The 72,089-nt window shown below is 38.1% G+C and overlaps 1 protein-coding gene across 2 annotated transcripts; it reads left to right on the top strand.

Moving 5' to 3' along the window:
- Positions 1–31,204: 31,204 nt before the first annotated feature.
- PCGF3 (polycomb group ring finger 3) lies at positions 31,205–50,866 on the top strand. 2 transcript variants are annotated; one of them, XM_062513229.1, is made up of 9 exons: positions 31,205–31,267; positions 33,963–34,080; positions 39,313–39,409; positions 42,940–42,995; positions 44,021–44,131; positions 44,623–44,711; positions 46,335–46,472; positions 48,480–48,560; positions 49,984–50,866. In XM_062513229.1, the coding sequence occupies exons 2-9, from the start codon at positions 33,972–33,974 to the stop codon at positions 50,029–50,031; spliced, it is 729 nt and encodes a 242-aa protein (XP_062369213.1). In that variant the 5' UTR covers positions 31,205–31,267; positions 33,963–33,971; the 3' UTR covers positions 50,032–50,866. The 2 variants fall into 2 exon arrangements, with proteins under 2 accessions (XP_062369213.1, XP_062369212.1); XM_062513228.1 differs by lacking the exon at positions 31,205–31,267 and having other exon boundaries at positions 33,944–34,080.
- The last annotated feature ends 21,223 nt before the right edge of the window (positions 50,867–72,089 follow it).

Below are 72,089 nucleotides of genomic sequence, written 5' to 3'. Positions count from 1 at the left end.
GAGGGGACGCGTCCCTTGGGTGTGCGACTTCAGCCGTGCAGGTATGTGGCTCCAGTGCTGTGTGTGTGGGATACGAAGTCCTGAGAAATAGGAAATTAATTGATATTCATAGGTAAAGTACAGGGGCTTGAATTATTTTACCGTCTAAGGACAAATATACATTTACATGCATGTGCGTGCACACACACACACACATATATGTATACATGTGTATATATTCGGTATTAAGAAATTTACAAAGTTTTCTAAATCACTGAGTTGTAGCTAGTAACTTGTGTCACATTTGGCCTCTTATGTTGGTCCCTTTTAGCCTGGAAGTGTTGGGTGCTACTTCAGTGTCCTGTGGAAAGTTTTGCATGTCCCAAAGTTAGTAAGGTTCAAAGGAAGTTTGATTATTGTGGGTTATCAAGTACTCGGATATTCTTTTGCTACTTCACCTATTTGCAATTTTGCAATTTGTCCTTTTTTTTTTTTTTCCTTCCCGGTTACAAAACTGTTTGTGCAGGCTTTCTGTCAGATCAGTTTAGACTCTTCCTGCTTTTTGTATGAAGTACATGCCTCTGAGAAACCAGTTCAAGAAATTCTGGTTTATTACCCTTGCATCTTCTGGAATGTTCTTAAAATATTGTCTTTGGTATTTTTCAAAGTAATACTTTGTATTTTCTTCCAGAGTTTCACAGAGTAATTAAGTTTGTGGATGAAAAGCTTTGAATTAAAAAAAAAAAAAGTTGAGATGAGCCTTTATGTTTACGGAGCATCCCATGTATGTGTCCTCCATTCCTTCCCGATTGGTTTTGTTTATACAGAATGAACCATTATGCATATGATATATACATTGTAAAGAGTTGTTTTAATTCTAGGTAGTGTGCTGTTTCCAAATTGTTATTAGTTATTTTCGGGTGGGATACTTGAGAAGTTTTGTGTTCATTCTTTTAGTGGCAAATTAGATCAGAATCTCAACTGGCACACTCATCATGTGTCTCATAAAGGTGCTCTGAAATTCATAAAATTGTTTGGTAACAAGGGGAACAGAAACAGAAACTTTGTACCCTTTCAGTAGCTTTGCTATTTCTTTTGAAGCTATACTTGAAGACAGTTTATAATGTGTTTAAGGGAATAAAGAAGCTCTGCTCCACCCAAGATACTTGGTGAAAATGCATAGGGTGCGTTAGAGGAGGGTCAGGTGGCTTTCTAGGGATGCATAGGTGCACAGTGACAGCTTGGAAATAAAGCATTTCATAAACCACTTTTTTAGGAAAATCTACTGGATTTTTTTTCTGTGGGCTGATCTGTCTGCTTTGATCTTGTTACTCCACTGTCACTATAGAAAATCAAGACTGAACTCTTGTAAATGTTATAATAAAGTCGACTTAGAGTTTGTAATTATTCTAGCCTAATACTAATGCCAGGAATGACAGAAATTAATTACTATGGTATGAAAGATTTCTGCTACTAAGAGACTGTTAAGTACAGCATTTAGTTGCTGCAGCTGTCCTGCTCTTACATCTGTCTACTTATGTGATTTAGAGGAGGTCATCTCAAAGCTTTATATTTGAGATGCAGGTAAGTTTACTTGTCAAGAACCCTTCTACACTTACTTTAATAGCTTTCGTTTCTTTTTTTCCCATATGGCCATTTAATCTAGGTAGTGTGGCCTTTTTAGCATTTGTCATGTAATGAACTCCCAGGACGGAAATAATTCTGAACTAAATTCCTGGACTCATTGAGCAATGCTGTGAGAAGAAATTGAAGCATTTCCTTTGAAACTCTTAAAATGGAGTTACTAAGCTCTAAGCTACAAAGTTGATTTGGGCATGGTGTTTTGAAAAACATGCATGTCAATAGCATTTCACTGTGCACTACTGTCTTGAATTATGATACCAGTTTGCAAGGAAATGTAAGGATATCTTGTATTTTATAAAAAAATATGTTGTCTACTTCTTGCTTTGGAACAACTGTCATTTGGTACATGTGTGCAGTTACTCAGTAGTTACTAAGTGGAAGCTTGTTTTGATAGTAGTGTTTGGAGATGCAATTGACTTAAGACTCAGCATTCCCGAGAGTTCATTAATCTAAACTCTGGTCTCTTTTTGTCAGTGCTACTAAAGATGTTTAATGATGTTTGAAACTTCTCTGATTTTCTGGTTAGGTTTGCTGTCATATTTAAAGGATATGTGGAGGAAAACCTTCTCAAGGCAGTTTGACTGCAGTAGGTTAGAAGCCAGGTAGAAGGTGCCCATGTCTTTTAGCTTACACAAGACTTACTTGAAGCTCTGTCTTGAAGTAGTTTTGTTTTTCTTACACCTTTTTAAAATACAAGCTTGCTGTATTAGACTGCAAGTTTAACAGTGAAAACCTTACATGCAGTACAAGAGAAAAGAGAAGCCAGTGATTCTGTGTTAAAACCAATCTTGGCTATTGTTGTATGTGACAGTTTCATTGCTAACTGAAGAAACACTGTAAATAGTGGTTTGTTCTGTAATTGCTCTGAAGAGTCTAATGAAAACTCTGCTGCTTTTATCAAAATTCATAAAATCATAGGATGTTTGGGTTAGAAGAGACCTTAAACATAATTTTATTCTAACTTCTCTGCTGGAGGCAGGGACACCTCCCACTAAACCCGGTTGCTCAGGGCAGCATCCAAACTGGCCTTGAACACATCTAGGTGTGGAGCATCCACAGCTTCTCTGGGCAACCTGTTTCAGTGCCTCACCACCCTCACAACAAAGAATTTCCTTGTAATAGCTAATCTAAACCTCCTGTCTTTCACTTTGAAGCCATTCCACCATGTCCTGTCAGTACATGCTTTTGTAAAAAGTTTCGTCTTTTCATGTAGGCTCCCTTCAGGTACTGGAAGGCCACTTTTAGATCATCCTAAAGCTTTCTGTTTTTCAGGCTGAACAATCCCGGTTCACTCAGCCTTTCCTTGTAGGAGCTGCTCCATCCCTCTGATCATCTTGATGGCCTCCTCTGAACTCACTCTTAACAGCTCCATCTCCTTCCTGTGCTGGGATCCCAGAGCTGGATGCTGGGTTAGGGTTAGACCCATGTGGGGTTTCAGCAGAGCAGAGGGGCAGAATCCCTTCCCTTGCCCTGCTGGCCACCACCAGCACCTCCAAGTCCTTCTCCCCAGGGCTGTTCTTCATCTGTTCATCTGCCAGTCTGATTGGCTCACCAGGGCTTCCAGGTCTGGATGCAGCTCTGACCTCCTGCTCAGGAGTCCCTGAGCTTCGAAAGCCCCTTGTACAGCTTGATCTAGTGCTCATGCCCACACTTACCTCAGTCGCTGCTGGTGATGTTGCCTCATTGACTGAAAATTAGCTTATCTTAAGTTAATTTTACTGAAAAAGTGCATCTAGACTTAAATCAACAAAATATGAAATTGAAATACTCTGTGATGGGAGCTAATTGGATTGGAAACCTTATGTGCTACTGAAAGTTTGATTGAAATCTGTAGAGAACCGGAGTCCTGCAATCATACCAGAGAGCCAGCCTTGTGGGAGTAAATAAACCAGTAGTGAGTTCTTCAATGACACTATTTACTTTCCCCCTTCTGCCTTTTCTTTTTTCTCCCCAATCAGAAATACTACTTTAGACTAGGAACTTCAAACTGTATGTAAGAACTTGAGGGTCTCTTTATTCCTTTGACAAACACAACATAGACTTTTCAAAAGTAGGGGGTGGTACAGATCATTAAAAATAGGGGGAATGACGAACTCTGGTGAGCTCAAGTTACTTGTTCTTTGTGCCAGAAAATGACCGTTCTCACAGTTATGGCTGCCTCTGTCAAATCACAATTATAAGTTGATGGAGCCAGTGGGGGAAGTTTTTGAGGGCATAAGGGTGAGAACTGGAGTAAATCAAGGTACATGTGGTAGCATTATGATAGTACAGGGACTGTAATGAAGAAATATGCAACAGTGATAACTAGTCCTTTATGTAGTTTTGGTGCCAGTGGAAGAACTTGCTTAAACTAGCTCTGACACTGTTTTTCATCTCTGTAAAGTGGCATGGAGAAGACTTACTCTCCCTGCAGATATATTTTTTGGATGATCTTAAGAAATAACTGTTTTGTATTCTGAATTTTTAACTGACAGTAGCTTAGAACTTTGTCTATGTTGTGTTCTGGCGCCAGATCCTTCTTGTTTGATACTGAGACTGTCCTTATTGCTGGAAACAGTTGCTTTATGAATAGTGTAAGTTCATTTTGATTTAAGACAGAAAGCATTCTGCATATGTTTAGTGTCAATGAGAAAATGCTGTGCTGTGTAATTAAGAGAGGAAAAAAATATTTTAGGTTAACGGAATGAGTTTGATGTTATTTGCTAACTTGCAAGTGGCTATTTTGTCACAGTTTTCACTTAAGAACTTTCTTTTCTCTCTACATAACTGAACAGCATACAATGCCTTCTCTAGTTGATTATTATCCAGTAACATCACAATTATTATATATAATGCAAATTTTGTGTGAATTATGTTGATGCTATGCTAGTACAGGTAATCTCTTTTATTCTTTTACAATATGCATGCAAACAGTATAGTTTTTGTAACCTTAACCATCATTCTTGCATGTTAATGTGTCAGTACAATGTTTGATGAGTTTTTAGGTAATGTGTTATGCTGTACAGTTTTTTTCTTGTTTGTCACCTGAAAGAACAAGCTGAAAGGTACAGTACAGCTGGATAAGTTATAAATTCTTTATTTATGAATAATTCTGTATGACACGTTGTATTGAACAATCGAGTACACAGATTGTCATAATAAAAGCCATGGGTCAGTTGGTTACTCAGTTAAAGGACGTTGCCAAATTTATTTTAACTGACTAGACAAAATGTTTTTATGATAAAAAATTATCTGTTTTACTAAGCAGTGTTGATCAGTAGAGCAGATCTGAGGAACAGCATATTTTGGGTCGGTTGTTTTTATCAACGCAGTGCCATCCTTTGTTCCTTCTGAGGGATTTTTTCCCAAAAATAATTTGAACATGGAGGCATTTAGAAGCTTAAGCTCTGCCTTGACATTAACTTGAAGATGGTCTGGGATCTTAACTCCTGCATTTCAGGTGATTGTATTTCATACTTTTTTTGCTGTGATAATAACTGGATTTTCTTTCATTTACCTTTTTTCCCTAATATGTAAATTATGTTCTAGACACAAGGACTCAGATATTGATTTCAGGATTCAAAACAGGAAGAGGTAAGGGAATTTTTATGTGTTATGTAAGTACCTAATCATGCACGCTGCTGAAAGTATGTGTGTCCCTGTTCCTACATCCAAGTATTTACATTTCAGAGCAGAAATGTTAAATCTGTACCTGTTAAAGATACTTCTAATAGTATTTCATCACTTTAAGAAAGTGCTAACACACAGTATTCAATCTTAATAATGCTTGAAATGTTTTTCTTTCCATCTTTGAGTTGTTTCTTTCCTCTGAGGTCTGGATCCCACACTGCAATACACTGTTTGCCGGATTGCGTGTGTCTCTGCTTAGGAAAGACCCCCAGCTGCAGTGCTATAGCAAGTGATCAATCTTTTTATGCTTTAGCATTGTACTAGTTGTTTTTTTTTTTTTTACTCTCAGATTTTTAAGCTTTCCTGAAACATTTTTTTTGAAAATGTAAACATAACTTGTTAAATACTCACTTAAAATTTCTTACTGGCATGTGCAAGTTGTTCTTGCCATGGTCAAAGAACATGGAAAAGTTCTTTGGTATGGAAAGTGCAGTGAAGAATTATACTATTGAGTGAAATCCATGGTGTTAGAGATATACATTTACCTTTTGTAGTAACAATTGCATGGATTTATTTAATTTGTTGAATGATATAAGTAATTAAACTATCTTTTCCTGTAGCACTTTCCTTAAACTAATTGCAAAGCGGACTTGCATCTTCAATCAATTTATGCTTTAAGATCATGCTTTTTTATTGGGTTACTGTAAGATGATAATAACTGATATTTAGTTCAAATCTTGGTAAAAGAAAGTGTTCTGATTTATGCTTATACTGTTCTCAGACAAATTGCAGATGCCCAACATTTTTCTGTTTTCCCTTGAAAAATCCATATAGGCCTTTTCAGCGATTGAAATACTGTGGTAATAACATATTTTACCAAAAGTTTCAATCTAACTATTATTGAGTAGGGGGAGTTTAATTGAAATACTTTTTAATAACATGTATACTTGTTAATAGTAGTGTTAGGCTTGGTAGCACCAGAGTAAGTAATTTATTTGCACACCAATTTATTAATTTTGTGTTTCTAGTCTTGTAGAAGACTTTTTTTTCTTGATTGACTAGAATGAGGTAGAAATCCTTCCCAAGAACAGGGTATTCTGCATCAATTTCAGAAGACTTGTGTTTATATTAGTAAAATACTTAATGTGTCATTCTCTGACTGTTGGCAGCAGGAGTAGCAGCCTAGACTTGAATAGGCTTGTGTCTGATGTATTGTGAATGGCACTGCACCAGGTGAAAAAGACTCTGGGTGGAGCAGTTTTCTTCACCTTCTTGCTTGTGAGATTCTTTAGAGTTTTTGGTAAAAGTCACCAGAAGCAGTCTGCACACTGATCTATGTGGTATTAAGTCAATCTTGGTACTTTTAAAGTTTCATTTTACTGTCTTGGAAGTATACAGGTGTAAAAAATACCATATTAGCTGCAGTCATTTCTAATGTAACATTTCATGGATAATCTTTAGATACTGACACTGAAAATTGTTTATCTAAATTTGTTTGTTCTAATCTCTAGTTGTTGTCAAATTATGTTAAGGTTATTTTGCCTGGACAATAATAGCTCTTGGGTTGTGTGATTATGATTTTTTGACTAAAAATGGCTTGAATTTGGACAAAGTTTTGTAGACACAGGGAGGATCATATTTTGTTTTGTTTGCCATTGGTTTTGGTGGTTTTGGTTTTTCCTTTTTTTTTTTTTTTTTTTTTGGACAAAGATGTATTTTACCCTGGTCTTTTTTTCTAATTTACTGAATTTGCCAATGCTATGGGTTGAAAATAACTGTAGGACTAATTCTTTATAAAAGCTGTTCTGTAATCAAATATGTTAATCGATCATGGTCTTCAAACGAAATATTTTTTCAGCTTCCCTTAGGGAAGAGAAAGTATGTCCTGTCTCCATTCTTCAGTTCCTTTCTCCATCATTCCATCAGATGGGTCAAATTACGTTCATAATGGAACTTGATGTACACTTTTGAAGCTGGTGCTCTGTCAGAACATTTGTTCTCCAGTCACAAGCATTAGTTGCTAGTGGATTGATTTTCTGGAGGTGTTTGGAAAGTGTTTGGATTTTTTTTTTTAAATCTTTAGAATGAGAAATCTAGAATGTAAATATGTGTAAAAAGTTTCTGGAGTCCTCTTCTGTAGCTTCCTGTTATTAGGCCTGATGTTACCATAAGATAAGAGTGTGTCTTCTTCACTGTAAGAGTGAAGACAAGGGGAAAATGAGCTGCTTTTGCTTCTCCCCCAGATTCTTTAGCCATTTATGGCTTCCCGTAAGTAACCTTTTTTTTTTTTTTACTTACTCATCCATTATCGCCATCTGCAGGGTTTGACAATTTTAGCATTCAGAGGGAAAAAAACCCCAAATTCAGCTTTCTTCTCCCAAATTTAATCAAAAACCAAAGGAATGATTTTTTTTTTCCTTTTTCCTCTGAAATTACTAATTTATGGAATAAATAGATCTATACATCTGAGAACAGAAAGTCTTTCAGATGCCCAGGATTTACTTTGTAGAGATTGCTGGGAGACTTGGTCCTTTCTGAACTTGTCAGCCAAAAATTTTTTTTTTTTGTTTGTTCTGATGAATATTGTGCTCTGAAGAGTGGAGGGAGGCAAGTGTCAGTGTGGGTGTCATCTATTAAGAAACTATTACATTTTGTATAAAATTGGTAAGTTAATTTATTTTGATTGTCTCTTTGGCATAGTTCAGTCACCAAAAGCAGGTCTTTGTGAATTGCAGAGAAGGACCAAATTCAAGCCTACAGATTCCACTAGCAGGCTGCAGTAGTTAATAACTTGCAATGAAATATTTTCTTCTGTTTTTACTGCATGTCATACATCCATCTATCATTTGAAATTTGTTGTAGGAAGCAATAGGGTCTACAAAAGTGACTTGGCTTTAAGAAATTCCTGAGGGTAGTTTAATGGTATATCTGGAATGCAATTATTAAGAGGTAGCAGACATAGTGTTTATTTATTTACTTATTCCTTGCATGGACTGTCAGACTCTATTTAAGATGAGCCTTTTTGAAGAATAGTTTATTTCTGCAGTTTTTGAACAGTTTGTATCAATGTGCAGCTGAACATTTTTGGGTGGTAATGGCTGTATCTTTGAATGTTAATTATCAAGTCTGTAACTTCAATGATGCTTCTGATGATGGATACCATTTTATACAGACTGAGTAAAAGATAATTATAGAATGTCGTAGCTCATCAATGACTTGCCTCTGCTTTCTTTGTAATTTGCTGCTTTCTGATCTTAAACTGTGGATTAGAAAAGTTTATCAGTATATGAGAAAATCATTATGTCCATGTGAAATGTTGTCATAACTCCTCACAACATAAAAGCCATTTTAGTCATTATTTTAGTCATTATTTGACTGCTTTCATACTGGTTTTCCACATAGGTGTTGTTACTTTGTTTCACCTGTCTGCCAGTGCTGGTTTTGTACTTGAAGTTGGAAGGAGCTAGTTGGTTACTTAGTTTCTGTTCCAACTTCTTTATTTTCACTAACGGTTTCCCATCACCTATAAAAGTTGGCATCAGTGTCTTGTTTTAAGGGATTCTGAGGAGTTTAGTGCTAAGATCTAAATGCCGAACATGTCTTCAACTCTCTTTTGGACTAAAACTAAACTGTGCCAGAGACTGTGGAGTACCATTACCAGGACTGGATAGGGAAGAGCAATTTAACTTTTGCACTGCTCAAGTATGTGTTTTCTGTATTTCTGACTCTATAGAGAGACAGGCTTCCTTTTAACAAAGTAACTACAGGCAGGGCTGGAAAGGGATACATCTGCCAGCAGGATTATGTGAATCTTTTGTTAGTGTTGCAGCAGGTGCTAAGGTGCTTGTAAGAGAAGCTGGTAACCACTTATTTTCTCTGGGATTCAGTTAAGCAGCTCAATTTGGCAATTTAGCAAGTGTTTCCTTGGCTACTCCTTCTTGACTAAACTATAAATCTTAATGAACCAGAAGAAGGAAATACAGATTTATCATTTTGACAGATATTAATAATGTATGCTGTTAAAACAGCACTTGAGAATTCTGTCTGTCAGGCAGGGTAGTGGATGTAGCTCTTCTTACAACCATCTTTTTTCCTGAAGTTTCTCCTTGCTCTTTGTCTATATGAAGTCTGTACCACCATAAAGTTGCCTTCATCATTAATTTGTTGTAGTGTCTGTTCAAATAAGCACCTGATGTGTAAGAAGGTTTTGCTTCCAGGTGGCCGTCTCCAGCAAGGGGAGTGGCAGTTTCCAATAAGTAGTTTCTAAAACTGCAGAAGTGAATTTTTCTAGCTCTTGCACAAGTGAAACTAGCCTCCTGGTGAGATTTTTCTGCCTTAGTACAGCTCCTGCATACTGCCAAGCAAATTTTCTCCATTTTAAAGAAACCAGCAGATACCACGTCATGGCAGTGATTAGGTCACAGCAAAGAATTCAGATGTAAATGCTGAAGCCTCTCATGCTGCTGTTGTCCGCTGTGGACAATGTTCTTCACTGACACTAACAGACAAGATGGTCTACAATGGTCTACAGTGCTGGTGTAATGGTGTTACTCTGCTTTTTGGTCAGAGTTTGAGGTACTGTCTGTTAAAAATGACTTTGCAATGCTTGGAATGATTGGTAAGTTTTCTTGAACTGTGACATATTATTAGATTGTGCAATGAAAAAAGTCTTGACAGTTAATTTTGGAAATATTTTCTTTCTGCAACATTGACATTGAAATATATATATGAAAAACCCCAAGCCCACAAATCAACCAACAACCTGAAACAAAACAATCAAAAAAACCTCAAACCAAAACCTAGCAAAACAGAAAAACTTTTGATAACTGCAGATATTTTTTCTGTGAAGTGTCATTTCACTGTGAAAGATAATGCATGTTTTCATATTGCTAGACATTTAACTTCTTCCTTTCATTCCTACATGCATGCAAAACACCAGATGTAATGATGACAAAGAAATGAAAATAAATAGAATGTGAGTGCTTTAAAGGTATCATTCTTCGTACAAGTGTAAGTTTTCAAACACTGTTATTGTGCTGAGAATTTTTTGAACTGGAAAGTAGAGTAATCCTCATTCCTGAAGTCATTCAGACTTGGAAGTGTTGTAGTTGTTTTCCATGAGCACACATTAGCAATGTAAAGAAATTTCAGAGGTGCCAGGCTTATGTCTCTGTCATTATTTCATTAAGCCTGCCGCAAGCATGTGTGGAATCTTTCCTTCACGTAAAGGGCCCAATCCTAAGTACAAACATAGTAAGACAAGTTCAGAAGATATGAAATATGAAAGACATAGCTGGTGAAATCTAGTTCTGAATGTCTTCTGTGTTTTGATAGAAGATGCATTGAGATCTCTGTGCTGTCTGCTGGTTCTAATGGATACAGCACCTAATTGCTGAGAAGTTGTAAAGGTTAAAAAAAACCTCTTAAGAAAGCTGGGTTAGTAGTTCAGGGCTGCTCTTTATGTTCCTATTTTGATTTAATTTGGTGAGAATAGTATGTTCATCATGTGAAAATAAGCTCGGATCTTAAAAGCTAGACTTCTACTGTATTGGAAGAATGTGGTTTCATGCTTATTGGATGAGTGTATGGGTTTTTTTGCCCTGTCTTAATCCTCCTTTGTTCAAACTACTGTTTTTCATTTTCCTTTTGTTACCTGTTAATATATCAATCTCTTTCCTAATTCCTCTCAGCTATTCCTTCTTCTACTACAAGCCTACATGTTTTTGTCACTCTAATGGCAGCCTTCCTTTTAGGCTGTTTATATTGAAGCCTGTTATTTGAGTGCAGTTTACACTGGTACAAAGGGAGAAAAGGAGAGTTCTGCTAGGTTTGCTTTGTCCAGGTTGTTGTTTTTTCCCTGCCTTTGTAGTGTTGGCAAGTGCTTATTCATTGCCCTTGATTCTGCAGAGGACAGATGGACCTAAGGGGTTTTTGTGCAGCTGAGGAATAGTGTCTCACATTTTTCGGACAGTTCTGTTGCTCAGTTGTGGGCTGATGGAAGTGTCTTTTGGACCTTTGCTGCTGGCTGTCTGCTGTCTTTCAAGGGAAGTTCATCACGTGGCATGAGTAGTACCTGAATGAAAAGGACTTAATCATGAGAAACATATGTGCAGTACAAGGCCTTTTGGGCTGACACTGAAGATGAGTCTGCTAGATGCTGCTGCTTTGTGACTAGGGCACTCTCACTAATAAGTGATGATTTTTTCCTGCTTTTTTTTTTTTTTTTTTTTTTGCTTGCAGTGATTGACAAGTGTGGCTTTATCCCAACTGTTAATGGGTTAATGTATCATTAAAAATATTTGTAGGTCTCTCTGTCTAAAAAGGGAAGCTTTTAGTAATGTAATCTAGCATATATTTAACAAGAAGAAATCTTCCAGTCTTTGTAAATAACACATAAAAAGCCTTTTGTGGTTTTAACTCCAGGCACCAGCCATGTAGATCACTGTATTATCAGCCCTGTTCATCTTAAACATAGCCCCATAGTAGCCACTGTGAAGAGAATTGGCTATGCCCTATTCAAAACCAGCTGATTCTACCCCTAATTTCATACCATTTTCATCATGCTCAGGTCCCACACTATTCAATACAAGCTCATTAACCACCATTTTTCTTCCCACTCTTTGATAGAATACCTAGATGTCATTCCTGTAGTCTGTGGTCCACCCCTGAAAAGTGTCCATAATAAATCATTTGAGTTTGTTTAGTCCATGACTTTGGGCTCCATCTGTTTTGGTAGTCACTCAGGACAGGAGAGGAGGTATGTTGTGTGCAATCATGGGCACCAAAGCTGTATCAGATTGTGTCACTGCTGTCCTTGGGCTTCTTGGAAGGCTTCTCCTCTGTTGGTTTGTGTAATTCCTGTTACATTTATTCCTGTAACATACAACTCAGATAATGGATTATAGCAATTTAATGATATATCCATTATAATCTCCACACCTGATCCTTTTGAGTTTATAGGTTATAATATTGTAGTGTACTCCTCTTCCTGTCTCCAGCATGGCTGCAGCAAGGGGTTCCTGTTGGAGTGCACTATTAGTGGAGTCCATAGCATAGTCCTCCCAGGGCTGCAGCGACACAACCTACTTCACCATTGTCTTCACCACAGGCTGCAAGGGACTTTCTGCTTCCCTTACTCCTGTGTGGGGGCCCCACTAATGGGAAGCAGCTGTTCTTGTTCAGTGTAGGTCCTTGCCATGGGCTGCAGTTGTTCATAAACTGATCCAGTGAGGGTCCCCTGTGGGGTCACAGGTCCTGCCAGCAAACCTGCAACAGCACGGGCTTCCTACAAGGTCACAGCCTCCTTAATGCATCTGCCTGCTCTAGCAGGGGATTCTGCATGGGCTGCAGGTGGATCAGTCCTCCACCATGGAGGCATTCACACATCATGGTCTCCTCAGCTCAACTTCAGACGGAAGTTCAGCCTATCCCCACAGTGGAACTACCCTGGATGTCTGCCAGCCCAGGCACATTGATGTGGTGTTACCAAAGTGTTCCTAGGCACAATTCAGTAAGGTGAGAAGCAGCGCAGCAGTACAGAAAGCAGTGAAAGCAAAATGTGAGCACTAGCAAGCACTAGGCTCTTAATACATGACAGGAAAACAAGCCCCATGGCAAGCACAGGAGGCTGCTGCTTACCAGCTGAATAGTACTAACAGCTATACGTTCAGTCTAATACATCCCACTGGAATCTGTCGTTATCTTGAAACCTTTATGCCTCATGTCTGGTGCAAAAAAGGACTGTCACAGTTTAAACAAGCCCTATGCAGCCACTCACCCACTCCCCTGGAACAGGAGGTGGAAGAGAATCAAAGGGCGTACTGTAAAAAACTTGCTGGTTTAGATAATGACAGTTTAACAGGGAAAGCGAAAGCTGTGCACAGAAGCAGAGAATACAAGAAAACAAATTCACTGCTACCCTTGGGCAGTTGTTCAGCCATCTCCAGGAACATGGCCCCATCACTTTCACCTGTCACTTGGGAAGACAAATGCCATCATGCCAAATGTTTCCCTTCTTCCTGTTCCTTCCCACCTACTTAACATACTGAGTATGATGTCACTTAACAATTACATTTGTTTTGAGGGATGAAAAAATATGAAATTTTTTTTAAAATCAAGTTTTCAAGACTTCAAGTTAGGAATTGAGGAATTAAATGCTGGAAGAAATGGAGGACTGAACAGCTGTAGGTAGAAAGAAAAATAGCTTTTGTGGTCTATTGATTAAAATGCTACTGTAGTATTTAATACTAAGACTATCAAGTTCGTTTTCACACTGCCAGATATGAGGATTGTGTCTGGGGTAAGAAACCTGCAGCAGCAAGAGTTCAAAGGAGACTGAGTATGTTGTATCATTGCTGCAATTTATATCTGAATGAGCTGAATGTCAGAATAATGGGAGAAGTATATGAACAGAGTGTGTCTTAGAGTCTTCCCAGGCTTTCAGGAACAAAAGAACAATTCTGCAAGGCTCCTTTATAATTTGAATTATGTGGTACATGGATAACTAATTTTGTGTAATTTACTGTCTGTACATTTGAATCCAGAAAGACTCCAGAATGCCTCCTAACCACTTGCAGATTATGGAGCAATTCTAGCAACATTTTCTTGTTGGTGAAGTTGAAAGTTGAAGTCCCTTAATTTTTTTAACCAAAGGATATGTAGTTTCTCAGGTCCTATCAAATCCTGGATTAATTAACCATCAAGTGCTGCTATCTGGGCTTCATGTGCATGGGAATGTGAAAAAGTGATTGTCAGTAAAATGTGCCTTCAAGTGAATTGTAGCACCTACCTCACCAGCTGCTAGCTTCTGGCATCTCACTACAGATGCCTATTTTAACAGCTACTCTTTTACTGGTCTGCCAGGGTACCTGGACCAGTAAGTGGAATCAGGTGAATGAAAACCTGAATTTTTAAGGGCCTCTTAATAGATACCAAGAGGAATTGTCCTATGACAATTATATGAAGATTCTTCATCTCTTTTGCAGAAACAATAGAGAAAATTGTTTCTCTGATAGAGATCTGTGATAAAATACATAAAATTCCTAGTGCTCGGTTATCATACAGTTACTTACTAGGGATACACATTTTTCTTGTCTTTGTTAATAAGTGGTTGATTACTAGGATTATAAAATTGCATTTATTTTTTTATGTAACTAGATATTTTTATTTTATGATAAGGATTTTTCAGTGATGCAAGTTAAAACATACATATGTAAGTAGAATGAGGAAGGCAAAGATCACTAAAACCTAAAGATTTTGAGGAGCTGGTGGCACAGATCCATAAGGCTTCTTGCTTCTTCATGATAAACCTTTCAAGCCATGGTTTTCTTGTCTGGATGGAGTCAGAGTAATCAGTTCAAATGTACACCATCAGATACAAATGACAACTGAAAGTAATTTTTGTGTTGTCCATCTGTTCTGCAGAGGTCTTTATAATGAACATTACAGTCTGTTTCAGCTTTGGTTAAGACTTTAAATTACTTCTCTGAAGTGCATGGATAATAAACATTCAAAAAGTAATGTGAAATCAGGTAGTAAAATCTCACTGAAGATTTTTTTTTCTTCTTGAGATTTGGGGCTGGTTTTGATCTCAGTTTTAATTACTGGAAGTCAAGGATCTCTTGGTCTCCTGGTCTGTGTGAAACAAAGTGCTTTTTAACTGCCTTGTAGTTTACCTCTCTAAATTTTCAACAAGTAGGATGTTGGAATATATTCTTCCAGTGTATGACAAATGTCTCTATAACATTTTGTCAAGACTTGATCTGGGATTGCACTCAATAGTAGTATTTTCTTTAAAAGCCTCCTCTAGCAGTGATTTTGATGTCTGATAATGAGACTGATTTTATTTAGTGGTCATAGTGGTGTTCATTACAGAAAATAAGTTAAATTCTGCAATAAAGCTTTGTGTTTTTAATATTTTGAGACTTCAGGAACTTTGACACTCTAAGACTGCTTCCCGGTTTTATCCATGCTTGTAAATGCATGTTGATTGGAAATGACCTCAGCACTAAAAAAGGAAATAGCAGAATGTAAGGAGCAATTTGAATGTAATTAAATCAGTTTTTCTTTGTCAGAAGCTGGAAAATGTTTAGTAGGATAAAATCTTGCCAGACAGATGTTTTTATTCAAGCTGTCTTGCAGAGAATTTTATCTGTTATTGCACAAATATTTTTCTGTGTCCTTGTATTTGATGCTTTTTTCTTAGGACTGTGTCAAGACCTTGTCATAAACATCTCACGGTCTACTAAAACTAAGCATGTTCTAATTGGAAGAAGCATTTGGAAAGCACCTAAATTAAGAGTTTTGAAGGAAGTGGTTTCACAGACTGTGGAGCCAAGCTAGTGGTGTTTTGCTGCCAAAAGGATTTAAGTCTTCTTTGTGCAGTGCATCCTCTTTGCTTGAGTGTTCTCAAGTTCTCCATTAACCTTCCTGTGAATAAGTGAATTCTGCAGTCCTGCAGAAGACTATCCACAGATCTGAGTCATTCCCAAAGCATCTCTAAGTTTTGTAACAGCACTACCTGTATGGAAGATACTGTTTTAATGTGACTATTGGGAGGTGCCTTGAACATTACAGTGGTGAAATTCTAAAGTTCTGCTAATCAAGATAAGCTAAATGTCACTTAAGAAAACATATTTTCTAATGTAAAGTGCAACAAAATATTTTTCTTGCAAGAACTTTTACTGACAATGTAATTTATAAAAGCTTTTCTAAGCAAAGTAAATTTTATTTTAATGTAGCCCTTAGTAGTCTATATAGGACTTTGTGCACATACAGATATTATACAATAAACTACAAATATAGTAAATCCATTTTTTTTAAATCCACCAAAATAAAAACAAATAGTAACTGTGATATTTTAGAAGACTGAGACCATTAAATCACCTTTTCTAGTTGGATTATATTACAAATGCATGAGATTATTTTAGGTTTTCTGTTACCAAATGAAACATCTGCTTTGATGCAGTGTTTCCTCATTTTCCTATTATTGTGGTTCTCTGTTTATGCTGCAGCTGCCTAAGCCTTACCAGAATGAAATGGAAATGGCTTATATTACCAGGACAAGATTCCAGTTAGATACATTGAATATTTGCTGTTACTGAAAGCACTTGTGTCAAAATGGTATCTGTGGAGGGCAAAGTAGTGGCTGGTCTGAAATACAAACTGCAAACTAGGTGTGAGACAGTCAAGTGAGTTTTAAAAAACCATGCCCTCCCTATTAACACATGAGCGCAGATGTTGCAAAGAATAATTACTTGTACTGAGTTTACTGGAGTGTGTGAAAGAAGGGCATAACATTCTTGGAAATCAAATTTCATCCTCTTTCTAAATGGGCTTAATAGTGTAATAATTGACATTACAGTTAAGTACACATCCCTAATTTCAGTGATACTGAGTGCAAGCACAACCACAACCAGAACAAGACACCAAGTTTTAAGGGTGTTTCATTGTTTTCAAAACCTTTTCGTCTTGCCCTTTCTTTCCCTCTGGTTTTGTGCTGCTGACTCCTGCTCTGCCCACTATATTACTTGTCTCAGAGGTTAAAAGGAGTGAATGATTTAGAAAGCTGGAGCTGAAAATGAAAGAATCACATTTCCTCTAGCAGCTGCCACTGCAGGTACAGCAAAACTTAGAAGTTTTTGTGCTGTTGCAGTAGCGCCCCCTCATATGCTTTCAGTCTGAGTCTCCAGATACACTGCTGCTCAGTGCAGATCTTTTGCCAGACACTTCCTCCCAAGATACTGAAATTCAGTATTAGTTCAAAAAGCTTGTAAATGAGATCCCAGTGATTAGAGTCTCATACTAATGCAGTTCAGTATGTTGCATCTGAAATTTGTCTGGCTGTCCAGTTGCCTCCTAGTGCCCGATGAAGATGTTGATGTGGAAAAAGCAAGTTTAAATTGTAGGAAGTCACAATACTAAATATTCCTGTATTTTTCTGGTAGTATGCTTACTGCCATTTTAAGTGTCATTCAAGAAACCTTGGAAGAGTTTAATCACCTTTTTACCCCCTTTATTGAAGTTTACAATCTAGCTTTATGTTATTAATGCGTAAGACCAATACAATTTAGGAATAATGATTGTAGTATGCTGCTTTAGAGATGATTGCTTGGAGACAAAATAGTGAACCACTATAAAAACAAACAATACTCCAAACCCTGGTATCCTAATACACTTCAGTAAAATAACAGGGGGAAAAAAATTAGCCAGTCTGAAAGTACTCTGAGAACTGGATTTATCTTGTGCTTTTTACATTTTTGGCTAGCTACAGGAATACATGGTCTTTATAATAAATATTTCTTTCCCTAGAATGAATGTTTTTTTCAGTAGTCAGCCCTTTTCTTTTTCCCCCTTTAATCCTTTGTCTTTTGTAACAGCAGCAGTCTTTGGATTAATTTCAATAAATTTTGACTATTAATTTTAAGATAAGATATCATTTTACAGTGAAATCTGCATTGTAACTTACAAGCTCAGGTAAAAGCAGTATAACTGCACTTTATAGTAACTTTTTGAGTTAATACTCTGATTGAAAGAAAACTAAAAGTACCTATAAAAAATCTTATATAATGTATTACTTTATGTTCATTATCATGTTTTTTTCTGATAAGAAATGCCTGCCATCTGTTGCCTCTTGAAAAACTTACTATTGATGAACTATAGGAATGTGATCTGTTCTATAATAACACTTCCAGTGTGTCTTGGTGGATGTAATACCTATTTATCCCTTGTCTGACTCTAAGAAATGTTGAGGCAGTGGAAAAAGTGGAGGAGGAAGGATGTGGGGAATAACTCACTGGGGCTGACAGTTGTGATGGTAGGTGGAAAGCAATCAAGTAAGTAGGCCAGGTTGTTGCATTGAGTGTGTATGTACATGTTCCTTACTTTAAAAATCTGCCGTTCTCTTATTTTTCACTGTCATTGCTTTTCTTCCTAAACAGAACCTTTTAAAATGCCAGCTCTGATTTAGTATTGGTGCTTTATGCATATTAATATGAGACAATTTTTAATCATCACTGCTTGACGTCAGGAAAACCTTAGTCTTTAATTTCTTTGCACTGTGTTTGCTTTTGCCTTCAGAGCTGAAGGCAGCTAATGCCAAAATCTGTCTCCAGCTTCCTATAGAGAAACAGGGTGCTTATTTCTCTGTTCTGTTGAATTCCTATTTATAATTTTAAATGCGCTTCCATTTTATTTCTTCATGATGTAGTCCTGCAACAAAACTCTGTAGCTGGCTTCTATAATAAAGTTTTGGAGAGGTTACAGGTGGTCTTTATGGGAGGGGTTTAATAATGGTGGTGCTGCAAGCTAGAGTTGAAGGTATGATATAGTTTGCATTTGTTTTTCTGCAGCTGGCATACTGAGAAGAAAAAAACACACATATTGTCATTTTCCTGTGTTTGCTGTGACCTTGCTGTATCAAAGGTTCTATCTTGGAGAAACTGTAAAAGCCTGAAACACTGTCTTGATCATTCATTTGACTTCACTCACCCACTGTTTTTAAGTAAACAAACAAGGTGCCTGATTGCTGCATTATCTGAAGTATAAGAGTTTTTCAGACATTTGGAAACATTTCTTAAAGCCCACCATAGTTCTTTCTAAAAACAAATATAGCTCTTAGATAGTTTGTGCATGTGATTTCTGTCGAGTTAATATTTAATTTAAATAACTCTTTCTGCTTTCTCCTTATCTTCTAAGTAACAATCATACAGCCCTCTCAGACCAGGATATGATAGGTAAATAAAGAAAAGACAGGGTTTTTTTTTTTTTACTCACACAGTGTTCTGGTACTTGGTCCAGTTTCATGCCATTCTTCCTTAATGTGTTCATCTAGAATTGAACATTATTTTAGAAGATGCTTTACTTAGTGGCTTACAATATTGCACTTCAAGCTGGCTGTGGCTATTTAAGTTGGCCCATGATAAATTCTGGATTAATCTCTGATTATGGCTGCATTGATTATTGTTAATGTTTGAGGCTTGTGCTTTCACATGTTTGGATGGAAGGCACTGTCCATCTGTCCAGAGGGGTTTTTATACTGATAAGTCTTTGCATCTATTAATTCAAATCTATGGTGAATCTAATGAAACTCAATAGCTATTGAAAATGAAGTATGAATCTCAGTGCAAGAATTATGTCTTTCTTCTTTGAAGTGTTCTATTATGTTATTGGTAGGTGAAGATGTAGGTGTGTTTTTAAGTAAATACTGTATATAACAACTGTGTAGTCTTGCCATTTTTCTGACAAATAGGTATTTATTGTCTTTAGTCAATTTTATTAGAGGAATAATGGCTTACTTGATTTTCAGTATATATTCCTTAATTTAGTGCTTTATAAGCATCTGTTGTCAGTTGAAAATTTAAAGGACATTAACTTTCATTATATTGGTATCTGTTTATCTGTTTGGCTGCAAACACATTGATGGATCAGTTTTGCAACCATTTTTAGCTAAATTTAACAGGTTGCTTCATGGTTCAGGACTCTAACACAGTCAATTTTAATAAAGACTCCAAATCTAAGCAATGTGTGAGAGAAAATATTGAAATAAAACCTTTTATCAAAATGTCATTGTATTCAACCCTGTAATTAAACACATGCCTAGTAAATGAGATTCTTAAGATATTTGGCAAACTGAGGTTGAATGGCTCTTGTTGTTTGTGTTGATGGCTTTGTGTGTGGGGAATTAAGTTTATTTTTAATATGTTTAAAATTTTAATAGTACTTATGTCTTATGAATTTTCTAAGAAAGTTAATTCCTGTGACAGCTGGGAGGAGGTGGTGTTTTATGTTCGTCATTTAATTCTTCAAGTTGAAATGACAGAAAATGTTACCAAAATTTGTGTGAAGGGGTGTGGGACCCAGTTTTGAGTCAGTCACCTAGACTTCAACTTCATTGCTATTTCTCCTGCCTTAATGAAATCCTTTATTTCTTTATTATGCCTTTCACTAATGACATGTAAGACAGAAATTTTGAACATCTTTGCTGTTTTGACAATTTACTGCAGGGCCTTTTTAATTTTTCTCTGGACAGAAACAAGTGTTTGATGGAGAAGTACTAGATAGATGAGCCTCTCATTGTACCATAAGAGAAAGTATATGATGTGAATAAAGAGTAGATGGGTAGATTTAATGCTGCTATGTCCTGATTATTGCTTCTACTTTATCTCAAACAGTCGCATCAGTTTTCACATGTCATTTATTATCAGTGCTGTCTTTTATTTTACATTGAAATGAAGTAAGTCTGTGTAAAAGTGAATGTGTTTTGCTTTGCGGTGTACATTTCTTAAGCCACCTTAATGCAACTATCAGTAATGGTGCGAATACACCCTGAGTAATTTCTCTTTAACCCATTAGTCAAGTCTCCTCCAAAAAAGAGCCAGATTCTCTTGAGATCAAATAGATGAATACTACATGGTCATTTTCAAGGATGTTTTCATGAAAGTGATTTGATACCAGAGACTTCTTTGTTTTGTATTACCAGATAGCTGATGTTACCATTGATCATGATCTAAATTCTCTAAAATGATATGGCGAACTTAATTGCAGATAAGTTGGCCAAAGATCCCATTATTTGTACTTTGGTTGACTTGTCAGCTCTTTGTCTTTCCATCATGAATGTGAAATGTGAATTGGCTAGTGAATAGTAACAACTTCCAGACTAAAAATCTGTGTAGCATAAACCTCATCCGTCTCTTGAGTAGTAATATTGAGGATCAAGTTATACTTCCTATGTATAGGAAATTTTACTACCGACGTGTTCAGATAGAGCTTATTTGGGTTGCCAGCTGGTTGCAGGAAGGGAGAAAAAAAACATTTCAGTCATTTGTTTAGTTCCAGAACCAAGACTAGAGATGAAAAAAAACAACAAAAATCTAAACAGTCTTTTCAGTTACCAGCTCATACAGTCCCTTTAAAACTAGGATCATAAGCTTTGTTTTTTAAAAAATTTTCTTATGGTATTAATATTAATATTTCTCATGGTATTTCTTATAGTATTCTTATGGTAATAACAATGCTCTTGTATAAACTAGAAATTTTAATATGTCTGTATCGAGGATGCTTTTTCTTGTTGTGTGCAAAATAAAGTGAGGTTTTCATCCTTGGATGGTTTTTTTGGGTTTTTTTCCGCTTTTGTGATTTCCTTTAAACTGTTCTTGAAACAAATAAACTTAGACTTGGGAAGTATTTCAGCAAGAAAAACATGATAGTCTGGAGCTTTAAGTATTGCTTCAGTTCTTCTTCTCCTATAATCTTCCCTTTTGCTTAGTTGTTTTCTCAGGGTTTGTGGATGTGTTTGGTAAGCATTGTTCTTGGAATCAGTACCTTTGATACAAGCATGCAATAATACAAGTAAATGGGAAGAAATCCATAACTTTCCTGCATCTTTTGAAGTTATCCCTGCTAAAGAAAGTTCCTGGTTTATTAAAAGAACAGTGAAATGTCCCAGCATCCCCATTCACCTTGTCCTTCCCAAGTACTGGGATACATTAAAACAAAATAGATGTGGATGTTAGCTTAGAATAGGAAGCCATGGTGGTTTTCTTCCTAGTTACTTCATCAAAGGTAGGTGCATTCTGATAACTTTTATACAGGCCTTGCATTGACCTAGTTTTTAGTTTTGATTGACTGACCTGATCTCCTTCAGTGACAAGGTGACCCACTTAGTGAATGAAGGGAAGGCTCATCTTGTTTATATGAACTTTAGTAGAGCCTTTGGCACTGTTTTCCACAGTATTCTGTAGAGACTGGCTGCTCATGGCTTGGACAAGCATTCTTTGTTGGGTAAAAAGCTCTCTGGATGGCCAGGCTTAGAGACTGGTGGGAAATGGAATTAAATCTAACTGGTGTTGGTCACAGGTGGTGTTCCCAAGGGCTCAGTACTGGGGCTGGTTGTATTTAATATTTTTATCAATGTGTGTCAGGGCATCAAGTGATGCTTCAGTCAGCCTGTTGATGACACCAAATTGGGTAGGAGTAATGATCTGGAGGGCTGGAAGGCTCTACAGGGTTATCTGGACAGGATGGATTGGTAAGCTGAGGCTGGTGATATGAGACTGAGCAAGTCCCAGTGCAATGTCCTGCCCTTGGATTAAAACAACCCCATGCAGTGCTACATGTTGGAGGCAAAGTGGTTGGAAAACTTTCCATCAGAAAAGGACCTGTGGGTGCTGGTCTACTATGACTGAACATGAGCCTGGAGTATGCCCAGGTGGCCAAGAAGGCCAGTGGCATCCTGGCTTGTATCAGCAATAGTATGGGCAACAGGAACAGGGCAGGGATTGTCCCCTATACTTGGGGCTGGTGAAGCCACACCTCGAGTGCTTGTCTGGGCCCGTCAGTACAGGAAGGACATGGAGATGCTGGTGTGTCCAGAGAAGAGCAATGGAGCTGGTGTAGGGGTCTAGAGCACAAGTCCTTTGAAGAGCAGCTGAGGGAGCTGAGGTTGTTTAGTCTGGAGGAAAGGAAACTTGGGGAGACTTTCTTGTTCTCCACCTGAGAGGAGGCTGTATCCAGCCACAGATCAGTCTATTCTCCCAGGTAGCAAATGATACAAGAAGAGGAAGTGGCCTCAAACTATGCCAGATGAGGTTTAGACTGGATATTCAGGAAAATTTCTGTGCTGAAAGAGTGGTCAAGCATCAAATCAGGCTGTCCAGGGCAGTGTTGGAACCCTGAAGGTATTTGGAAGATGTGTAGATGGGGCACTAAGGGACATGGTTTAGTACTGTGCTTGGCTGAATCCAGTCTGTAGTGCCAGCAATTACAGTAAAGTGAGTGGTACTGACAGACCAGTCTGTAGAGGAGAAATGGGAGGAGCTGACTGTTGAGGTGACCAAATGAGTCTGGATGGCTGCCAGGGACACAGCAGCATCTGGAAGTCTCCATCGTGAGACTGCTGGTGAGTGTGTTGTTTTAATTTATTTGTTTTCTGTTTCAGGGCAGTCCTGTTTTTTATTGTGTTCAGTTACTGAGATAGAGCTACCTACTTTATTAAAAGTAGAGTACTGGTGCCATCTGGTGGTGTTAGGACATTCCCAGGAATGAGAAAAACTACTTGTGAGGAATCAACTGAGATGTGAAAAATTGCTGGCATGATACTAAAAAAAGTACATGGATATATTTTCTGCCTTAGCATGTGATCATTCTCTTGAATTAAGTAATAAAAATCTGTACATATACTCATAATAAGGCTTACTACAGCAACTTTAAATCTTTCTACTTCCTTTTGCTCAACAGAAAGGTTTGTTTCTAGTAAATCCTTTTATGAAACAGTGCTTTGTAAATAAAACATCAGATAATTTTATTGGAGCTTACAATATTTTAAAACTCAGTTTGAGAGGCAAATTATCTTCTGTGTTGTATTTTGCTAAGCCTAGCACAGACTTCTCACTGCTAATGTTTGAAGTCATTGTGCTCTTTTGTAAGTTGCTTATATGTTGTTTCAAAGTAAAAGTTCAACAACATACATATGACAACAGTTGAAATAAAAAACTTTGGTATCTGAAGCCAAAGCAACCACAGTACTGTTTTCTTTGTCCTTCCGTCTTTTGAAATTGTGTCCTGCATCTTAAGATGCTTACCTGAGGTAATATCCTCATCCTTCTTCAGAATACTGTACAGGCTGTATTGACATTTCTAGCAATGGAAGTAGGACTGTGACTCCTTTTCCAATTCTCTTGAAGTAAATTTCTGGCTGATAAGTATCTTGTCCTACAATGGAAAAACTTGAAGAAGAAGGTACTTTATTTTAAGCTGGTGAGGTTTTTTTAATTAATTTACTTTAGCTGTTACTCTTCATCTTTTGCAGGTCGGCATATTATCATAAGAAGTTACTTTTAAATAAATTTCCTTATGGAACAGAGGTCTGTCTGTTCAGTCATAAACAATTTCTATCTTTGTATTGGAACTGATTAGAATAACAGACTGTTTTCATTTTAAGGCAGCTAGTTGAAAACAACAAATTCTGTGCTTTTATCTTTTCATAAACTCTAACCTCATGACCATAGTACACTTTACTTGCTTTGTGGTGGAAGTGTGAATTAGATTTAGTTCATATAACTAATTGCATTAGTTCTCTCATTCCACAGCTGTGCTCACAATATCAGGCGCGATTTCTTAATTCTGTTGTTATGAAATAAGATGATTCCAGGCCTGTCCAGCTAGTATAGTTTGTGGAATTAGATAGAAACAGCTATTAAAATTGAACATATATAATATCACTTAAGAATATAATGTTAATATTTAAATTAATATTCAAAACGTTAATTTGTCAATATTTATTTGTCATCTTTGAGAAAAATGAAACTGCTGTTGAAAGAGCTGTATTATTTTTCTGCACTTCAATTCAGCTCATTGAAAATCTAGACTTATCTACTGAGTTCCACCAATGTGCAGCTAGTAGCAAAAGTGAGATGCTTATGCCCGATGTAAGCCACACAATCATAAGCATCAGATTTGAATTTTTTTTTTCCACACTTGGTTTTGAATCTGAACAGTTCTATCGTTTTAATGCTTTCTTCTTAGAGCTATGACTTTCACCTTAAATACACTGTCCTTTTGAATTGAGGTACACCTGCTGCTACCAGTACTGTTGTCATTCAGCTTTCGGTGCTGTATGACTTTGGTACTTTTCAGCAATTATTCAGCAAAATTGTTATTATTTGCTACATTTAGCTGTATTCCTCAGGGTTTCCCCATTTTGAGCATTGCACTTCTGCTTTTTAATGAATTAACATTATTGTGCTAATTGAATTATTGTGCTGGTTTCAGCAAAAGAAAAGTATACATGCTTACTATGTTAAAATAGAGAAAAGTTGTAATGATCTGCCATTCACTCCAGTTCTGAATTTGTACTTAGTAAGAATAACTTCCTGTTCTGCTTTACAAAGCTAGATGGTACTAACAACATTTAAAAGTTTGATAATCTGACAAAGTCATTAAAAGCAATCACAGCACTTAAGAAATGCCTTAAAGTATTAGTACTTGCTTCTAAATTATTACAGGATCAGCAGAATGATCCACTTGCCCAGACTCAAGCAACCATCTAGATCTAAAAAGAACTGATTTTTCCTGTCTTGACTTCCGTAGTGTATTGCTATAACCCTGTAACTAGAAGAGGAAGAATATGATAATGATTTAGGACCAATTTGATTGATTTTTTTTCTCACAAATTGAGTGCCACTTTCTTCTTCCACATGAGCCAAAGTGTAACCTTGTCCTCTTCCACCAGCAGTGACGGAAGATGCATGATAAGTCCTTTGGGAAGACTGCTATTCGAGGTTGTGTTGTGATGTGCGTTTGGAGTGGTGATAAGCCTCTGAGCTGGTTTCTTTAGAAGCAGAGTGTCCTGGTTACCCCAAAACACAAAGTCACTGCTCTGTTCTCCACATTTTGCTGGAGAAATATATCTGTTAAATGACAAAGTCTTACAGAGTTTATTGTTCTGTATGAGAGGTTTTGTGTCCTCAATGGGAATCCTTTTTGTAGGTTCCAACGACAGAGCATCTCTTGCAACTCTGCATTGCTTTCAGTTAATAGTAATTTTTAATTTTGAATTCAATCAAAGAACTTCACAGTGGAATTGCAAAGAGGTTTTTATTGGCATTGTTCTGAAGTTTTTGTCAAGTGCTATCATTAACATCTTGTTTTGTTTTTGTTTTCATAATTCCCTTAGCAATATAACAGCAAAATCAGTAATTGCAGGCTATACCTCTAATTTTTTGGAGCAAGAAGGTGGAACTAGTAGTACTCCCTACCTGTCTCTGTAACAGCTGAATCTTCCCTGTGTGAATCAAAAGAAAAATTGCTTCTTCTGTCAAACTTACCTATTCATGTGAGATTGTATCACCTTTAGCCAAAGAGTAAAGGTCTTCTTTTTTATTATTGTTTTAAATAACATTTTATTTTGGCAAATACCTAGTGATTCTGTAAATACTAATTATTTTCTTGAAAGTATTTTTGAAGATTAAGATACAAAGAGCAGATTACTTGAAACCATAGCTTGAAAACTGAGAATGCTTGCTCATCTAAATGTGCATCTTTAATTCAAAATATTTCCTTTTCTTACAGACTTTCTAGTCCTTAGGTTGTTGTCCAAGAATTCTGTTTATTTATTTGGTTATTTTTGCTGTCATTTTTGAAGATAATTAATTTCTTTAACCATCACATGGTAACAGGACTTATTAGGAACATCTTTTTTGAGCCATTTTCCTTGTCTAATAGGAGACTAGGTATTAAATCTTTTTTCTTTCTTTTTTCCTGAGGATCAAATTTTCCCCACTTTTCTTGCTTACAAGTTCTTCTCCCCGTTATCTTAAATTAATAGAGATACCTAAATACTTAGGCGACTTTAGTGAGCTGAGTATTTCTTTGTGGCAGCTGTATTTTGAGGAATTTTGGATGTTAACTTTCAGACTGTTTTTCTGTCTTTTCAGGTCTCTGGATGGCAGACTCTGAAAAGAAATGCTGTTTTAAGAGGTATGCCTCATGTAGGCTAAAATATTCTGGACTGGATTCTATATAAATGATAAGGCTGTACTTCTGAGGAGTCCCTCTGCTGATCCTTTCTATAATCTTGCATGAATAATAGTTTCAGTACTGACTTCTCTCTGAAATGTGAAAGCTTGTACCAAAATATGCAGGCTTGTCTTATCAGTGGCACAATTTTAGTAGAGGGGCCTGCAATACATAGCTTAACTTTTTGCTTGATCATCTTAAGAGAACATTACCTTAGTGGATGAAGTGGATGAAGCACAAACAAAATTAGCTGATGTTCTGAAATGTGTCTATCTCCTTTCAGCCTCTCCTGACTTGGTGTATGTGGGCTCGTTTGTTTGCTTGTTCTTTAACTGGGAATATATTTTGTAAATGTCCTCGCTCCCTTTTTGAGGTTTTGTAAGACTTCCAGAGAGAGTCTGACACCGTGCAAGCAGTGTGGTTTAAAATAATGTCAGCTGGAACCAAGATGAAGAAATACTAATCTTTTTGCAAATTATCTTTCTTTTCATGTTAGCTGAATGTTTGGTACATTTTCTGTATTTATTTGGTGTTTTATGTTCCAGCACTGAAAGAAAGTGTTTCTTCTCTCTCCATTGTTGCTATGTTGTTTCTGAATAATTCATTACTTGGCAGCTGTTAAGAAAACAGTCTCTTCAAAATAGAATTCTTCTAGCAGGTCTCCCATCCATTTCAAGCAGATGTGGTGGCATATGTTAGAAAAGTAGGCTTTGTCTTTTTAAGAAAATGATTGATGTATTTTCTTTTCTTAACTTTTTAAATAGGATCTCCTTTTTAAGCCCTTCAGAGGGCTTCCTGTGTCTCTCAAGCAGGTCAGTGCTGATTTGTTCTGCCTCCAAGGATGAAGTACTAACAACTTGGGTTAAGAGTGTCTCTTTACCTATTGAGTAAGAATTTGGTGTTCCTCTTTTTTATGCAGTATTTACAAAAGTCCTAAAGAAAGTGAAGCTAAGAATTAGGGAAGATGTTGTTGCTATGTTCAACAAAACCTGTGAATAGAAATCAAGATGAGGGTACTGCACTGTGCTTGGAGGTGCACACTTGTAGGATGAGAGGCATCATACCCAAGTTGCAAGGCAGGAGATTCCTGTGAGACAATAGGAGCATTTTTTGCCAGTGAGGGTGGTCAGGTCCTGGAACAGGTTGGCCAAAGAGGCTATGGAATCTTCACTGCTGAACATTTTGGGAGTAAAGTGGGAATAGCCCACTAAAGTGTGCCTGCTTTGAATGCAAGGTTGGATTAGAGCAACTTGCATTATATCTGTAACATTATCCTATGAATATATGTAACGTGCTGAAGGGATGCTTTTTATGAATTTTACATTTCCTTTAAAAACAGTTGAGGCTCAGGTTGGTGTGTTGTGTGTCTTTTTGGGGTGGGTTTTTATTTTTGGGTTCTTTTTTGTTTTGCTTTGGGGTTTCTTTGGTTTTTTATTGGTTTGTTTTGGGTTTTTTTGTTGTTTTTTGGGGGGGGTTGGTTTTTTTTTTGTTGGTTTTTTTTGTTTTTTGTTTTTTTTTTTGTTTTTACTTTTTTTTTTGGTTGGTGGGTGAGTTGAGAAGAGTTTTGTGATCATAGAACTGAGGAGTAACTTCGTACCATTCCAGCAACATGGTTTTGAGGGAGAAGGACTGTGTTTTGGCTCGTGTTCATTGTTGACTAAGCACAAAATAAGACTAAATTATTTTAATCATATGTCATGGTTCAGTTAGTGGGCTGAGAATTTAAAAGTTATCTACAGTTCTTAAAGTTTGAGACTGCTTGCTTTCATAGATTACTATTTGAGCAGGTACATCTCAGAAGAACTAACAATTTAATTTAGAAGATCTAAAGAATTTCTATGTTGCAGAGATTTGCCTTTCTTGGCTTTGGCTTTCTAAAAACTAAATTAAGGTATGGTATATTCTGTTGTCTGCTAACTGCTGTGAGGGATTATTGGGAGCCTGAGGTTCGCAGTGTTCAAATGAGCTATTAGATTTGGAAAATTATATTGTAAATGTTCAGAATTTGGTCTGTCCTCTGAATTTACCTGTTTTTATACAACATGGTAGCTTTCTGTGTTTATCTTCTGAACTTGACTGTGGTCCTGTGAAAGATTCAGGAGCTATTGAGCATGCATCCTCTACAGTGAATGATGGGTCACATTGCAAAATAAGGCAAATGTAAATAGTATGTTTTAGAGGCTTGCTATTCTTACTAAATCCTACACAGTCTAGGGAGTCTGAAAAAAAGGTGTCAATTGGGAGATATGTTTTTGTCTGATTTTTTTAAATATATATTTTTAGGCAAGAAGGTATCAACCTAGGTTGTTTTTGGCAAAGTAAACTTACCTGCTCTCTGTTATTGCTTCAAGCTAGTGTGTGTGACTTTAATGTCAACCTGATTCTGTGTATTTTCTTTTTACAGCAACCAGTTTTAGGTGTTGAGCTCATGCTAACTTGATCGAGTTAGTGTCTCAGATTATGAGTGTCTAGCAGTCATCAGCAGCTTGAGGTCAGTCAATATAATAAGTTCAATGTAGAAGTTCATCTTGTTACGACAGGCAGAGGTAGTAAATTCATAGAATCATATGATAGTTCAGGTTAGAAAAGACATCAGGAGATCATGTCCTTCATATGATCTTGTCGTAACAAGTAGTTACTTGTTGCAGGACCTGAGGGAATGGCATGACTTGTGTCGGGAGATTTAGGTTAGGTATTGGGGAAGGTTCATCACCCAGTGGGTGGCTGGGCACTGGAACAGGCTCCTCAGGGAAATAGTCACAGCACCAGCCTGACAGCTCAGGAACCGTTCAGACAATGCTCTCAGGCACATGGTGTGATTGTTAGGGTGTCCTGTGCTGGGCAGGATTTGGACCTGTTGATTCCATGGGTCTCTTCCAACTCAGGATATTCTATATAATCCAGCTTCTCAAAGCAGAGTGAACTGAGGTCAGACCAAGTGGCTCAGTGTTATCCAGATATCTCTCTGTGCTTTTAAGCAGCACAGTTTCTTGGGAATGTGTATTTAGACTTCTGCTGTTTTTGTTTTTAATCTTAGATTTCTTGTCTTGGAGGTATGTGAGTTCATTTTTAACTTTCTTTTCAGCATATAACTGAGAATGGGAAGATCAGTTCTGTGAAAGAGATCACCTGGAATTCAGATTTGAAAATATATCCCTTTTTCAAAGGGAAGGTGTTTAAGGGAGACCTGGATTTGTCTGGAAAACAGAAAAGGTTGTGTGATTCTTAGTCAAACTTGATGTTTTGGATGTTGTGTAGTTTTGCTGTTTAGTTCCAGTTTATATGAGATTACTGGCATGGATGAGTTGCATGTGCAGAAGCTGTCGGTAGCCTAAGCAGAAGGATGTCACTTCATTCAGGATACTTCAGAGGAATCCAGCACCTGGCAAACGTGCTTTGCTTCTTTTATGTTACTACATGTTGGTGTGCTAAAAGTAGCACTTTAAGAGTCTACTTAAATTATAAAAACAGGTACTGAGACTTCTGAAGGACACTGAGATTTTGTCAAAAGACATGTCATCTTGCATTCATGGGAGGCCAGCAGTTAAAAAGAACTGACTTGGTCTTCAGTTGCTCATTTGATAAACTCATTATTTGCATGTTTGATAAACTCAAACGGAAATTTTCAGGGAGATAAGACTGATGTAAAATCTTAAATATTGGATAAATATTTTTTATTTCATTTTTGTACTCTTAATGTTAAAATAATGAGTAGTCTTTATAACAAGCTTGGGTTGAGATACCATAGAAATAGGACTTGGCATATCAATTATGATGTACTTGTCAGCATTAATGTCTTGGGAATATTTTGTACCTCCTGTTTGCTTTTAATCTTGAGATCTAATACACATTTCTTCTCCTGCAGCAGTGTACATATGATTATACATGATTACTTAAAATAAGTGTTTGTTGTGGGGCTTTTTGGTGAGGTGATAACAGCTTGGCTGCCTTATATGATGAAAGTGGTGCTTAACTTTTATTTGGCAGTAGGCTGTAGAAAGATGGGTATCTTGGGATGCCTTCCCAAGAGCAGATGTGTGGTTCAAGTGGACTAGTACCCCTTCTGAGCTGATAGTTAATGTATTCCAGAAAGGAACATGAAAGTCATCCTGTATTAACCACCTATGCACGTGGAGAGTTTCTTCTTGCTCATTGTGAATGGTAGCTTAGGTTTGTACTTCCTAGTATGACTGTGTATCATCTTCAAATGGAATAATAATGAGAAAAAATAGTTTATGATGAAATCTGCCATTATGTTAGTTACTTCCCTCTGAAGTGACACAGAACAGGCAGGTAATTAATGTGGAATTACTTAACATAATGTGGAATTACTTTATGTTTTGAATTAGTTGCTATGATTAGTGAATATAATTTCTTATGAGGTTGTAACATTAATGTCTCTGTTTTTTCTTTATATGTGTCATTAGTTTTGCTAAATTTTTTTTCTATTTCCCTCTAGGAAGCAATTCCAGTTTTCTGCAAAGTCTGAGTATTTATGTTATCTGACTGAACTGACATCTTGGTAATATGCCATTTTTTGCAAGCTTCTCTCTACCTTTCTAAATAGATATGAAGTGGTATGGCCTTTTTTAAATTTTGCTTTTATTAATTTTTAAATTTTTACTAGGTCCTCTTGTTATAACAGCTTAATTGTTTTGAAAAGCAAGAGAGGCATTCTGAGTTCTTTTTTTTCCCAAGACTAGAGGACGTGGGTCACAATTGTACAAATTGCAGGCTTAAATAAAGTCTGACACTGATAGCTTGCTTACAGATTTTAAAAGTTGCGTTTATTGGAGATTCAAGGTGTGCTGAAGCAACCATGTCTGCATCTCTGCACGAGCAGAGAAGAGATCCTTTTCCTGTTCTAGTAGCTGCAAAAAAGCAGCATGGGACAGGCCTTCTGGAGAAATCTCCTCCTACTGTAGGTTTTATCACCTTTTGAAACTGAGGTGTCTACTGCCCTGGAAAGACCTGTTACCTTTCTGTTCCTTCTTCCAATAGTTCATATTTTCAGTCCTTTGAACATCTCATGAGAGAGACTTTCTGTCCTCCTTCAAAGGTATATGAAACTTTCATGCGGTTGATTTGATAGGCTTGCTCTCGATATTCTAGGAAACACTCATTTTTCCAGTGCCAAAATGTGTATTTTTTTTTCCTATTAAGTTGGAGAAGTCTATATTATTCTTGCTATCAACTTTTTTATTCTTACCCCCGGCACAATGGGCTTTACTACTATTTTCTATTATTTTTGCTTTTGTTGAATGGTTCAGTCATTGTTCTATGATATTATACGCCAGCTGAATTTTTTTTTTTGTTTGTTGTTGGTTCTTCTAGTGGCAGATTTTCCCTACTGTCTTGAGGAAAAAATGTAATTTTTTTTCTAGAAGATGAACAATTTCTTTGCTTCAGATTTCACTTTTAAGTCTTTGGCTCTTCTGCTTTAGTAGAAGAGTGCTTGGATTCTGCCTGTAGTTGTCCTGAACACCTTCTTCTGAATTGCTGCCTAGACAAGTAACTAGATTTGTATTCATACTGCCTTTTTCATGATCTGTTTAGGCTAATTTCTCTTGTCTGTCATGATTTGTGTCTTTTGGCGTGCTCACTTTCTATTTAACTGGTGGCTTGATGAGTGATGTTGAATAGGTCTTCCACAGCACCACAGAAACCTACATACCTCATGTAGTAGCTTTTAACTGATGACCTAATGCACTAACTTGCAAGGATTTAATGTGCATCTGATGTTCAGAGGGTTAGAAATAATTCTACGATTTAGAAAAGTAATTCAGTTTCTGAGTATGGTTTCTCACCTATTTTGTCTACTGAAAAAAACAAGCTGCTCTTTTATTCTTCTGTAATGAGAAGACAGTAGATTTATAGCTAAATCTTAAATGCTGTAAAATAAGTTTGATTCCACCCCCCCCCCCCCCCCACCTTTGTTTATTTCTTAACTGTGAGAACTGGAAGTCTTCCTAGTCCTTTTTGTGTAGGACCATGCAGATTTGAATGAGTGGGTGTTGGATGTGTTTCTCCATGGTTTATAGTGGAACATATGGTACTTCTCTGCACTGGAATAGTTCAGATTGGTGTGGAAGTTTGCTATTTGATAGTTCTTTTTTCTTAGTACCACTTCACTGAACATAGGAAAAAGATGACAAAACTAAAGATCAGACAACCTTGTTGCAATATTTCTGTGTGAAACTCGGGGAACATGTGTCACCATTCAAATTCTGAAATGTTTTCCAGACTGAGCTAGATGAGAACCAGTATTTGTGAGCCAGGGACAGTAAAATCACTTCAAAGGAAAATAGTGTAATTTGGTGACTTCTGCAGTGTGACAACCAAATATTGTGGGCTTACTTGTTGTAAGCAAGTATAGCCTGCTCCATTAATTAACTAGAATGGGTCAAGTTCTGTAACAATACAATTTTCAAAATACAGTACTGCTATGTTTAAAGGACTGCAGTTTATTTGTAAAGGCATTGGCTTTGTGCAGTGCTTTCTTACTAAGGAATTTGGCTTGCTGCAAAAGAAAGTTAAATGAGCTTTTTCATTTTTGATTTCTAATTTTTTTCCTTTTAAAGATGCTTGTGCCATCCCACGCTCAAAAGAAAGAAAGAATTTCTAGTTCAAGTTGTAGCACAAGAAACTGCTCCTCTGCCAGTGAAATTATTTTAGTCTATAACGTAGTCTTGAAATAAGTTATGTTTAAATAAAAGGGATTTCAGAAGGTTTACTTTCCAGCCCCATTATTGAGAGACAGATTCAAAATTAGGCTTTAACATAGTGACACAAAGCAAACACTTATAAGTGTGGTTAAACCTAACCTTTTCAGTTGTCAAAACACTCTTGAATCTGAAATTACTTCAGGAATTTTCTCCCTCCATATTTTGTAAGTTTTCCATTATTATTAAGACTGAATATGATGATTCAAATTACCAGGATAGTAGGGTTTTTCCTTAAATCTGCGTCTGTTGGTTGGTGAAGGAAATTATTAGTAGCATATTGGAAGGGCTGTTTTCTATGCTCTTACAGTACTGACTTGTAAAATAGTGGGGGGTTTGCATTGTTTAGTTTTTGTGAAGTGACATATTAGTGCCACCACTGTGCGCATACATCCATGTACGTTGTATGAAAGTCTGAAGCTGGGTTAACACAAGTTACTCATTTATTCCCAAATGACTACAGCTGTGTTACTCTATGATATGTCTCTTCCACAGACACCAAAGATGCTGACAAGGAAGATTAAGCTTTGGGACATTAATGCCCATATAACCTGTCGTCTGTGCAATGGATACCTGATCGATGCTACTACTGTAACAGAATGCTTACATACTTGTAAGTGAAAGTATAATTAAAGTTGCTAGCATGGTTTTCACTTGTTTCTGGTTTTTTTGTTATTTTTTTAAACTTAATATGCAACATGTAATGGTTTTCAATTGAAATTTAAAATACCTATTGTGCGTCAGCCAAATAGCATGTACTTTACTAGACTGCTTTTCTTTAACAGATGATTTGCTTTTTTAACAAAGTAAATGAAAGGAACATTAAAGCTGTGCTGCATAATCTTGAAGCCGTATACAATTAGTAGTAATGTAAATATTCAAGAATGTAGTCTGTCTTCATGCTAAAGGAATGTGGAATACCTAGTTCTCTCTTCTGTGACAGTTGATGTAGCATATGTTCTCCACATGGAGACTTTCAGATGTCTCTTTCTCTGGTTTCTCTGCAGAAAGCAGAGCAGTTTATTGATAAAGAAATAAGTAGGTTGTATTGTATCCTAAAATAAGATTGTATTCCAAAACTTTGTGATAAAGTAGTTTTTAGTTGTTGAATTACTTTGTGAATTTCTACTTTTGTGTAAGTGAAGGATGACTTAGAACCTTCCCATACATCCCATGTTTTAAAATTATTCTGCCACAATATTTATGTTTATTCTGGTAAAGCTAGTATATTGTTTTATTAGCTTAATGACTTAGTCCTAAATTTCAGAAGGCAATTATTTGGTGGCTGTGTCTTCATCATAAACAAAAAGTGTCAGCAGACTTTACCTTATATATCTGACAAAGGGGAAAAGCAATACTTGTGATTTGTCAGTGATTATGTATTTTTATTATATTCCATTTAGAAGCTCTGTTTATCAGCCTTGATGAATTTGTTGTACTTGTCATTTGTATAATTCTGGATATCCTCATAGAATCTAGGATCATAGAATGGTTTGTTCTAAGGTTCCAAGAACCACAGAATGGTTCTAGAATGTAGAATCTATATCCAGTCCCCTGGCCGTTGGCAGGATGAGCATGTACTGGATCAGGTTGTTCAAAGCACCATATAACCTGGCCTTGAATGCTTCCAGGGATAGGATGTCCACAGCTTCTTTAGGCAACCTGTACCAGTTACCCTCACAGTAAAGAATTTTTCTAATAACTAATCTGAACCTGTCCTCCTTCAGTCTGAAGCCATTCCCCTTTGTCCTGTCAGTACATGCCCCTGTATGAAGTCCCTCACCATCTCTCTTGTAGTGCTCTTCAACTTTTGGAAGACTGCCTCATGGTCTCTCCAGAGCCTTCTTGCTTCATATCTCAGTTCCCATAGTGTTGTTTTCAGAGCTGGACTTCTGCTTAGTTTTGCCCAACTATCTATACTGCAGGAAGTAAGGATAGTGTTGTCTTGGTTTGAAAGACAGGTATTTGTTGGGAAGGCAAGAGCTTCTCTTGGATTGAAGAATTATTATAATTTTGAAATTAAGGGGCTTGTAGGCAAAGATATGAGGGTAGGAATAGCAGCTCTTTACTGGTATGTATAACAAGGCAAACAATTATGTAAATGTCCCATAGCTGATATCATCTGCATCATCTCTTAAATTTGCTTACGGAGGAAATATGTAGATTAATCCACAGCACTACAGTGCTTGCTGCAAGTCAGGAAATGTACCTTACTACCTTTTTCTGCTGCTTTTTCTGGAGCAGCAGGATTTTCTTTGGCTTGTTTCTCCCTTATTTTGGCAGTTTATATTTTATGATTACAACTTCACCCTGTGCCCTGTAGAACTAGTTTTGTAAGAAGAGGGAAAGGGTCCTGTCTTTTTTGCAAAACTTCATGCATTTTGGCATAGTTTGTATTGTATAATATAATGGTAATAATGTATGTTCCTTGAATAGCATTCTGCAAAATCTATAATGAAATTACCCTGTCAAGATAGTGAATTCTCTTCTAAATTATATCACCTTGAAATTTTCACTCTATTCTACTCAGAACTGCACATTTTTCTTACCTTTTCAGTTTTTCTCTAATTTCCTGATATTCAGCCCTTCAAAGATTCTTCAGTAATAAATGAAGTTCTTGAGTTTTTTAGTGAAAGTAATTTGGAGGACCAATGCCAGTCCTCTGGAGGATCAGGACAAATTTTTGTAAAAGCGAATTTAGGAGAAAACAAAGTGTTTTTGCTTTCATTCCTACTTATTTCTCTGCTGTGGTTTTAGCTTTTTGGTCACAGGTAGGCTTCTAAGACAGTTGCTAAAAGTTTCATTAGTAGTAACAGTCTTAAGTCCTTTTTTTTTAGTTTGTATCTGTTCCTTGATTAAACTTCTATACTAGATGATAAGGGCAGGTCTTGCTAAACTTTGTGTTTGTAATGTCAGTTTTGTTAGTGTTGACATGTGAAAGCTGTCCTTCTATGTTATGAAAGGGAAAACTTCACATTTGAAAGGTATAATCTAGATTTATCAGGAAGATAAAAGGTTGACTTGAACTAGATACAGAAATTTAAAAAGTCAAGAGTTAAATAAAGAGTTAAAATAAAAATGTGAGCATTAGCTTTGCCTGTTCCTGTTCTGATGAAACCACTCTGATATATTTAAGAAAAAAGAAAATGTACAGCTCAGTTCATGTCCGCAATGAGTGCCTGTATATCTGGGTAAACAGAGATCAGAGATACTGGAAAACCAAGGTAATGGAAAATTCTAGTAATAATATTGTTTGAGACCGCAGAATGATTTCCATGTTGTCTGTCCATTACTCCAAAGACTTCCAGTTTCAGGAGAGCTTATTAATCCCAACCTGACCCCAGAAAAAAAGAGCCTAGATGGATGCAGCACCCTTCATAAGCCGTCTAGTGGCATTTATTTGGATGCTGTGCTCAGACTTAAACCTGCCAGAGCATTAGCCATCTTGTGACCAGTTCATTTTAGGAGGCGTTAGTGTTCACCTAGTCCAAGCTGGAGATATACTGGCATGGGATCATGATTTAGATATCATAGAATCACAGAATGCTTTGGGTTGGAAGTCACTTAATGCATCACCACTGCAATGGGCAGAGGCATCTTCAGCTGCATCAAATTGTTTATAGCCCTTGGTCAAGCTGTGCTGGCTGTCTGGAATCACCTCGCTGTCCTCCATGTGCCTTAGCACAGCTTCTAGGAAGATCTGCTCCATGATCTTCCCAGACACAGAGTTAAGGCAGACAGGCTGGTGATTTCCAGGTCTCTCCCTTTGTACCACTTCCTAAAAGTGGAAGCAATATTTCCCTTTTTTTAGTCACTGGGGATTTCACATGACTGTCAGGACTATTGCTGTGAGTGGCTTGGCAACTACATCAGCAATTCAGTACCCTGGGACACTTCTCATAAGGTCCCAGAGACTTATGTGTATTCACGTTCCCAGATGTTCATAAATCTGATCTTTTCATACAGTGGAAGGGGCTTTATGCCCCCAGTGCCTCCTCTGAGGTTCATCTATGTGAGAGCTGTGAGAAGAGAAATTGTGAGAGAAGACTGAGGCAGAAAAATTGAGTACCTTCTTGTCCATTGTTACTGGTTTGCCAGCCATGCTTATCTGGAAGGGTATACATTCTTTGACCTTCTTTTTCTGACATACTTATAGAACCCTTATAATTCTTCATATCCCTTTGCAAGTTCAGCTTCAGCTGTTATTTGGCCTTTCTGAGCCCTCCCTACACATGATAGCAACATCCCTATTGTCTTCTCAGAATACCTGTCTCTGCTTCCTCTGTCAGATTCTCTTTTTATTGACTTGGTAGGAGTGGAGTTTGGCTTCACTTTTGCAAATGGATCTACTGTTCTTGCACTCTGCTGTAATAAACTGCTGTGTGAGATGTGTCCTTAATGTGCAAAGCTATGAGGCTTTGTCTAACCTTTGTCACAAGCAGTGCTGTCATCCTAGGTGTGTAAATGCAAAGCACAATGCAAAGTTATAATGCTTGATTTACTGATACTTTATTTTTTAAATTAATGGTGTTTATGTAATTGTACTTCTTCTTGTTTGAGGGGTAGATGGCACTGTAGTTACAGAAATCCTTTCATTTTGTGTGGTAAGTGCATTCATACCAATACAACATGAACTAGTGCACTTCAAGAAAACCTCCCTTTTTTTCTCCATACTGTTTTCAGGTCTAACTTCAAGTGAGTGAGGATATCATGTAGTAGTGTATTTTATGAATACTGTTTTGGGGCAGGACAGAGGAGAGTGGTGTATAAATAATTTACTTTGAAAGAGATGGGTGGTTGTGTGTATGCATATAGCAACGTGCAGCTTAATAGTGAATGACTACTTTAGCAACTCCTAGCAGGACATTTTGCTAATACTGAGGGTCTGTGACAATGTTATTTTTTTCCCTATGGAAGTTTAGCTGTAGTGAACTCTGTGAAAATTAGAATTAAGTTAACACCTGTTGTGCCCTGGATAGCTGTTGAGATGGTAGCAGGTGAAGAAGCAGGAAGGGCCTTTGTATGGGTTCCACAGAGATGTTTATTCCAGCCACCACATGGATAGTCCAGGGTCAGAGGGAAAGACAAAGACAGACCTCCTGGTGAGGGTCCAGGTTAAAGTAAGTGGGTGTTCAGGGCAGGGGAACATCAGAGACCAATTACCAGGGACATGGGAGTGGCACAAAGGTGGGGTTGGGGCATGGGAGCCAACAGGGACACAGGGTGGGAGTGACCAAAAAGACAGAGGGACAGGGAGTGGGCATGGGGCCAACCAAGGGAAACAGAACAGGGGTACACTGGCATTACAGAACAGGGTTTGCTATGTGAGAAGGCACTTGTGTCTCCCTAATTAGGGAATGCCTTTTAGGGTCTCCACAAACACCCAGATATCCACTTTCCTGCTTTGAATATTTTTTCCTTGTGTTGGCTTTATTGGCACCACACACATTTGTTCTGTATGTGGCCATGGTTTAAGCAAATATATTTTGTTCGATCTCTTATTGGCAAATAGTTCCTGTGGTGTCATCCATGCAATGGATGACCTGTTAGAAATTGTTATTCTAGTAAATTTCAAAGTGGGATTTTGAGTTGTATTCTGTGCTAAGAAGGTTTTTGATAACTATGGATAATATTTTAATTCTAGTGCATCCCTTCCTTGTATCAAGAAAATAAAGGAAAGGTACTGGAAACCATATTCTGCAAGATTAGACATCATGCACATCTGATGTAAAAAAAAAAAGAACTTTATGAAAATTTCAGTAATGTGCATTCTGTGACTGTATAAAACAAGACTTCTATTATGCTGGTTCTATTCCTTTTTAATTGTTAATGTCTTTTTTACTAGTCTGTAGAAGCTGCCTAGTGAAATATTTGGAGGAAAACAACACCTGTCCAACCTGTAGGATTGTTATACATCAGAGCCACCCATTACAGTATATTGGGTAAGTACAAAAGTAGAAGTGCAAGTAGCTTCACTCTAGACTGGTTCACCCCTTTGATACAGTATACCTTCTCCCAGAATTTTCATTCTTGCTTATCAGCATGTTAAACATTTAAAAATAACTTTGTAGGAGATTGAGGAGGAGATACAGGATGAAACTTCTGCTATGAATTTGCAAGGCCTTAACATAGCTGGTTCCAGACTTAACTGGACTACATACACTTAAATGTTTAAGTTCTGTGTGATTTTTAATGGGATTTAGTCTTTCCTCATTTTGTATGCTTGGGCTGCAAAAATTATGTTCATGAAAAATTTGTAGGAATTACACTTTTACAAAATTATCAAAAATTAGTCTCAACTGAGCAGTGCTTTTCAGTGTCTGACAATAATGAGAGAAATAATTTTGAAATTTTTTGTTCAGTTAATCTTTCAAAGGTCTGCTTAAGTCGTAGGAACAGATAAGAATGTCATAGAATCATCATAAAGTGATTTGGGTTGGAAGAGACCTTTGAGATCATTTAGTTCCAGCTACCCTCCCATGGGCAGGGACATCTTTTACCTGGACCAGGGTTCTTGAAGTTCCATGCAGCCTGGGCTGAACTTTTCTGGGGGTGGACTATGCACAATTTCTCTGGGCAACCTCTTCTAGCTTTGCCACTCTCACTGAAGAATTGCTACCTATTATCTAACCTACACCTGCCATCTTTTAGTGTAAAACCATTCCCCTTTGTCCTGTGACTACATGCCCATGTAAAAAGTCTGTTTCCAGATTTTTTGTGGGTTCCCTGCATGTACTGGAAGGCTGCTCTGAGGGTTCCCTACAATATTTCATCTTCGGGCTTTACAGCCCCAACTCTCTCAGCTTGTCTTCACAGGAGAAGAGGTCCTTCCCTCTCGTCAATTTCATGGCTCTCCTCTGGACTCACTCCAGTAGGTGCACATCCTTCTTATTTGGGGGCACCTGAGCTGAAAGCAGCTGTCTAGGTGGGGTCTTTTGCAAGCAGAGTAGAAGGACAGTATCACCTGCTTCAATCTGTTGCTATGTTTCTTTTGATGCAGCACAGGATGCAGTTGTCTTTCTGGATTGCAAGTGCACAGTGCAAGGTCATGTTGATTTTCCCATTTGTTAATACCCCAAATCCTTCCCCTCAGAGCTGCTTTCAATCACTTCTCTGCCCAGCTTGTATTTGTGCTTGGGATTACCCCAACCCAGACGCAGGACCTTGTACTTGGCGTTGTTGAACTTTGAGCTTCACATGGACCCACCTCCTAAACATTCCTTTCTTCCAGTGTGTCAGCTGGCCTACACAGCTTGGTGTCGCTGGCAAATTTCCTGAGGGTGCCCTCGATCCCTGTCATCCCTGACACTGTCACTGTCACTGACAAAGATGTTAAACAGACCCTGAGGGACAGTACTTGTGACTGGTCTCCTCATGGATATTTAACCATTGATCACAGCTCTTTTGAGTGCAACTATCCAGCCAATTCCTTATCCACCAAGTGCTACATTGGTCAAATCCATGCCTCTCCAGTTAGGGACAAACATGTTGTGCAGGACAACATCAAAGTTTTTGCTCAAGTCCAGGTAGATGCTATGACTCACTCTTTCCTCCCTCTGCATTGTCTCTGTAATGTCATCATAGAAGACCACCAGATTTGTCATACACAGTTTGCTCTTAGTGAAAGCCATGTTGGCTGTTGTAAATCACCTCATTTGCCATCTACATTTTCATAGACAAACTGCATTTTCACTAAGCATTTCTGTTGGGAGTTTTCCTCCTATTCTTATTAGAAAAGACATTCTTCTTCTTGAGTGCTTTATTTCCATTTTACTGCAGTGTAGTAACTCGTGCTGATGAAAATACATTGTGATGGTGTGTCTGCATTAGCTGTTGCATATCAAGTAGTGCTTTGTCTTCCATTATAAAGAACTTGTATTTGTTCATTTTTCAGTATGCCTTTCTCACTTCTGTAACAATTTCTGAAGCAAAGGTTATAGAAAACAAGTCTGATTGCACTTTTACTTTTTATTGACAGAAAACTGTCAGTATTCTATACACACTTTTATTACTTCAGCTCATCCTCATTCAGGAGCCTGAAACTAAGTTGTCTCCACATTTATATAATACACTGATAATATCCTGTAAGAGTGCATAATTAAAGGAACAGGTAGATGCAAGTAGGCAAGAATTAATAAATGGCATGTAAGACATGTTTGCCTTGGTTCAGAAGCCTGTTTTTTGTGCAAAAAGGGACCAGGAAACAACATGATACTGAGAACAGCAAGAAGACAATTTGTTACTTGTTTTTTGTTGTTGAATATGCTTCAATTTAAGTAAGCTGCTTGAACTAGTTGTGAAATACTGCCCCATCAAAACTGAAACAGACTTTTTCCGTCCTGCTTTTGGATATATTTATTTACCATTTTAAATAATTGACAGTGTGGAGTTTTATGAGGTGTTTGAAAATGGAGATTTAAACTCCTATTCACCTGTGTCTGGAAAAGAGGTAAACCAAATGTGTCTCCTTGTTTACATTTCTAAAATACTCCTAAATAGCATCATAGAATCTTAAAATTCTTTGGGACCTTTAAGTTCATCTGTATCATCTGGTTCCAACACCAAAATTGTCACCTCTGATATAATGGTGATGTCCTACTTACGTATTTTTGTTCAAATATTTTTGGCAATGTGTTTGCAGTCCATACGTGACAATTCATAATCTCAGCCTGAACGAATGGAATTTCTTCTGGTCAAAATGACATGACTTTAGGATAAGTGATATTCTGAATCCTGTTGTAGTGCTACTTAAAATATTGTAATTGCTGTTTATAAATGTCATGACTTGTCACCACTTCTATACTTGCTTACTGATCTCCACTGCTGTGAAGTGCTCATGTCAGGTGATGAGAAGCCTGAGACTACTCTTGTAAGCCTTTTCTGTTCAAGTCAGATTTAGGACTTAATACTGCAGACTCTTTCAGGTGTAATTGCAGCATTTTGGGGGCATTGCAGCAGCCAATACAGACACTTAAAATGCTTCTTATACTACTTCTTATTTGGACTTAAATGTAATATTTAATTTCCTTGAGACCACATCTTATTTTAGACTATAACAGGATTTTTGTAGGTGATCTTGGGATTAAAGTTTAGAATCTTAACTGGCCCTACTGTTCTACTTGCAGTGGGATTATTGCCTTTTTTTATTTGAGAATTTTAGATTATTAGTGGCATACTTGTCTTGATGCAGAACAACATATTTGGTGGGGTAATTTTTTCCACAGATTAGTCTTTCTCAAACTTCCATTTGTTTTCTGTCTTAGCCTGTACTTTTTCATAGTTTGTTTTGTGCTGCTGTTCCTTCTGGTTTGATAGAAATATTGATTAAGAAGTAAAAGTCTTCTTAGGTGAATTTAGGGATTTTTGCATGTGGTTAGTACTGGAACTTTTTAAAGAGAAATGTTTTCAATCAGGGTGGTGAGCATAAACTTTTGATTTTGTTTTTGTTTGTTTTTTTTTTTACCCTTGCTAGTCATGACAGAACAATGCAAGATATTGTTTACAAACTTGTGCCAGGCCTCCAAGAAGGTAAGTTGTGGTGTGACCTTTTTAACGGTCAGTTTGCACATACTTCTTTGGCATTAAAATAAAAGAGTTTCAAGTGATGAAAAAGGGGCCGGGGAGGGGTGGGGGGGAACAAATGAGAAAAAATACATTGGAAACGCAGACTCTTTCATTTGTGTAATTTTTGACAATTAATTTAATTTCATAGCTGTACTAGCAGCAACTGAGTGTGGGGGTGGTGGGAGGCAACATGGGATATTTCTTCCAAGAGCAGTATTATGTAAAGCAGAATAGTTTTTCAGCTTTTGAATGTTGCCATACCATAACTCTTAATTTGTTTTTGTTAAACTGTGTACCTGTTGTGCAAGCTTTCTAGAATCCTCAGAGGTAAAATATATGCAGAACTGCTTTTAATTTCTGGTGTTTTGAGAGTTCTTTCTTATCAGGGAACTTTTCGTTTCTGGTTTCATAATCTTCTTTGACAATAGATCTGTTGAACTAAAGAAATGCTTTATAAAAATTGCTCAGTATTTTTTGTCTTAATGCATGTTAAAGCTTTCATTTATTTTAATTTTAATCTATTTAAATTTATTAATCTATTATAAATCTATTTATAAATCTATTTTAATCTATTTAAGATGCTTTTTAACCAAAGTATTTTTGATACCAGCGTGATTAAATAAATACTTCTAACATTATTTCTAGGATATTGAAAATCAGAACTATAAATAAAAATTCAAAAGCAATATTTTGACTGAAATATGGTCATACTAAAAATGGGGGTTATTCAAAATTAGCTACAGTGTTTTAAATTGCATCTCATTCTAGCAGTAATGCTATAGTAGTAATTATACAGATAACCTTGTGCTGTTGTAGTTCTGAAAAATAAGATGTGACATGACTTGATGAGATAGCAGAGACAGAAGATAGTAAATAATGACACCACCAACACTTGTTGGCAATCCTTAAGTGGGAAGGGATTTGGAATAACTTCATAAATATTGCATTAGAACTTTATTACAGGGATTAATATTTGCAATTTTAAACAGCGGAAATGAAAAAGCAAAGGGAGTTTTATCACAAACTGGGCATGGAAGTTCCAGGGGACATCAAAGGGGAGACATGTTCTGCCAAACAGCACCTAGATTCTCATCGAAATGGTAAATAGTCCTATATTTATTCTGTCTTTGGTGGGTGACAGCTAGTAAATTGATAAACAGATCTGTTGGAAGCATGTGCCCAGTGGGTATATTATAGTCACAATTGTTTCCTAACAGTAAGGAATAATGTCAGCATAGGATTGTTGCCTTGTCCCTTATTTGTGCACAGAATTTTAGGTTTTATCTGCTAATAGCATGTTGCTTGTGGCTAACTTGGTCTCCATAGTAGTGCCTACATGGGGACTGTGAAATTACCCAGCTTCTGGGCTGCTAGCAGCTGAGCTCCATAGGTGTTCTCTTTGATGTTGGCTGCAAGTGTTGCTTGAGCCAATAAGCACAGTTTGGGGATGGCAAAGCTTATTCTGTACTGCAGCCCTGAAATGTGCTGTTTTTAATTGTTTTAGCATTTTAGGCTGCTGCTGAGTATATCTGGGGTTTATATATAAAAATGATAGATATGTATCCCGTATATCTGGGTTTTTTTATCTAAGGTGAAGCTAAAGCAGATGAAAATATAAATAAAGAAACTTCGGAGGAAAAACAGGAAGAAGATAATGACTACCACCGAAGTGATGAACAGGTGGGCTCATAAGGCATGCTCTACTTTTATCTTGTGTTTTAGCTGTTGACTTTGGTAAGGGAGCTGATAATCTAACAGAAGAAAAATAAGCTTTTTTTCAAGCTACGTTTTCTGTTCTCTGATATAAACAACATGCAGTTTGGGCAATGATTTTTTGTAAGAATGAGGTTTTACCTTTGGGTTTTGGCAGGAATGGAGGATACATTCAAATCTTCATGCAAATGTCTTTATAGTTCTGACTGTTTAAAGTTTGCTGTCAAAACAAATTCTTGTAATTTTCCACCTTCTGCAGGAGTGTACCCCAGTGTTACCAGGATACATTGAGCAGAGTGTTTATTAATAATTAGGAAATAAATCTCTGGCACTGTTAAAAAATTCTATGAAGGTAGCTCGGGGTGCAGTTGCAGTGAGAGCTGCAGGTTGAGCTCTGAGGCAAGAGGCCATGAACTGCCACCCATTGGCACAGGAAAGGACGCAGGGACCTGTGGTACCAGCCTGGGGACTGGACACTGAGATGCAGCAGGAGCTGAGACCCCCAGACTTTGGTGTTGTGAAGGTATAAAAGCCCAGGGGTTCCTTTGTTCAGGGTCCCTTCCCAGAAGCACCAGCTGGAGCTGGTATTATTGCACCATGATTAAGCTGTTTGAAGGACCTGGATGTCTGAGAATCTGCCATGGGAAACCTGGGGTTGAGCTGGTAAGGGGTCCTGAGTCTGAACATGAATGTGAGTGTGAGGGGTGCAGCTGTGAAGGGGCTTCAGTCTCAGCTCAGGTGGCATGAATGGGGCTGCCAGAGTGGCTCCTGGGTGGAGAGACAGGGAAGTTTTCTTGACAGCGCTCTTACTAACTTACTACATATTTTGTTTTCAGCCTTTAATACTAAGTCAGTGTTAGCCCTATATCATAAAAATATCATAAAAGCAGGGAAACCTTCACTGTTAAGTTTTAAACACAAAGCTTGTTTGTTATTCTTCTGGTATAAACAAGCCATGCCTTTTATGTTTTCCAGTTATGTGTGTGTCCAGAGTAACTTAAGCTTGGGTTAATTTTCTTTTCAGTTGCCATGTGAGGGAACTTCCAAAGGGATTGTACTTGTTACTAGATCCCCCTAGTGCAATACAAGCATATCAGCACAAAGAGCTTAGACTGTAACAAATAGCTGGATGGGAAAAGAAGTGAGAATTTGAAAAATTTGTCATATCATTTGTATTCATTCTTTTTAAACATATTAAAATTAATTAGATTAGCAGTTGCTAAATTAGATTAGCAGTTGCATTAACAGTAAGAAACGATGTTAGAAGCAATCATTAAGAACTGGCAATGATTTTCTAACTGTTTTCTTGCTCTAGCTTTTAGCATATGGTCCTCCTAAGCTATTGACCACCTATGAATTTGGACTGAAGCAGCCTTGTTCTGACATCAAAAATTACCACCTGAACATTTTTGTCTTATTATCACTCAGCTTATGAGATCTTAGAAAATGTGGTTTTCTTAATAGGTGTTTCAGTTTAAAGAATGCTAGTACTGTGCTTAATTGGATTAATAAAAACTGCATGTGGAATATATAACAGAGACTGCAGAAAATTGTTGCAGCCAACTCTTGATTGTTTGCCTTTTCCTGAAGGTAAGCATCTGCTTGGAGTGCAATAGCAGCAAACTGCGTGGATTGAAACGAAAATGGATCCGTTGCTCTGCACAAGCAACAGTCTTGCATTTAAAGAAGTTCATTGCCAAAAAACTCAACCTTTCTTCTTTTAATGAGGTAATATTTTAATTTTAAAAAAATAAGTTTACAGATATAAAAATTACAAGGGCTGGATTTGTTTCTTTGCAAAAGGATGTCTTTTATTCTGATTTTATTTTCAGAAAACAGAAGCATACACTGCTTCTTGAATTATATGTTAAATGATAATTTTCTTGTCCTTTTTTGGTTCTGTACAGTACTTTCCACTTAGTTTGCAGTGCATCTTTTCATGTGCATTTATAAACTAAAAGCTAAAGTCTTGGTTTTGTGCTTTCATGTGTGTTGAAATGGACTCTGGCAAGATGATTTGTTTGATAGGTTGTAGTTGAGTTTATCCCCCAATGTTTCAGGAAGTTTGCACTCTACAGGGGCCACGCAGAAAGCATTTGAACAACACTGAAGCCCAGTTGAAGAGAAAGCACCACAAATACTTTGTTCTTTTCTGTGCTCTTAGTGAAGCTCAGTCTGAGGTTTCTGCCTACCACAACCAGAGTGTTATCAGCTGCCCACTTTTCCTTGTCTTTACAAGGACTCATGGGAAGAATTTAAGTTAAAAGGTACAGACAGAAAGGCAATACTTTGCACTTCTCCTAGACCAGATTCAAAAGTTAACAGTGGCAAACTATGAATGCAGCCGCTGTTTATCACTTGGCTGGATCTTGGTCACAGTTTCTGGACGTCTCAGTTGACTCAGCTTGACATCTCTGAATTCCATATTATGACTCTGATTCACTGAATTTCATTAAAAAATTTCATCTAAATCAAATCATTTGCTTTCCAGTCCAGTGTGTCAACACCTTGCTGCTCAAACTTGTCAATAGCCAGTTTGCATCTCTCATGTTTTTTTCAAAACTTCAAACACTTCAAACTAACACTCTCTCTGTCTTACGGTTCAAGTATATCCCCAAACTCTGCCAGGTCTTCCTGAAACAAAACCATGTACCCTGTCTTGTCTTCAGCTGGCTCAGAGGTGGTTGACTTCTAGCTTTAGCCCAGCAGCAGCATAGCTACAAGGATCATTCAAAAGGGTTTTTTTAAAAATATATTCTTTTATATATGCATGTGTATAGCACTCCAGTGCACTGTGCCAATCTGTGACTTAAAAATCTACTTGGTTTCAACTGAAGGAAAAACTTTTCAGGAGTTTCAGTTCACTGTTTATTCCTTTGTTATCCCTTTCTACCTTCTTAAAAAGTACATAAATGGTCGTGTAATTGTTGTACCAGTACCAAGTAACATGGAAGGAGAATGTGAGCTTGTGGTCACTTGGTTGCTTGACACAGATTATTCTGCTTTGAATTATTGCCATGTAAGTGGGCTGCATAAACATGGAGGCCTTTCTGGGCTGTGGGGTAGAGCATTGTAATATAAGCCACCTTGGTGGTACTATTTTCATATTTGTTGCCTGGTTTGAGTTCATGTTCAGATATTGTAGTTCCTCTATAATTCATACGATCCTAATGCTTTTATATTGAGATTCTCACTGTTTCTGGTATCAAGATTTTTTTAAAACTGAGATAGATAATCAAGAAGTATATTTTTTTTTCTGTTAAAACCTCATAAATATGGCATATATGGAAGACAGTGTGTTTTGAAAAAAGTCTGTCCTTGTAACAATGCTGCCTGACTGGTGTTAGGTTAAAAAAAAAAAGAAAAAATTCATAGTATGCTTAATAGCAGCTCTCAGACATTTCTGTCTCCTTGGTCATGTATTCAACCTTTTAAAAAGTATGTAAAGCTTTCAGGAAAGGACATTAGTAGTGCTTGGGAAGATAAATCAAGCAGTTAAGTCCAGATGATACTGTATTTCCTAGACCATTGACATGGTCTTTCGGTACTTTATGTTGAGAGCAGATGCTATCTTTTCTTTCCTGGTATGATTTTTGTCTGCAGGGCAACTGTAGGATTACCATCTGCAGTGTCTTCAGAGAAAAAAAAAGGCTTGTCAAATGTGTAGTATTATGTGAAATATGTTATTTGGTGTATTGGGTCCCAATGAATTAACTGTCACCTTCATTTTGTCAGCTGGATATATTATGCAATGAAGAGATTCTTGGCAAGGACCACACGCTCAAGTTTGTAGTTGTTACTAGATGGAGATTTAAGGTAGGACACAATGGTTCAATGTAAATCATGAAGTGGCCAACTAAAATGTTTATAAAATAGTTATAATTTGGAACTATACTGCAGTATACTTTATAAAAGGTAGTTTTATAAATGTCTACTACAGCATCCTTAGACACCAAGTATTTTATTTGTTTCCAGTAAATGAAGGAAAGGAGAATTAAGTATTCATTGCAAGAGAAAAGGGAACACTGCATTAACTGTCAAATTGTTATCAAGTCCAGCAGAGGAAGTAGAAGCTACAAAAAGTATGATTTTTAACCCCTTCAGGCAGTAAGAATGAATAGCAAAAATGAGCACTTAGGAGGGATGTATAACACTGAACAGAATCAGCATATGGATACATGGAGTTATTGGAACAAGAAGTAATGCAAAATCAACACATTCTGAGCATACAGTGTACACTGAGGTGAAATCACTCGGTGGTTTTGGATGCATATCTCAAAGAGATGTGCATGGGAGTAGAGAAACATTTTTCTGTCTTGGAGTTAAAAAGTAATTGACCTGTGTAAGAGGGACAGGAGAAAACCAATGGTCAGTGTTAAAAATGTGGAAATTTCGGAAGTGGAATCCTGCTGGAATCTGTTTCATATGGTGTTTCTGAATGATCTGGAAATGGATTTGAGTAGTTCATTAACAGTTCAGGGACAGCATTGTCATTATTTAGGTTAGTGACAAATTGATCATAAAGTCTTGGATGAAGTCTTTACTGGTCTGAGTGACAGGTGATTAACAAACACCTGAATGTAGGTATAGACAAAAGGATACAATGCAAATGTTAGAGTTCTGTGGTGTAGCAGAGAGAATCAAACAGGAGCATCAAATTGATGTGCATTTGTGTAGTCTACTTTTCACCTGTGAGAGATCTGTGTAATTGTGAGTCACGTGGAAAGCAGAACTGTAAACTGCCTTTCCAGGTGAAAGAAATGGTGAATGTAAAATGAGAGTGAGACATGGAAGGTCCAGAACAAACAAGCTGAAGTAATAGTTTTCATGAGACACAGAACTCCATGGTGCAGGATGTTGTGGTTGTTAGAAGTTTTCCTGTTCATTAAAAAAAAAATAGAAAATGAATGGATGCTCTCACAGAGTAGGAATCAAGTGAGAGCTATTAAATGTGAAGTACCACATCCTCTAATGCTGCTTTCTAGACATGTCTCTAACTTTAGGGAGTTTCCCAAGATAAACAGATCTGCTCCTGAGATGAAGGGGGAAGGTTTCTTTATCACTTGTTTGAGCCCCACAGATGAAGTTACACCATGTCTTTGTCTTGGTGAATTTTTGACAGATCAGATAGCTGCTCTTGTCTTTAATTGAAGCTTTAGTTTATGACACAGAAGTTTTTCCTACTGAACAGATTAGTTCTGGATTTGTTTCTTAACTTACTGGTATTTCTGTCTTGCAGAAAGCACCTCTACTGCTACATTATAGACCCAAAATGGACTTGCTGTAAGGGAACTTTACTGTCCTTCTGGACAGAGCTTTTTGCAGAGACTATCATCTGGCACCTTCTTAGTGCATCACTAATCACATGACACAAACCAGCTGAATAATTTTGGAAGACTGGAGGGCTTTCATAGTGGACTGTCCTGAATATTTCTTCTAGGGATGTGTTACCTAGACTTCTGGGCAGACAATATTTGTACTTTTTTTGTACGGAAGAAAGAAGTTTCAACTCAGCAAGACACTACCAGCATTAAGTTTACAGATACTGAAAACACTTCACAGTTCCATGTAGCTCAGCCTGATTTGTCTCTTACAGTTACACACAAAAAAAAAAAAAAAAGTGTTGTGGGGTGATATAAATATGTTGCTTTTGACACCAAGTTGCATTTAGTTACTTCTCGCATTCTAAATCTTTAAAAACTATATTTTTGCAAAGTGTTATTGTCTTATATGGTATGCCTGATTGCATTGGCTTTATTCAAGTTATTCTGTAGAACATTGAACATGCCTGATAATACAGTGACTGATGATAACTTATTACACTGCATTGAAAACTTAAGAAAATCTGGGAAACCAATAAATTTGTCATTTTTGCCCAGTTATTGCTCTCTCTCTCTCTCACCTTGTGTTTTAATAAAGTTTTGATACTTCTGTATATGTGTTAATTTGGTAAGACTAATAGAAATAATTTCAGTTGATTATGTGCCGTGATATATATTTTGCTATGGTATAAATTGCACCACGTAATGACAAATACTCACAAGTGCTAGATTTGTGAATTTCTTAAAAATAAACATTTCTTATGTATTTGTGGCTTGCAGAAATCAGTTTTTAATTTAGAGAGAATTTGCTCTCACTAGCTATTGAAACCATGGCTCTTGGACAACTTTGGGAGTATTGCAGATTTTTCATTTCACTGATTAAAACTTCCTCAGATATTCTGGGCAGCTTTAAATTTATTTAGGTGTTTTCTTATGAAACCATAGCATTTTCCTTACTGCAATTCCTAGCTTACGTAGGGAGAAAGGGGGAGTCAAGATTATTTTAGCACCTTTTGGCCTTAACTAGTATTTTTGCTTGCATCAGCCCTAATGGATGCAAGGTAATACACATTCATGTATGTATGGGTGCATGCATCTATAACACATATAACTATGTATGTTATAGAAAGCACCCTCAATGGCACTTAGCAGGGCTCACTGCACTTTTTGTAAGGCTTTTAGAAATAATTGGCTTTTAAAATACAGTTGTTGAAAATGATTTCTGCAAGCTATATCCACTATGTATCGTCCATAGTACAATTGTAAGAATATTTGTCTGGCACAGGTGTGAAGTCACTGAAAACAGTGTATGCCCTATTATTGCCAGCTGGAAATAGTTAACCTAATTTTTGGAAGAGTTTTCCTGTCAGCGGAAAATGCTAGTTGCTATTCCTGTTATTAAACCCTGTTATTTTTTGTTAAATTGTCTTTTGATAAGAAGCCCTGCTTCCTCTTGCTGTCCTCCATTGCTGCTTCTGCTAGAAAGTGTTACTTGATAACCAGAAGCTGATACTGCAAGAGATTTATCTAAGTGTTTTGAATATTCTTCCTCTTGAGTTTTCAAAGTGCTACATTCCTCAGCATACTTCCCTTAATTTCCCTCTCTGGAATCTTCAGTTCTCCTTTCCCAGCTCTGCTGCTGCTTGTGCTTACCTTTGACAACAGGGCTCCTTATTTTTGATAACAGTCACAGATGTGAGTAGGAAAGAAATTAAAAAAAAAAAAACAGAGAATGAAAGGGAGCCTCTGTGGAGATGGAAAGGAGAGCCACACAAAGGACAGAACATGCTGCTGTCCTTGCAGGTGAAAGTCTAAGATAGCTGCATTTGAATGTTTAGGTTAATGCAGAACTCCACATCTAGTTCTTGTGTGGTGGTGTGTGTGTGTGTGTGTGCATGTCTTTGATTCATGGAATCAAATTTGGCTCTGATTTTGTCTTGCTCTTTGTATATTTTCAGCTTTTTTTCTGTCTTTAGCATTACTTGATCTGGCAGAAAAGAACAAATGAAATAATGTGTCTACCATTTTTAAAAACTGTCCATGAAAGCAGTGAATGCAAGTGGTATGGATGCGTACACAAGCTGACATACTGGGCCTCTCTGGAGCTGTTTTTTACGTGGTTGTTACTATTCTAGTGTAAGAGGCTGGCTTTGCCACTGAGGCACTGAGAATATGGACAGGACTATAAGGGTCCCTGCTCTGTGCACGCAGTGTATGCACACAGTGGCTGCACCTGATGTAGACATAAAACTAAAGCTGCCAGACAGCATTCTGATTAATCACTTTAATCAGAATATATAAATATATATATTCTGTTTAATCACCTTAATCAGAATATATATATATATACACAAACAAAAATATATATACATATACACATATAAATGAGATCTGTCTACCTCAAGTGTGTGTACTGCAGAAAATTTTTGTATGACTAGATATTGACGCAGTGCTGTTAAAGTACATTGGGATTTTATTGCTTCCTTGTGTACTTGAGCAACTGAGAAATTAATTGCAAACACAAATTCAGAAGCCTTTCAAATCTATCTCTTGCTGTAACAACTTATAATACAAAACTTGTAAGTTTATAACCATCTTTAGGATCACTTGAATTTGTTATGGTGCTATCAGTATATAGAAAACTGTTTATATGGATACATAAATTCAAGCCAGTATTAATATCTATAGCTGGGGTTTTTCCTTGTAATTGTGTGTAACTGCTTTTGCAATGTGTTTAATCTGATAAAACCGCACCAATAAAAAAAAACAACAAAACAAAACAAAAAAACCAACAAAAGCAAACAAATAAAACCAAACCAAAAACCCCCAAACCAACAAAAAGCCCCAAAGTTACTCAGTTGTTTTTTCTGAATCACATGTGATAACATCTTCACTACAAAAATTGCCCTCAGGAGTGGTGTGACTGTGTCTGTACCATATGTTAGTCTCACTAAAAGACTACAATGTAGAGCAAGGTCTTCTTTGGGTCAGAGCCTTGTTTAATTTCTGTGACACTTAAGAGACAATTTGTATCAAGATTATATTGGGTAAAGTAACCCTGGTACTGTTCAAAGTTGAACTAAAATTTGGACTTGGCCATAGATATTTCTTAGTCCTGGTGAGATCATGGTAGTTTATTTTGGCTTTTGTGAAGATGCCATTACTGTGAAGTAGTTTTTACAATTTCTTACGCTGGTGAATAGTTACAGTAAGGAAGTATCTTGTTGCATTATCCTCAGCAGCAGTGAGGCTGATGAATCACCTGGGCTTAGTCTCATTAAGTATACTTTCATTAAAAATAAAGAATTCAGATAGTATATATAATACTGAATTTAAATAAGATTTGGGGGTTTAAATTTTGACTTTATAAAATTATTTATTCTATTTTAAGCCTTCTGTCTTGTTTTACCATCCAAGTATTTTTGGTTTCAGTGGTCCAGCTTTATATACGGGCATATAAAATGAGATTTTAAGAGTTTTTACAAGCTTCTTCCTTTTACATTGAGTTTGAGTAGCTTTCATCTGTATGTTTTTGTTTTGTATGGATAAAGAGCATTACTTATGCTTTTGTGCAATAGGTTTGAAACATGCATTTATTAGGCTTATGTTTAAATTGTAAATGTATCATCTACTTACCGTTACATTTAAAAGGAATGTAGATGGCTTTTCTCACTTGTTCAAATGGAGTTTTATTTGGGGCTGTTATTTGGGGGTGGGCGTGTGTATTCTATGCTTCGTTCCATTTTTTATTTTAAGAGTGAAATGGGGGATTTAAAATTTCTGTAAGTACAAGAACTATATGTCAGCAATATTTTAAAATAAATGATCTTGCAAGAAACCTTAATGTGAATTGTGGAAGCAATCAACAAGACTTGCAGCCTATCTGAAAATGTTTTGTGCCATTGTTAAGTCTGGTATATTTGTGTACCATCACACCTGGGAATATTTTTTCTATTGGTTGTGCAATAGTATACACAACATTGTCACTCAGGAGAAATGGGACCATAAAAAATATCAGACTACAACTATGATGGTGCTATTTTTTCCAATAGGCTATGAGCCTTTGAAAGCTTATCTGGCTCTTATTGTCTTTATAACAACGCAGTTCTAGGGGATTTACAGATTTTTTTTTCTACTAGATGATAAATATAACTTGCTATTTTACAGCATTCTGCATATTACATTGAGATAAGTATAATAGGAAAAAGCCAACCAGTCTGTACATCAGTGAGATGAATCTTAGGTACACATTTTGTACAGAAGGCTTTACTGAACAGAAAAATCAAATTTCTGCTTTTCCTCAGGTAATCACTTCAGTTTGGATGTTTCACTGAAAACATTAATGCAACTTCAGTTAGTCTGTCTAAAGGTAGTAACAGGGAAAGAAATTGTTCCACATGTAAGTCTCCCTACATAAGATATAATTAGATGTTACTTGGGTCTTGTGATCTGTTTTTGAAGAAAAAGCTGCAGGGAACAGCGTTAAAGAACATGGAACAATCTTCAATCTGTGCTCTGATCAAAGCTTGCAGTCAGGATAAAAATTACCTAGGAACTTGGGTCTTGTGGCAAGTCAACAGGTAATGTTTTACCTGTTTATTTATATACAAATTAAAGATATGACTCTACTATTTGCTCTGTATTTTATCCTACTTAGAGTTTCTTGGAAATCTTTTGAGGCCACAATGACTCATCTGTATCCTGGTGGTAGGGTAGGAACTAAATGTCCAATTCTGTGAACATTTACATTGGTAACTTTACTAATAACCTGGGTGGTTCCACCAGTGGGATCATTCATTCAAACAGAGGTATGGCTGAAGGAAGAACTCCTGAGTTTTGAATACTGATATTTCACTATTTTTGTTATTTCTGTTTGAAACTGAAAATATTGGTTTGATAGAATCTTTAATTCAAGTGACTTATCTGGACAAATGGAACGTTTGTTCTTTCCCTCTGCAAACAGGATCATTTTGCAGATAAGGGACAATTAGCCAGTGCAACCACTAAGCCTTTTATCCTCATATGTGGCATAATAAATATTCTGGAACTGTCAGAGTGTAAAACCATATTTTTGGCTTAGCTTCATTTAAGAGTTTACAATTTTTTATGCTTTGTGTTGCTGTGTAATTTCTGTACTACTGGTGGCTAGTTTTGTCTGAATAAGCCTTTTGGGGATTAATGCTTAATGTTTTGATTTTATGATAGTGAAGCTTGTATCCAGTGTTTTGCCAATGAATATTATATGCTTGTTAATAAAAGCAGAGAAACTAACTGAAATGCTGTGAGGTTGGAAGTTTTTGTCCCATTCTCTCCCAGGAACATAAGGAACTAGCAATCATTGTAGCACTGAATAAATGCAGTATGACTGAAACAGAGGTGGTGTGGCAGTGCATTGTCATAAAATCTGCCTTTTACTCAAAACACAGGGATGGCCTAAAGTATTACTCCACTAGTGAAATGTCTGTGACAAGTGTGTGTGTCAAGTAACACAAGCCAGATAGGAAATTAAATGGCTTTAGTCACCAAGAGGGGAAAAAACAGCATTATCCTTGTGTCTTTGTGTACCTGGATAAACAGGTACTTTCCTGATCTGTATGTGTTCCTTTCAACCTTACACTTACAAATGACTGGTTGAGACAATACATTAACAAAGCAAAACAGATGCTACAGTAGTTGAATTTCTTGCAGCATCTACGTGTAATGTAGATGTATAGCATCTAGCAGTAATGTAGATGTATAGCTTGTGAATTGCTCTATGTGCTGAGAGGGCAGCACCTTTATTTATGCTCCTGGCTTGTTAGGAACTGCCAGCAGCTCCAAGCTGCTTTGAAGTCAGTTTTATTCGTAGACATATTTTTTATTTGTACTGATACTACCCATGCATAATTGTCCTGAGGAAATTAGGCATTTGCCACGTAACTAGCTTCATTTAAATATCAGTATGAGAGACTAACTGCAGAAGAGTCCCTTTGCCTGTGTATAGTCACTTAAAAGTGAATCAAAATTACTACTAATTCAGCAAGGATTGCATTTTGTAAGTTTTCCATGCCTTTATTATAAGTGGTTCTAATATTTACCTGAACTTTACAACTTACTGGTGCCTTCCATCTATCCGTGAAGTAACCAGGCTCCCTCCCTTTCCTGAATATGGTGTTATTCTAACAAATAAAGAGTGAAATTTTTTTCTGTTTGACTGAAATTCCCAAGCATCATGAAAAGAAATTGTGCTAACAGTTGTTTGGTAGCCCTGAAAGCATAAACTTGCCCTACAGCCAGTTGGAGCTAACTACATTTTTTTCCCCAGAGGTAATGGAATATGATGCTTACTTTATATGTAACTGATATTTTCTTATCTTGCTGATTGATTATTCTGCAATAAAAAAATCATTATTTTGAGTGGAATGCCTCTTTTTGTTCAGTAACTTCTTCCTTGGGATTAGAACAGTCAGAGAAAAAATCCATACAATTGAATATGTGCATTTAAAATAGATAATAAATTCAGCTCTTTAAAGCCAGGTGTAGACATAGTCACTCAAGATTCAATTGGTCTCAAGTTAGGCTTAATCAAGTGCCATGTTTTTAATAGAGGTATACTGCAGTGCAAATCCTTGCATACCTCTGTAACAAGTCCCTGCGCGTCTTTTCCAACATCCTTGTTTAGCTTTTTATATTCTTGATTCTTTAGGCTTCCTTTTGATTCTTTGACAAAGTCAAGCACTGACCTGATATTAGTGGAGAAAAACATTTACAAGAGTAGTCTGAGAGATTTGGCTTCTAAGAGGAAGATGTGGTTCACACCTGTCCACGTAAATATATAGTCTTTTCACGTGGCAGTATGCTTGCAGTTGTCAATATGTAGAGATGTTTTACTGGAGGGTTTGAATTGGACATGTCTGTTCTTATTTCCATGGACACATCAACATGTGTGTTTTATGTAGTGATTGCATGTTGATGTGTTCATGGTGTCCTGGTTTCAATTTATAACCAGGTAGAAACACCAATTTAGCATAGTGGGTTTGATTCGCCAATTTCAATATACGTTTTTCCCACTGTGAGATAGGATGAGGAGCAAAAGCAATGCAGGCTTAAAACTTAAAAGGTGTATAGAAAACTTCTATTAACAACATGAAGGAGTAATAAAATTCAGGATTAAACCTTCAGACCACCTATCCTCCCTTCTCCCACACCGTCTTCTCTTTCTCAATAACAACATACAGAAACACATCAGTTACCAATTTAATAATCTTTTTCAGTTCACTCTAGGGAGAGGAGTCTCCCCTTGTCAGGCTATAGGGACTTTTCCACAAGAGAATAGGAAACAATTCTCTCATGGCTTCACTCTTCAGAAAAAGCAGCTGCCCAGGAATCTGCAATTGTGAAACTCCTCCCATCTTCACAGCCTTCCCAGAGCTGTGCTTATGTGCCATGTTAAACTCATGGGGTGTTACTTTTAAGGATGAGCTGTTCAAAAACAAAGGTTCTCTTCATCTATCTTTAAAATCATCTCTATGAACAGAGGTCTTTTTCTTCCCTCGGGGCAAAGGGTCTTCATCACTCTTCTCTCTGTTCATGCATGGGTACCTGTGCTCACAATGTATAAGTTGAACACTCCAACCCCTCATGTCTTTCTCCACAGTTTACAGGAATCGTTAGTGTAGTAAAGTCTATCCCCATAGCTTAGAGAAGGATTTTCAGCCCAAATTCATGGCGTCTCCTCATTCTCCTTCCATCTGGGACCTGACTCCTGCTTCACTGACCTTGGTGTCTTCTCTCTGTTCTCCTTCCCTCTCACTCAAGGGGGGATTGAAGGTCTGCAAGCTTTATCTGGGCATTGAAAGAGTTCAGATGTCACAGGGGAACGCAGAGGCTGCAGCCAGGCCGTGCTGGAGCCGTGCAGGATCTCAGGACACTCGGGCCGCCCTGGGAAGGGCTGGTCCGGGAGAGCAGGGGCCCGGGCCAGAAACGGCAGCAGCTGCTCTGGAAAGGGTCGTGGGGGACGGCTGGGATCCCGATCAGCCTCCCGGGGCTCAGCAGCAGCACCCAGTGCCCATGGCCACCCCTCCTCCTGCCGGGACATGCCGGCTCCCTGACAGGGAGCCCTGTCCCCGCCAGGCCCGCAGTGCAGCCAGGCCCTGGGCCTGGGCCTGCGCTCCTGCCGGAAGAGAAAAGGGCCCTTCCCGGCTTCGCTCACTTCAAAATGGGAATTCACAGAGCTGGACCGAATCCTCCAGTTGGTTTCCTAAGCTGTCAGAAACCAAACCAGCCTCCAATTGCTCCCATCAACGCACAGAGGAAGTTCTCAGGGAGAAAACTTCTGTGGGTGCCCTCTTCTAAACGCCAATTAATGCAAAACCAGCACAGAATAAGCACAGAACAAAAATGAAAGCTATTGGCTTCAGTACAAAGAATGATTGGGTGGTTTCCATGAGGAGATGCTTGTCATTAAAGCCTTGCCTGTTGTTTTCTGCCTGTTTGTAAGTTGCAATTGTTTCTTCACACACCTGAAGAAAGTGAACTTCATTCTCATTAAATTCTTTAGGCTATTTGTTTATTTGTTTTCTCCTTTGATACAAAATTCACTGTCCCTTGCCTGAATCCTTGTTCCAAGAGGACACAAAGGCTTTGATTCTGGGTGCTCCAAGGCTGCACCATATGACAGTTTCCACTGCTGCTGGGAACAGTGCTGACTGCTGATGCACCAAATAGTGTCTCTATTTCTGGTCTTTTCTGCTGGTTCTCAGCAGGGTGCAGAGCAGAAATTCTGCTTTAGTGTATTTTGTAATACAATACATTGTCCAAATGTTTCTGTTTTCCCATTTACACAATACCTTTGTAACCAGCTGCAATGGATTGTATTAGCATTACTTGGATTATTGTTTAAATGCATTCTGTTGTTTTACAGAAGTGCCTGGAAAGAGACTAGTACACGAGTGAATCTGGATGTCAGGTAGAATATATCCCTTGGGCCTGCTCTAACACCTCTGGAAAAGACTCCTTTCTCTGCTTCATGTCAGTGTTGTGGTCTGCAGCTGCAACCTCTGAGACCTACTGGTTTCAACTGAAATGCTCAGCTTTAAGGGTCTCTCTAGAATTTATTGCAGCCATTGCAGTGGTCATTGCTTTAAAATGGTGAATGCTGATTTGAAACAGATGAGGAGTTGTTGTTTCTGGATTCTCTGGCACTGGCACCTCAAAAGATCCTGTGTGTTGTGACTCAAGAGAAAACAGGCTTCTCATTCTGATTACTGTCTCCTCTTTCCCTAGAAAACAAGCAATCCAAAGTCTGTGCATTCTAATATGACAGGGACATCTTCACCATTTCTCTCTTCAAGAATTTTTGAGATTACAGTATCCTTTACAGACAAGGTTGTCTATTCAGGCTCACAAGATCTCACAAGTAACTTAGCGAGATTTAATCAGAATGGCTGGAGGCTAAACAGGTGCAAAGACTTGCTCACAGGGCTGTGATGGGCAGCTGGGGTACCTCACATTGCCTTAAAGAATGTTCATAGGTCTGAGATACTCGATGGGTCCCACCTTCAGCGTTATTCATAGCTGATTGGCATCTTGGTATTGTTTGTCTGATCTCTGAGGGTCCTTTTTAAGAACTTTCAACTTGCCTTGGGCCCCATACTCTTGCTTCATCAACTTTGGTGGGTTGACTGCCTTTGTTGCTGCAGTGTGGGAGCTGTTCCTGCTGGGTATGACAAGACCTCATCTTTTCATCTTTCCTTGTTCAGTTACTCTGATCTGGGGCCCATCTGATATTGCACATTGTACTGTAGGTGGTGCAGGTACAGTTCAGCTTCCTGCGTCATGCTAGGAGCGGGAGGTAGTTCTGTTGGTGCTATTACAATCCACCCCCATTATGGAGGAGTAAAGAAAACTGCCTGTGAATAAAGCAGGATGAACTCAAAGGTTCAGTTATTCCCAGAAACAAGACTAAAACCAAAATGAGGATAAACATTGATAGCAAAAAATTGGATATAGTTTATTTAACAGTAATAGAGGCAAAGAGAAAGAAAAATAGAGATAAGTTAGAAAAAGCTAAGGTCACATTAAAAAGTATAATATAGCTCACCACCACACTGTTGCTGCCTCCTTTTTTTCCCCCGTTGATGCTAGGTTGGGGCACAGCTGTTTGTGCCTTTTCTTCCTTATTTTCTGCCATTTGAAGTGTCTTATCTGCCATCTCCAATCTCAGGAGCAGCTTAGTGGAAAGCAGCCGCCCGTCCTCTGAAATGCAAGTGAGGTGCCCAATCCCTACAGTCTAGCCTTGGTCCACTCACAGTGCTCTCACCACAGAAGGCAGGAGCAGGGAGATGGGGAATTTCCACAACTCACTGGTGACTTAGGTCCAAGGAATAAGGATCAGAGGATTCTCCTATAGCTGGCAACATTGGCTCCGAGAGGCCTCAGGGTATCCCACAGCAGGCAGTGGTGGTGGGTGGGGGAAGGCGAAGGTCAGAGATTCCACGTTTCTTCTCCACACTTTTGCACAGGTCTTGCCTTCCTTTTTATGGGCCTCAAGCTGGACTGCTCACAGCTTATCCTGCATGTAGTTTTCTGGTGTTCAAAAGAGATTTTGGTAAGCAGACATAATGATGAAGTACTTTTTGTAGCCTTTCTCTTATTAGGTTCTGCAAAACCAGGTATTAATGATGTTAAAAATTATCTACTGTTTTCTGGATTTTGTACTGGAATTGGAGAGGAGGCTGATTTTATTACTAATGAATCATTATCCATAATTCATGGAAGTAGTAAGAACTGTGTGTAGACTAACACACTAAGTGCCTGGAGCATACAAAATGTAATTATTGTGGCTGTGGATCTGAAAGGACAGCCACTTTTACATGATAGACTTAATTTGAAGTCAAAGAAAAATAGAATTCTATAGGAAATGTCTGAAGGTCATCAGGAAGAGTAAGATGACTGTGAAACAATGAAGTCTGTGCTTAGACAATGGAAAAAATGCAGGCTTCACAGGGGTTACTTGGGACGTCTGAGAAGTCTGTACACTTCTGAGTGCAAAGTAACTGGAAAAGGACACAATGGAAAAGAGAGATGAGTTGGGAAATGCCTGTTCAAGTACATGATGTTGCTTTGGATTTTGTGTCGTGTACCACTTAATGTCTAGTTGCATGTTGGAGGTGCTGGGTGTGTGTCCCTTCATATTTCCTGGCAGAAACTAGCAGCCCCAGTTGTACAGCAGAAACTGTATAAGAAGGCCTTTACTGAGTCCTGTGGCTGTGAGGGAGTCAGGCCCTTGGTTAGAAAGGAGGTTCCAAGGTGGCAGTCACATCTGGAGGGGAAGAAACTGTGTCTTGGTGTGTTCCAAGGTAATTGAATCAAACAGTGTGAGGTGGTCAAAGAGCCAGTGGGAGAGGTAAGCCCTGGAAGTAACAAGAAGGGTATCCAAAGATAACTGTGTAGCTTTATGGATGGCTACCAGCCAGCCAGCCTCAGGGAAAAGAAGGCATATATTTGAAAGAATGGATATGCTGCACCATCAAAGTGGTGCAGCATCAAAGCTAGAGTGCAGTCATTAACTGAGAAGTCAATGGTTCACCTATCATCCATCTGGCCTCTCACAGATCAGTTTTATCAGAGATGCATGCAGCTATTTTAAACTTAGGACTGGTCCAGAGCCAATGTCAGCTAGATCCCACCCATCTGCTGGCACGTACTCACGGGAACTTTAGGAGCACATGTCTGCAAGATTTCAACATGAAAGCAGTTACATCTTGGCATTCTATGTTCTCAAAGGTTTATACAGTGTTCAGGCATTTTGCTCATTCCACTTCTGTAAGTCTTGGTCTTGGAGTCCAGAAATGGTTCTGATTGTTTTGCAACTGGATTTTCCTGATTTAGCTGCAGCTTTTCTTTCTTTATCAAAGAACTTAGTTGGTTTTCCCTTACTTCTTTTGTTTCATATTTCGGGCATCTTGTGTCACACTATGACAGCTCCTTTCCAAATGTTTTTTTGGTCTGGTTCATTCAGTGATTAGTTATGGTAACAAGGCAGTGATGGACTGCTCAGCTGATCACCCTTGAAGCAAACAATCGGGCCAAAGCAATGGTGGGTCCATTCTCTGCAGCATAGAAGCAGTTAGAAATCCCCTTATAACTACAGGGTCTAGAGATCTACATATCTTATAGTGGATGGGGTTGATGATGATGGCTGCAGATAACATGATGCACTAAGGACAGCTGACTTTGTTACTGTACACTGGGCTGTATGCTAGCATATCTCTTTTACCATTAGAATTGTAATTCAGGAAGCCTCTTGATTTACTCTCCATTGTGTATAAACCCAACTTCTTGATAATAGATACGAAAGCTGATTTATACAGACTTTCCATAAAACTCATGCATCTGTTTTGTATCTTACGTGCAAAAGGTCTATTTGAAAATTGTGCTCCTCACTAGCTATTTGCAGATTGTTTCAGAGCAGCCAAAGTCATGCACAACATGTAGCAATATAAACAGATGCTGAATAGCACACTGCTCACAGAACTGTTTATTAGGGAAGAGCAAAGTTTTGAGAAACACAGGCACTTTTGTCTAGAAACCAAAGACAAAACAAAAGCCCAGAACTGGCACCAGTAGCAGAACATGTGGACTGCAGGTGCTTGTATGTGTTTGTGTGTGCTGGGGCCTCTGAGCTTCAACTGTAGTAATTCACAGAAAGCATTTACTCAGTACAAGGTGGACTGGACTCAGTCCCCTGCCTGTCTGATAGCTGGACACCAAATCCCAGCCTCCAGTTGCTGTTGATTTGGCACGCATGCCTTAGAGGCCACAGCTCCATTCTGGCTCTTGGTACTGAACAGCACACACACATCTCTCATCCATGCCCCAGACACATGCACGCAGAGATGAGTGCCCCTCATGCAGGAAGGGGTAGAAAGAAGTTCACTATGAAAGATGAGACAGGTACACACCAGGTACAGGGCACAGTAAGACACAGGTACTGACGAGCTGACTATTTACACAAACCAAGTCCTTTTTAAATCCCTTTACAGCTCTCTTTTCCTATGGGGTTTTCCATCCCTCAAATCACCTAAACCTCTCTCTTTTCCTGCCTTTGTTTCCTCTTCTAAACATCCCATAATAAGTCCTGTGCAATCCAGAACTGCTTTTCCCCTGTATTTCATAAAACTTACCATAGCCCTAGGCAGCAAACCCCTCAGACACCTGATCTGGAGAGCTGCTCCTGAATGACTCATGAGGGTGGGTATGATACCTGAATGTTGGGCTGATGGTTCTCCTGGGACAGCCCTTGGAGGGGTCCAATAAGGCTCCTCAAGAGTCATTAATTTTCCTGCCATTTTGTCCTTGTGTCAGAATTAAATAAAGGCTAAAAATAAAGCATCCTGGTGCGAAAGTGATTTAGTTTTGCTGTTGTGGACATGCAGAGTAGCAGGAGGGGTAGTAGATAAGAGCTGGTTGCAGATCTTGCTCTTTTTGCCAACTTCTCTTGTTGGAAAGACTGGACAGGGTGCTCACTGCTGCAAGCTATCCTTAAAGGACAATGAAGCACAGCTCAGTTGCAGTCAGATTTTGTGTGTTTATGAATTTTTCAAGGCATTTTTGAATAAACTGTCTATAAGGCCCACCACTCCTTTGTAGAAGAGAAGAAGAAGCCTATTACTTTTAACACTATCAAGCATGCCTATGTTAAATAATTCCCATCTCTTACAAAGTGGTGGCCGTGCTCACCTTTGCAGGAAAAAACAATTCTTCCTGGAAGGCCTCTGTAGGTGATCATCATGAGGTTTGGCAAGTGCTTTGCACAGATTCCTCTCCTCATGTGTTCCCCATTTCTGGGGATGGAATATATTTTTTCAGGGCAAGAATAAAGGATTATAGTTGGCAAAGTAAAGTACAAGCTGAGCTGCCCACAGGCTTTGAGTGCACTAACAGCACTGTGGCAGCTACCTGATGGCTTTTCAAAGCAACAGGATTTCTAGACAGACTGGAAGTGGGGTCACAGTCAGGGGTGGACTGTTGTGAAATGTTGAAGGAGGGAGGATTGACATTTAGAGACCACTTAAACGAATGGCTTTTTTTTATGCTATGCCTCCTCCTGGTTTACATTCTGGGGGAATGTCTGTGCTCCTGTTTTCAAAAGTCAATTTTCTTGAGCTAATTGTGGGTTCTGCAGAGCACATGCTAGTCCAGGGAGTGCTGAGTTTAGTGTAATGTACTTTTTGATATCTTGTTTTCTTCCTGGTCAGCCTTACTTTTCTCTAACAATTTTGTAAAACTTCCCTCATCTAGCCATGCCTTTTATGTGCAGTCTGTTGGCATGAAGGTACTCCAAAAAATCTGGGTCACTGATTACAGTATTGCACAAAGTGGAGACAGGACAAGCAGAGCTCTCACAATCTGCTTGGCAGTAAGTTTGGAAGTACTGAAGTAAAGCTGACCTTTTTCGTATTTGCAGTAGAGGCAGACTACAAGTCTAAGTCAGGTTAGTCCTGGAGGTCTGGATCATTTTGGAGCTCCTTCCATGCTTTCATCAGCTTTCTGGAACATAACCTAAAGCTCCTCTTTGCAGGACAATTTTTCAACTGCTTTGCACCAGAGGGAACCAGCAGTGTATGCAGAATGCTATATGCTGACATAATGAAATATTTCAAGGGCACCTCAGATGGCTGGGCTGGTTATAAATAGTACTGGAGGAAAGCTGCATAAGAGTCACATAAACCACTCCTAAAAATCTCTGCAGGGAGGTATTTTTAAAACCCACCCTCTGCAGTTTCATTGGCACCACCTGTCTTAGATTTGGAGAAAGACAGAGATTATGTTCTCCAAATATTTGTGGTACCCTAAAAAGCAATGCATGAAAGTGATTAAATATTCATAGTGTCTCTTCATATTCAAATGTTTCTCTTTTTTTAAGCCTGCAGTTGACTGTTGCCTGCCTTAGAGAGACATTTGAGGACTGCAGGATTCTGTGAGATTTCCTAGCCAATATCTGAAGCAAATTAACTGTTGGCTCTAGGAGACTTTCAGCTGAGATGTCTGCAATAAACTCAGCTATGGGAAACAAGCAGAAATTCCTATGTATTTCATAGCTGCAAATTTTATTAACTTTTCAAAGGAATATTTGAAATTATGAGAAAATAGTAGAAATATGTAAAATTCAGGGGGCTAATAGAGTAATACATTAGCTTTTTAATGAGTAGAAATTCTCCCATCTGTCCTAAGGAGCTAGCAGGGGACATTGGAAACATACTGTAGCTTGGTGGCTGCCCTGCAGGTTTAGTTAGGAAGAGTAAATGGAAGATTTGAGACCGGTTAGACTGGTCCCGAAACAGTTACTGAAATTTTCCTCAAGATATAAAAAACTTTTTCAGACTTCCTCTGCTTCAGCCAAGCTTACTTTCAGATCTAGGACTTCAGCCTGTTACAGAAACGCAAGGTAATTCCTGGAGAGATTCCTTTCTACGGCATGTCTAGCCCACATCCCAGCTGCTTTTCTTTTAAATAAGGAGCTGCAGTGGTTCAGATAAACCAGCAAGTGGCACTGTTTGAAAGGAATGAGAAGTCAAGCCTGGTCTGCAGCTCCCATAAAGGCCAATTCGCAAGGCGACAGATAATCGGGTGGGACAGTGGGATGGAGTGTTTGACCCAACCACCAGGGCTGTGACTAACCTTTATGTGTCACTACATCCACTCCGAACCCCAGAGGCGGGGGTCGCCTCTATTCAAGATTTAGCAAAGATATGTAATGACAGAAATAAAGAATCACTGGTTTCTTCACTGCTTGCCCTTCAGACCCTCTACCAGAACACAGATATTTCGACAGGTTCTGTCTTGCAGTGCCTATGTCTTTTTATGTTTCAGAAGGTACAACACAGAGAAGAGGAGACATGCAAGCCCAGGTTGTTCTCTTAAGGCCTCTGATCTGTTCTGGAAAGCCTTAAAAATAAAATCAGAAATGATACTGAGAGATTGACACTTGCAAAATTAAAGATGTGTCTTATGTTTTGCATGGTGATCTGGTGGTGCTGCTGTTCGGTATTATTACCTGTGAGAAAAAAGAAAGCACTTGAAAATTTTCAAGGCACAGGACACTGACTTAACTCTTAGAAGTTGTGATTCTTTCTGAGAGACAGAGACTTGTGTCTCTGCCCCAGGGAGCATTTATTTCACAGCTTCTCTTGTGGGCCACTGATGTAAACTTTAGCACTCCCAAAATGATTGAACACCAAATAGCCATGTCTATAGCAGCCTCTGTGCACTGCCTGTTTGATCTCTTCCTGTAGCTTGACCTCAAAGAGCTGATACAAGACTGCTAGAAGGAAGACATCAGCAGCCATTGTGGAGCATTTCAACTCTGGAGTCACCAGCTGTATTTCTCTAAGATTAAATTTACAGCAACAATTTTTGGAAGTTATGGAAGTTCAGTACATTGTAGGAGAAATGTCCTTTTTCCTTTCCTCTCCTTGCCTTGTCTTTTGGACAACTATGCTCTAGGTAATGCCATGCTTTGATAAACTAACTGACAAGCAGCTCCTTTTCAGAAGGAAACAGTTCCTTGATTCGAGTGGCTGTGCAGTTGCCCAGCAGCATGGTGCCATCATATTCCAATGTCACCTTGCAGACCTCCAGAGCCTGGCCTGTGGGCAGGTGCAGGCTGGAGAAAAACTGAGTAAAACTCCTGCCACTTCAGAGATTTGCATCCTCATTCAATGTGGACTACCTGTGTTTTTCACGCAGTAGCTGCAAAGATTTAGGGGTGCACCAGTCAGTTCTGACAGAAGTGACCTGGGAGATGAGTATGTGCATGGACACTGATGAGAGATTTCTCCCATGACCCTGTCCACATTGGTTAGCATTGCTCCCCAGGGGTCTAGAAGTGGAAATTAAAGCATTCCTAAAGACTGAGGTATTGTCATGAACACCTTTTTCTGATCTTGGTTTCTAGGTCATTTCATTCATTCAAATCTGCTCATGGGTTATTTGAACAAAAATTTATGTTAGATTTCTTTTAGAGAGGCAGCTGAAACAGCTAGCTCACCACCCAAACATTTTCAGTGTTAATATTTCTTCTGCATTCCCCGACCTGCCAATATAAACTGCTACTGAGGATCTCCTAGCAGAGCTATAGTAGTAAACATATAATTCTTTTGGCAGTCTGTAGCTGTTTTATAAATTTAGATAAACTAAAATATATAAGCATTTCTGAATAATATATTGAGGTTTTTTCACAAAAAATGATCCATCCATTTTGGATCACTTTTTTTACTAAATAAAGCATAATTTCTTAAGTAAAAAGGTGGTCCAAAAGAGAAAGTCAATAATTTAGTTATATAAAAAAATCTTCAGTGTTTCTTTCTACCTATCCATCTCTTACTATTCTTATGAGAATACTTGTATCTCCTCTTGGGAAAGTACTATATTTAATTAAATACATGTATAACGGCAATGCAGTGAATCACATTTAACTTTTTACTCCCATATAACCTACTTTGGGTGATGCATTTTCAGTGCAAGAGGCATTTAAAACTTCTGGTCCAGGCATATTTTCACACAGGAATTGCTGTATCTGGTTTTGAAGAAACCTGTGGTTTCAGACTTTCCCCTCAATGCTGGAACAGGACTGCTTTTTCACAAGGCTTCTCGTTCTGGAGCAAGACCAGGGCTGGTGAAGGGTCTGAGCCACAAGTCTTGTTAGGAGAATCTTAGGGAGCTATGTGTGTTTTTCCTGCAGAAACACAGGTAAAACTCAGGGGTGAAATCATCACTCTCTACAACACCCTGAAAAGAGGCTGTAGTCAGGTGGGGTCCAGCAACAAATCTCTCAGGCAACAAGTGACAAGACAAGAGGTTACAATCTTAAGCTGGACATTAGGAGTTCCTTCACAGAAAGGCTGTTTAGACATCCGAATGGGCTGCCCAGGGAGGTGGTGGAGTCACTGTTCCTGGAGGTGTTTAAGCTAAAACTGGACATGAAAAGGTTGGGCTTGATGATCTCAGAGGTCTTTTCCAACCTAATAAATTCTGTGATTCTGATTCAGGTGATGCCTGCACTGCACCACCCATCCCCAGCATTCTCACTGGGCCACCGTAAAATTTACCTTTGACAAAATCAAGGTACTTCCTTGGAATTTTGAGAGCCCCAACCAGCCCCTTCCCACTGCGAGGAGTGAGGCAGAGGCCTGCTAACAGGGAAGATGGAGGCTCTGTGAGAGCAGCTGGCCGCTCTGGCTGCTCTTGGTCAATGCTATGAGCCAGTCCAGCTGGCAGGGTTACCCAAAGTACATTAGCGAAACTACTTTGGCACCGATCGATGACTTTATCCCTCACTTAAATTCCATTACTTAATTTTGGAGGCCTCAGCCTGAAAGTCAAACTGCAGTAATGTAATTTAGGTGGATAATAAAAAAGGAAAAAAAGCAAAACCACTCTTACAAATAGTCAAGAAACATCTATTTTGTGCAATGTTATGGGATATGTTATAATACCTCAATTCAATGCAGAATAAAGTTTATTAATCTAGGTTTATTTTCCTGCAAAGTTGTTGTGCATTCACCCTATTTAAGGGTTCAAGACATTGTCTTATTGCTTTATTAATGCAGAGTATATCATGGCACGTTTCCCAGTTATCTTCTTTAGTCTGACTCTTTAAACCTTTGCTTTGCTTAGTCTGCTTCCACACATCAGGTCAAAAAAGAGAATTACAGTTGCCCCAGGAGAGACAGTTTCTACCTGAAAATTTATAGTAAAATGAGTTTTCTGTAAGTGGTCTGATAAGTGTGTTCTTTTTTTAATTAAACCTTTTAGCTTATCAAGACTAAGGAAGTCAAGCTGGTGATTTAGTACAGGGAAAAGTACCACTGCATATTTTGATACCTGTACTTCTTATTTCTCTATGATTTATTGCTGTTATATACCTTGGAAGGACTGAGCATCAGAATAGATCATTTTTACTGTACTGTTAGGCTGTAAGAAATGGACAAAAAAACATTATTTTTGTCCTGGTTTTGTTTAAGAAAACACTTTTACACTGGACTTTAAAACATACTGTTCATGGATTTGCAGATAAGATCTTTCTCTCTGGTTAGGAATAGTGCTTGTCTTCTATTCAATGTTCTTCTATGGAATCTTCAATAGAGTGGATGTGACCCTCAAACTGTCTTCATTTCCACCAGGAAAAGAGACACAGAAAGATGCTCACAGATGGGAAGAGCAAATAATTTCAGTTTTTGATCATCAGTATATTTTTGGAGCCCTGTTTTTCACAAGAGAAAAAAGTAAAAAATTGGTCACAGTGAGGATTAAATGAGGGAGAAGTATGGAGTTTCTGACAGCTCTCTGTTGGGGAAAAAGGGAGTTTTGCTATGACAGACTAATTATAAAAATTATGGGGAAGTAACACATCTGGATTCAAGATCCCTTGAATAGGACATTAATTTTATTGATTGAGTCCAATCATGTGGCATGGCTCTAAGTGAAATATTGTATTTCACACTTTTTGGTAATTGCTTGATGGGTCATTGTCTTCTGGCATCTGAAATCCCAACACAGCTTTTGACTAAGAGAACCATTCCTGTCTGATTTGGCTAAACAGTGTGGCCAAACCTGTGGCAATCTGCAGTGGAGCATGCCAGCACCCTCTCATTCCATCCCTGGGAAGACAGGAAGGTTGTTTTCACATCATTTGTCCTGGTGGGCACAGAAAAAAGAGAGCTGGGGAGGAATGTTCTCCACAGAAACTTTGCCACAAGTACACTGTGTCCCTTTGGGCTGGCACAGAATGAAATTCCTCCAGGGTCTGCAGGCTGGCAGACAAAGACTTAGACTCTGATGCTCCACTGAGCTCTGGCTGGCTTTAAATTTCACCATCCCTTTGGCTCCCTTCTCCCTTCTCTGATGTTAATTGACATCATCTACAGAAGCAGCCATGTTTCCATCCAACGGAGACATGACTGCCATTGTATTCATTAGGTCTGCAGGATCAGGTCTGAACCAGAGGCTTGGAAGATGTTTCTGAGGAAATGTCCCAGGGCCTAGCCTGCCAGCTTCTCTGCCTCATTAGGTAACAGATTGAACACTCTTCAAAAGAAGAGTTAATAGCAAAGTGACTTAGAGTGACACTTGGTAAACAGCCCAGTGATTGGAGACACAAACTGTTTGATTCTTCTTGCAAACATTTTGGTTAGTCACTAGCAGCCCTGATCTGCATGTGTCTGATTCCTAAGACCAAGAAGTTGGAGAGGGCTGCCTGGGATGGCTCTCCTGGAACTGCACAAGAGGGAGATGGAGAGAAAGTTACTTGGAAATCTTGATAGCCATGTCAACAGGGAAGGATTTCATTTAGCAAAACCAAGAAACTATTCTCCACTTCCTGATAAGGACCCTAATGCAGCAATGTCAGATTCACTGCACAGTGTGTGTGCAGGGCACATTATGGATGAGGGCAAATAGCTACACATTTGACTGATAACTCTGCAGGGTGCTTCAGAAGATTGGCCACTTCAGGCTTCTGATTCTTCTGTGTGATAACTGAATTTGATTTGCCATCACACTCATGAGATCTGGTTGTTCTGTGCTTCCCTTCCACCTTGGGAAAGTAGAAACTCTGAGAGGAAGAAAAGGAAATTTTCCTAGTTCATATAGAAGTAAAGATTTCAGCCTCTCTCATGCTATGATAATATATGCTGTGACTCGTCCATCACTACTAACACAAGGCAACTTAAAGTGCATCTGAAAATGGAAATAAAAGAGACTGAAAGATGCCTTAGGACCTCAGTTGCTCACAGCATCCACTTCTGCTTTAAGTCTGTCTCTGGCACAAACTGAAACAATCTATGTGTAAAACTTTGAAACTTCTAGTGAAAATGGGGGTGCATAGCAAGGGGGAAGACAGTTTGGTTTATAATCAGATAGCATCCAGAAATTGCTTGTGAGACATGGGACCCGTGCATTTTGAGGTTATATGGGAATGAGCATTTTTTTCTTAAGAATAAAGTGTAGCTAAGAGGAAAATGGCATTACTTGACTGAAGCAATAGCAAAACTTAGAAAATGGCTGTAGCTTAGCTAGAATATTGATGAATCCCCTGGAACAGCTCTGTTCTGATTTTTTTTTCCTACAGTGTGCCAAAGTCAGCTCTTGGCTCGATTATAATTATATTGTTTTAAATTATGTCCACCTTTTAACAATATTGATTTTGTAAGGTGCTACTATTCCAGCATGCTAGGCTTTATAATCTGTAATTAGATAGGTTTGCACATGGCCTAGAAAACATGCCACAAAGAGTGACTACAAGTGTAGTGTCACCATGAGCTATTTACCCTGTAAATACCTCCTTCCCTCAGGTATTAATTCTACTCCCTTCATGTCCTGTACTGCTGTCTCCAAGATGCTCTGCTAAGCTGGTGCATATGGAATAAACTAAATGACAACAACAGTTAATGGATCAGGGAAGCAAGCTGTAGTTTGTATCTGGACTAAAGTTATGCAGGTACATACTTAGCTAACTGCAGGTCTATAGTTCTAGTGAACTGTCATGGAAACTTGTGCATAGAACTCAAGATTTATCCCCCTCTACAGGAAGATAATAATTATGTTCTCTACAGTGTCTTCCACTACTTGTGGAAGAATAATTCTGAGAATAATTCTGAGAATGTGAAGGTTTTGACTACTGCTGAGTACAGAGCTTGTGTCTTTGGTTTATCATCAGCTAAGATATGATTCCTGAGGGGTTATTATTAGCTCAGTTACCATCATTTTATATATTAAATTGATGGTAGTATTTTCCCCACCCATGTGCATAATTTTATGCTTATCCACATAGAATTTAATCTGCTTTTTTATTGTCTAGTCACTTGATATTACCAGATACATATGCAAAGTCAGCTCATGTCTGGATAACTGTGATTAGACTAGTGAAGTTTCTGGCCTCTCTGCTTCTCTTCTGACCTTTTACAATAGTCCTTATTTGAGACTGTGTTGAACAGCAAAGGTCACTGATACGCACCTCTCTTGAGATCTTCCTCTGTTGAAA

The sequence above is a fragment of the Cinclus cinclus genome, chromosome Z (assembly GCF_963662255.1).
Source record: "Cinclus cinclus chromosome Z, bCinCin1.1, whole genome shotgun sequence".
NCBI lineage: Eukaryota > Metazoa > Chordata > Aves > Passeriformes > Cinclidae > Cinclus > Cinclus cinclus.
The sequence above is the reverse complement of the archived record's forward strand: the minus strand, read 5'-3'. Positions and strand labels throughout refer to the sequence as shown.

Coding starts and splice junctions, on each gene's coding strand:
- PCGF3 (XM_062513228.1), top strand. CDS start 33,948: ATGTCTCTTCCACAGACACCAAAGATGCTGACAAGGAAGATTAAGCTT. Junction 44,132..44,622: donor CCTAGATTCTCATCGAAATG/GTAAATAGTCCT, acceptor TTTTTATCTAAG/GTGAAGCTAAAGCAGATGAA. Junction 46,473..48,479: donor ACCTTTCTTCTTTTAATGAG/GTAATATTTTAA, acceptor TCATTTTGTCAG/CTGGATATATTATGCAATGA.